Source organism: Tyto alba, unplaced genomic scaffold (genome assembly GCF_018691265.1).
Source record: "Tyto alba isolate M040663 unplaced genomic scaffold, T.alba_DEE_v4.0 Super-Scaffold_20000042, whole genome shotgun sequence".
NCBI lineage: Eukaryota > Metazoa > Chordata > Aves > Strigiformes > Tytonidae > Tyto > Tyto alba.
In genome coordinates this window covers 712289-773236 of record NW_024881293.1, presented here as the reverse complement: position 1 = coordinate 773236, position 60948 = coordinate 712289, and the positions used below count along the sequence as shown (strand labels likewise).

The 60948-nt window shown below is 48.0% G+C and overlaps 2 protein-coding genes across 5 annotated transcripts in view; one reads left to right on the top strand and one right to left on the bottom strand.

Annotated features, from left to right (window-relative positions):
- Nucleotides 1–222: 222 nt before the first annotated feature.
- On the top strand, nucleotides 223–28904 carry CDC42 (cell division cycle 42). 4 transcript variants are annotated; one of them, XM_032997268.2, is made up of 6 exons: nucleotides 223–324; nucleotides 13677–13818; nucleotides 18655–18727; nucleotides 20639–20748; nucleotides 20851–21048; nucleotides 26901–28904. In XM_032997268.2, the coding sequence occupies exons 2-6, from the start codon at nucleotides 13714–13716 to the stop codon at nucleotides 26988–26990; spliced, it is 576 nt and encodes a 191-aa protein (XP_032853159.1). In that variant the 5' UTR covers nucleotides 223–324; nucleotides 13677–13713; the 3' UTR covers nucleotides 26991–28904. The 4 variants fall into 4 exon arrangements, with proteins under 4 accessions (XP_032853159.1, XP_032853161.1, XP_032853160.1 ...); XM_032997270.2 differs by lacking the exon at nucleotides 26901–28904 and adding an exon at nucleotides 25392–26628; XM_032997269.2 differs by lacking the exon at nucleotides 223–324 and adding an exon at nucleotides 388–410.
- A 27086-nt stretch (nucleotides 28905–55990) lies between these two features.
- Nucleotides 55991–60948, bottom strand: part of WNT4 (Wnt family member 4) — a 16700-nt gene continuing 11742 nt past the window's right edge. The window contains 5 exon segments of the mRNA XM_032997289.2: nucleotides 55991–57518; nucleotides 57520–57870; nucleotides 58095–58237; nucleotides 58622–58753; nucleotides 60906–60948. The exon segment at nucleotides 60906–60948 is cut by the window's right edge and continues 193 nt beyond it. Coding sequence (XP_032853180.2) covers nucleotides 57402–57518; nucleotides 57520–57870; nucleotides 58095–58237; nucleotides 58622–58753; nucleotides 60906–60948 — 786 coding nt within the window. The 3' untranslated portion in view covers nucleotides 55991–57401.

The window sequence follows — 60948 nt, the reverse complement described above, 5'->3', positions numbered from 1 at the left end:
GGGGGGTCCCACGGCCTGGGGGTGCGTGCTTGGCCCGGGGGCTCCCCACGGGCTCCCGGGACGCGGGCAGCCCCGCAGCCCCCATCCCCGCTTCCCTCCGCACCGTGCTCGCCCCCGCGGGCGGGGCGCGCGCTCCCTCGGGAGGGCGGGGCGTGCCGGCCGAGCAGCGCCCCCTGCTGGCCGCGCCCCGCCCCGCCCCGCCCCTCCCCTCCCTCGCTCCCGCCCCGTCCGGCGGCCGCTGCGTGGTGACGTCAGAGCAGCGTGCCCCTGTGCCTCAGCCGAGGAGACCCCGCAGCGAGCTGCCAACGCCCGGCGGAGACTGAGGTGAGCGGCCGCGCCGGGGCGGGCACGGCAGCACCGGGACCCCGCCGCCGCCTCCCGGCCCCTCTGACCTACCCGGCGCCTCCGCGGTGCGGGAGCCGCCCTCCCGGGCCCGCGGCGTGTGTGTGTGTGTGTGTGTGTGTGCGCGGGGCCTCCCCGGGCGGCCGCCAGTGAGGGGAGGTGGGGGGGGGGGGGATGGGCGGGGGAGCGCGGGCGCTTGCGGAGCACTCCCGGTGCCGGTTTTGGGGGTTCGGCCTTTGTGGGGTCGGGGCTGCGCGGGGGGCGGCGGTGGCGGGACTCCTGCTCTTCCCCTCCCCCGCTTCCTGGCGCGGCGGGCGGGGGCCGGACCCTCGGCGCTGGGGAGCGGCGGCAGGAAGCGCTCCCGCTCCTTCGCTCGGTGCATCGGCCGCGGCGGAGGCCCGGGCTGCCCTGCCCTGCCCGCCGCGACAGCTTGCCGCTCCTCCCTGCGGCTTGGCTGCCTTTGGGGGCTGTGGGGAAAACCCCCCGGGGTCAGCTCGCGGGGATGCGGGCTGGGCTTTTTGGCCTCTTTCAGGGGAGTAACCCCAGGCCCCACAGTAGCTCTGAGCCTCAGCGGGGGTGCAGGCGCTGTGAAAGGCTTAGCTGAAGCTGTATGCAGTGCAAAAAGTCAGTTCCTACACGAAAACGAGTTAGGAGGTGCTTCCTGGCTTTTGCTTCCCTAGATGCGAGGTCACTGGCTTACTTGAAGACTGTCCCATAGCTGTCACTATACAGCACCAGTGATGTTGGTTTTGACTAGGGTAGGAGCCAGTGCTACTTTGAGGGTTGGTGTTGACATACGTGTCTCTTTTTCCTTTGAAATTTCATCAAGACATATGTACTATAGCAGCATGTCACCTTGCTGTGTTTTAAAGGTTTGTTGTGGTGATCTGGACTTCAGCAGTGTTTTTTCCTGTAAGGGGGTAGAACTTGCTGCTGGTGGCAACAGCGGGAGACACTCATATAGCCAGGTATCTGTGAACATAACAACCGGTGTTGTGAAACCTGTGCTTAATGAAGAATTGCAAAATCGACAGAATTCCTGTTGCCTTGTCTGTGTGGGTACTGCAACTTGACCCGGAGTGGCTTTGCTACCCTCTTTTAGCAAAAGCATGGGGAAGACAAAGTCTTAAGAAGGAGGCCATGTTAGATGACAACTGAGTAGTCAGAAGTAGTTGGTCTGGCCATCTGTGATTGCCTTTGTCTTGTGTTCATCTGTGTTTCTCCCCTCCTAGGAAAGGAGGAGCTAGCTGTCTTTGGGGCACTGCAATTTAACACCTTGAGTAAACATTTTTTTTTTTTTTTTTAAGTGTATCTAAAGCCTGGATCAAGCCCCTTGTACTGCTGATTGGAATAACTCAGTAAAGCACTTAATGCTTCTCTCAGTTAGCAAAAGAGTCTTATGCAAAACCAACTTTAGATAGAAAGCCTTTGTATTCAGATAGCTATACGTGGAAAATCTGTTGTTCTGCTTGGTAAACTGTTCATTGTTAGTGTAGGATTATGGGGAAGGTATAGGCAGATGTATATTTGAAACAGGTTGTATGGATGCACATATGACTTGAATCAGTGTATTGCTAACTGTAGAAATGATTCTGTGTTTAAACTGTTCACTTGTATGCTTCAGTAACAATGAGAAAAAGGATTTTTAAGTCTTGGCAAGGAATAAAAACTACTGTGATGCAAGATAAAACATGTTTGCAGTTTGGTAATGTGTTCTAGGCAGAAATTTTAATCATTAGATTTGCATACTTTGAACTTGGTTATTCATGACCTGCAACTGATGCTCTTAATTCATTATATGCCCTGCTTCACGGTTGTTTGTTTGCCTGAAACTGATGGCCAATTTTGGAAAGTTGATGATGTTTTCACTGTTTAATGGAAATGTTCTGGAAGTCCTGGTGTGTCTGGAGTATATAAAATGGAAACTGTAGATCTTCTACTAAAAGAACAATCATAAACAGAAATGGAGTCCATCTGAACCTCCTAGGGATTTCCCTGATGAGTGTGCGACTGTGCTTTTCTTGTAAAGTGTGTGAAGATCTGATGTGAAGTGCAGCATGAAGTTGACAGCTAATCCTCATGTAAAAGTTCCTTCTGGTTAAAAAGCAGCTGTAGTACTAAAATAAATTTTCAAGTCTTATGAGTATAGACAGCTGGACATCTTCATTGAAATCTTTTCAACAGCTATCTGTTACCCTACAAGTTTCAGAGTTGATACAGCATATTGGTGTAGCTGGATTCTAGCCCTACTTCTGGCTCCTTGTACAATAAATGAATATGCATCACTGCACTTGAGGTGTGTATAATCTGTTTTATGCTAATGTGAGCGCTCACAGCTTTTAACAATCATATATGGGCTTGTGTATTTTAGCCCTCTCTTTCCCCTGCTTGCCTCTTGTGGTCAGCCACACTTTCATGCTGTCATTAGGCTTGATGATATGAATTTCAATGATCCTAGCTTCTAGAGAGTAGCCTGTAAGGAGGCTGTAGTTATCCTCATTCTTAAGGCTCCATTCCCAAGGAAACAACATCACCTTTTCTTGTAGAAGATGAAGGTGCTGTCAAATTAAATGGGAGTGAAAATGGTTCCTAGTCCTCCAGGTAGCAAGAAGCTCTCTTTAACCACTTAATGCATTGTAGACTTCTGCTTTGGCTCATCTCACTCCATTACGCTAAATGCAGGTGAAAACACCTCTATTTTTAGTATTTAATATATGACAAATAAAACAACTTATTGACTAGATAAGGTTTTATGCTCTGATTTTAAAGAAATTTAAAGTATCTTTACAGTTCTGAAGCCTGTTGTCAGTTAATTAGGTGTCTTCCTTCAAGCCTTGTTTAAAATAGTTTACACAGTACTAGTTAAGGGTGTTCATTAGAAAGGAATACCCCTAGAAAGGGCAGGTAAAACCCTTTCACTAGAGTATCTCCCAGGCCTAAAGCCTGGCACAGTTTCCCCTCCCTGTATATGTCTGCCTACCCCTGTGCAGCCGTCAGCTGCCTCTTGCAGCCCCTGCTGTATCTTTATGGTGGTGTGCATTTAAATGCCTGAGGTGACAGAAATGACATTAAGATAAGGTATTCCCAGCTTCTGGTGGTGGATCCTTTAGACTGTTCTAGGAAGAAACTGTTCTTGGTTTGTTTACCCAGCCCTGGGTGTGCAGTAAACTTAAAATAGAGTACAAGAAGCAGAGTTTCAATGTTGCTGTCTTGTAACTAATCTTTGTAATTTTCCCTTTGAGTTTCAGAGGGTGACTTCAGTTTTAAAGAGTTTTAAGACTCCAAAATATTTTGTCCTGTTTTCAGTAAAGCAGCTGTTTTTTCTTGAGGTGTATTGACTTCTAAACAAATGACATTTTATAAAGAGCGCTTAATTTTGTGAAAGATTTAAAAAAACATTGTTCTATTTTAAGCTCTTGAGCTGCTAATTCACCCTGCTGCTTTTGAATGGTACGATGTAATTCCTAGTAGGAGAGCTGGTCTATGCACTGTTCTCTTGTCTCGTGAAAAATCAGAATAAAACCTTTATAAAAAAAAAAGAAATGCCTTTCTGCTTGGGGGTGGTGTGCAGATACCAGCTCATCTGTACTAAGACTTCTCTGCCTGTGGTCAGATTGCATGATATCAGTGCATGTTTTCTATGTGTAGACCAAACTATGGCAGGGTGAAGGTTTTTACCAAGCTAATACAGTGTTTAGAGCAAACCTTGAACAGTGGAGTGAAGTGAGAGTAGTCTAGGCCCAGAGGCAGACTGTACAACGGGAGAGGATTGCTGTCACTTGTGCCAGACTCACAGCAATAGCTAAGGCTGCCAGAATTGTCTTGGTTTGTAACAAGCTGTTTTGAATTGCTCAGCCTTTCTCAACTTGAAAGATGCTGTGCTGTGTTTTTGGCCAATGGTGAGTCTTCTGTTTAGGGGAAAAAATGACAAAAATGCTCCTGCAGCTTTGGATGTAAGGAAAGAAGGCATCTGCCACTTCATAAAGTGGTGTAGCTGTTTGCGTTGGGCCAGCTGTGGTTGGTAAACAGCTGAATGCAAAAGGGCTTGTTGTGGGAGGGCTTGGATTTGACAGCAGGCATGCTCTAGCTGTGGTTCACCTTGGTGTGTTAGGAGCCATTAGATCAGATTTAGTGAATTTCCTTTTTTAATTTTTTTTTTTTTTTTTTTAGTGCTTGTGAAGTGTTGCTGAGCTAAAGGCTTAGTTTCTTGCAGAAGGATCCTCTTCTCACATATCCTGGAGTGGGGGATGTTCATTTCTCCTTGAGTGTCTTCTGCATTTACCTACTGCTGAGAAGCTGCCAGTTGCCCAGCAGGCTCTCGGCCCTGCTGCCTCGGCTGGGATGGTGGTGCTGCAGGAGGCTTGCCTTCTGCTGGGCAAGGGAGGGTGCTTCCAGCTGCTCTGGTTCCTTCCTCTGGTTAGGTGAGTGTAGGGCAACCTCTCCCACTTCAGTCCTGGTGTTAGCGAGCTTTCCAGCTGCTTTGTTAGTTTTGATAGAAACACCAAGATAGCTTTGTGTCTGGGAAAAGTTGCTTTTGCAATGTTTTCTTAACACTTTATCTCTTCAGTGCTCAGACAGTATGTTGCTACTTGGCCTGAGCTATTCCCTCCCCCACCCCTCCCCACATCCTCAAGGCACCCTTCAGGCTGTGTGCATGGAGCACCTGCAACTGTTCCATTCCCTGAGCATAACAGGAATGAGGGGTGAACTGTTGCAACTGATGTGCATGCAGGGTACTTCCCATTATGCAAAAACGTGCCTCAAAATAGAGGAACTTCTGCCAGCGTCTGTTTTACTACTGTTAAATGTAGTTGGCCATGGGTATAGGGAGATAGCAACATCGAGGCTAGTGTGCACCGTGATTTGGTAGTATGTGTGAATAGGAGTATAGGTACAGCTTGTTTTTTAAAAAATTAATAGTATGAAACTAAGATAATAAAGGTAGGGTTTTCTTTTTTTTTTTTTATGTGGTATTAAAATACTGAACAGGATTTTGTTACATCGTAGAGTAAAACCAGCTTCCTGTAGAGTATGAAAGTGAAGAGTAATAATGTAAGATTAAAATGCCTTTGACAGAAAAGGATTTAATGTAAGCCCACATATTTCCCAGTGTTTAATCTGGGGCAGGTTTTCCCAGTGCTGATGGCTGGTTTTGACAGTGTAACCTTAACCAGAGCAATAACAGAAGTTGACACTTTTGCTTTTTTCTGGTGGGTTTGTGATAGCTAAGGTAGTTGTTCTGAGCTGTGAAGTGGGATAGATGGGCAATTCCAGTGCTGAAGCAGGTGAGCAGGGGTAGGCACGGCTGCACCACAGTGTTATGTGGTATGGCAGCAAAGAGCCCACTGAGTTATACTGTCTACTTGACCAGGCTGCATGGGCAGCTTTCTTGTTTTGAATCTAGGAGTAAAATGGGATGATATGGCTTTCCCCTTCTTTTTTGAAGTTACAAAACTTTAAACATGTTGGTGCTGCTGGTAGTTTAGGCTCAGGCTTTTAAAATTCCCCCACCCAGCTGTCTTTACTTCCCATCTTGTGTATGTCTGTGCTTTACCAGTTTGTTGTGAGGAGCATTTACGAAGATGTGCAAGGTAACTGCTAATTTTTACATGATTAGAAAAGGAAAGTTGCATTAAATGTAGAAAATAACAGTTGATCTCAGTTGCAGTTAGAGAAGAGATCTCTTATTCTTTGGTAATTTGTAGTAACTTGTCCAGAAGTGGGAGCTTCAAAACCACAGAGGTGTTGGGATACACAAACTGTCAAGTGGCAGACTTCAGGATGCTCCAAGATCCCAGACACATACTTTACCTCGAACAAGGATTCCCACAATGATAGCAAATTTTGTGGGTTTCAAGAAAAACAGCCTGAAAGCTAAGTTAGGTCTGTCATGGTGACGGTGAGCCCATGTCTCTTCATACAGATCACTTTTGTGTTTCCCATTCTTGCATTCAACACCAGGTTGAGACTGTGGATGTGGGCAGGCATGTGAGACAGAGCCCACTGGTGTGATCTGCTGCTATGAGTTTCTTCAAGTTCAGATTGAGACCCGCTGGCTGCAGAGCTGGATCTTTACACAAATTCTTGTGTTTGTGTTGACATGAACTTGTAGTGCAACTGAGCTTTTTTGGCCATATGTCTCATAATTAGACACCTTCCATCTAAACCAAATAGCAACACTGTTTTTTGGAGATAGTTCTCCCTGTGTATTGCAAATTCTGAGATAGGATTTAAAGGACTTGTGGCACTTAACAAAAAAAATCTCAAAACAACAACAACAGCAAAAAAAAACCCAAACAAAAAACCAACAAAATCCAAAACCCCAAAAACCAAACCAACCCACAAACCCAACCAACCAGTGCTTAAAAAGAAGGATATCTTTTTTGAGATCCCGAACTGATGTGGCACAAGATTGTTTCTTGAGTCTGTACCTTCTGCTTTTAGCAGGTTTTGCCTTGGACTTCCCAGTTTGTCTTGTTCTAAGGGACTGCAGCTCCTGCACTGGTTTGTAGTTTGACAGCCTTTTTAAGCTCTGTTTAAGAAACTAAATATCCAGGCCTTAAGCTCAATTTAGAACCTTTGAGAGCAAACACATTGGTGTATAGAGCTTGTGTGCCTGCAGTAGTCTGAGCTATGGGAAAGATGGGCAGGTGATCTTAGGTGCCATGTGGTTGTTGTGGTTTGAGCGCCCGAACCAGGACAGTGGTTTAGAGCATAATATATTATTCTAAATTTCATTTACCACATTGCTAGCATAGAAATGGCAGATGTGTTTAGTTCTGGGGTGAGATATCCATGAAGAAGATGATTCCGATCAGGCTGAGAGGTGGCCTTTGGGCTGGAAGATTGAGGTAATGTCTGTAAATGACTGTTCTACACGTGCAGAGGAGGGTATTGGCTCATGGTAATACTGCTCCTCAAACCAGTTTTGCCTTCAGTGCCTGCTAGACTTCCTGGAGTTCAGCTCCTAATCAGAGTGCGGCTTCTTTCAGTGTTCTGCGTCATAAGTTTGTGACAATATCAGTGTATGAAGAGGTCCAGGATCCTTTAACTCTATGGTTGACAGCTGAACTCTTGCAGTTTTTTCATTAGCAGTTTGTGATCTTTGCAGAGAACTGGTGCATTGTATGCAGTGGTCTTTGTGGTGAAGTGTTTGCTGCACCAGGTTTGTAATAGAGGCATGTAATTAGTACTTTCTCCATATAATGCTGGTAGGTATCTCTGGTGGAGAAAACCTGATCATAGTAGCTGGTTATATCTAGTGCCCCTGACTTGGGAGACTTGTTATTTTGAAAAGCAAAAGTCTTAGTTTGTAGTAGGGATAGAGGAGGCTGCAGAGGGCAAGGACCTTGAAATGATAGGGCAAGGGTGCTTTGAAATGACTGTGATAATTGGTTCCTAGATTAATCAAATACAACAAGTACTTTTTTTTTAGAAATGTAGTTTAGATATGAAATTAGCATGGAAGGGTAAAAGTGGTTAACAGAGATCAACATGTGTAAAATCCTGTGAATATTGTTCCTTTCATTGTGGATACAGAGTGCTTGGAGCCCACAGGAGTTAGATGAATAACCTGTTTAATGTATAATTACATTGTTGGAGTGTGTGGGGGAAGGTCTTACTCTTAGTTTTCAAAAATGGCTGTTTTCTTAAATGTGGAACATCCTTTCAAACAGTGAAGTCAGTTAATGGTGTATACTAAAGAGCATCATGAAATGGTTCTTGGTCATTAGCTGGCAGTTGATTGCAGCAAGCTGAGTTTAGCTGGTACCTGTGATGAAATGGCAGCAGTTTCAGTCCTGCCTGAAAGAGGAAGTCATGGTGCTGCTGAGGCTCGACAGGAAACTAGTGCAGGATGTGTAGACAGATTTGACAGCTCTGTTTCCTTTGGCTAGGAGAATGTACACATTTTAACCTGAAAACAGACTTCAGTATCTTAAAAATAAAAGGAATCTTATCAAGCTTGAAGGCTTGTGGTTTCTACTTCAGATTGCATATACAGTAAGAGTGAAGGCAGATTCAGAAATAATGCAGATTCTTACCTCTTGGTGTAGTAGGGAAGACTGATTACAAAGATGCACAGATTTTGACTTAATTCTTCACAGTCAGTAGTTCATACAGCTACTAGAATATATTGCAGCTACTCTGAATTACAGACAGTTTTTAAAACTAAGCAGTTCCCATAGTCGCACCACATTTCATGTGCATGCCATTAAAATGGGAAAATTAGGCTTGCACAAGAGGGACTGTGGCCCTCAGTGTCAGGGTGCATTTGGGACAGCATTTCTTACAACTTGTGCTTGGTAAGTGGGAACTTGCCATGGGTGCCATGGATTTCTTCAGTCTTTTGTGGTCTGTCAGTGTCCCGGTATGTGCACAGGCGTGTGTGAAGAGTGCATAATTCCAAATTTATCTTTGCATTAGGAAGGATTACCTATGTACACAACATCCTGCTGGAGACTTCAGGTTAACTGTTCATTGCAACACACAGATCTCTGTTGCCATGTTTTGGGATTAATCCTAAATGCAAATCAGCTGTTTTATGAAAGTGTAGCTGATCTTTAAACCCAAATTCTGTAAAATGGGCCTGTTCAGTCTCACATAGGGCCATCTGATGAACTCAACAAAGTTTGCAAGGTTTTGTAATCCAGTTTCCAGGATGCAGATCCTAGTTTTCCAAGATACTGTTGAGTTCTGTGAAATCTCACTGCTGTGATATGTGCTGAACAGGTTAAAATCCCCAAATATTTGAAGTAGGACCAGTTAACATGTACTTTACTGAAACACTGGAGGTTTTAGTTACAACACATAGAGGTTTGAGATATTAAGTCAATTCAATGTTGTGGTGTGTTTTTTTTTTTTTTAAGTAGTCTTTAGATCTTGTTGAACAGAACTAAGTCATACTGATTTGCATTACATTCCCAGTCTTTATCAGCTCTCCTCTCTGGGCTTGGCCAGATGGCTGGTGATTACCTGGCTCAAAATCTACTTGCTGCACTCAAACTGGGATGACTTCAGTGCTTTCCAGTCTGTTTCAATCCCCTCGTATTTTAAACTACTTGGAGTGTTTTCTAGTCCTGCTGGGTGTTGTATTTAGGATACTTTGGAGGGGAAACAAACCCAAACTTCTTTGTGTCTCGCTCCCTTGATGTTTCACTCTGGGGATGAGTTATTCTCTAATTGTATCTCATATTTGACTAAATTATACTTAAACCACAAGTCAATGATGTGTTTTTAAAGCATTTCCTATGGAAGAGTAGGTCCCAAGATGGTGGATCTAAGCTCCCTGAAAATGAACTTGTTTTCAGCTGTGTTCTGTGGACCTCTTAGAAGTAGAAAACATGAAGTAGATCATCCAGCTAATCTAGAAAGCCTACTAATCCAAGTAAAATAATTTACTCAACTCTACTTTCCCACTGGGTAAGATTTTGGAGGCCTATGCTTAAGACTCTAAATCTGTTTAAAACTTAGGCAACTTATTTCAGTGTTAAAAGATGAAGTTATATATCTATTAAAAAAAAAAAAGGGTGAGGGGATCCATTTACTTAAAAATGTGCTCAAGTGTATTTTGGTCCTTTAAAGGTGTAATCCTGAAGTGCCTAATGGGGAGGGGAGAAGTGCAATTAAACAGCTGTGGGAGAGAAGTGGTAGTTGGTTGGTACATAGAGAACTTCTAGTGGACCAGTTCATTTTGTGTCATGGTGAATTTTAACTACTTCCTTTAGAAAGTTAAAAAAAAAAAAAAACAAAAAAAAAAAACAAAAAAACCCCCAAAACAAACCAAAAAACCCCTCAGGCTTTTCCAGGTCCCCTGTTGTGCAGTTCAGGTTCTGCTTTATGCTCCAGAGTGATGCCTCGGGTTATCTGCCCTATGTTTTGTTCCCACTGTCAGAAAGCTTAAAAGCATGGGATCAGCTGGTAGGGAAAGGTGGTGGTGCGTGGTTTGAGTTCAGGGCCTTTGCCTCACGCCAACACTCCAGTGTGGGGTGGTATGCATTTGAACTGGTGAGATGAACTGTGCTGACAGAGTGAATTTGAGGTGCAGGGTGAGAGTAAGCAGTGCTTTTATAGGAAATACTCTTAATTTGAACTCCTGGTGTTCTCTACCATATGAGTAAATATGTAGATGAAGTTGATTGTTCCCTGCAAGAATCAGAATTGACTGCAGGAATAATGCAGTCTGCGTGCAAGGCATGTGTGTACAGCTTGTGCTTTGTCATAGCTGGAGTCTTTGACCTGAGCTCTTCCCAGAATACAGCAGCTTTTCTCCCAGAGCCAGTGTGGGGACTTGGCGGTGTCTAAGGACAGGAAAAACGTGGAAGTTTGCAGCACAGTCATGTGATCTGATGTGCTTTCTGATACTGTGGTTTCATTTTGTTGCCTGCTTGATGCTCTCAGGAGCAATGAGTTTTAAAGAGAAACATTAAACACATCCTTTTTTAATTTTTTTTTTTTTTTTTTTTACAAAGGCATATGTGAGCTTTTCTAGTATGAGTGTACATACAGCATTTTAAGATTTATAGTTAATCACGGACTGGTATGCTGCAGTGAGCATAGGAAGTGCTTCAGAGCCTGGATTTTTTTTCTCTACTGTGCCTTCTGGGTTCTGGAAAGACTGTCTTGAAGCAGATATGTAATCTGCAAATTATGGTTACACAAGGAAATACAAATGATTGGAGCAACAAGGTAGAAGAGGAGGTTGGTCAGGAAGGGAGGGGAGAAATACAGAATGGAGGAGGAGGTAGGGTGGATAGCAAGATTGGGTTTCTCTGAAGGGGTGGTCAGATGGTGCTATTAAGCTGGAGGTGGATGTGCTTGTCCCCATGTGATAGCATTTGGGTTGTGCAAGAAGAGCTGGAGCAGGGATTTCCTGAGTTGGGGTGGACAATGTAATGAATTCCAGTTGAAAATGAAAGAAGCATACAGGAAGTGGCTGGGACCTGGGTGGAGGGTTGTTTTGTACTTCATTTATTAACTCTGAAAGGAATTCACAAAGGCAGCTACCTGTGCTGTGCAGTGACACAGCTGTGCTTGAGCAAATCCCAAAACAAAAGTCAGATGATGGTGCCTTATTGCATGGATAAGGCTGGCAAGCTAGTGAGCCATGCTGGTAATTTGGACTGGTTTTAGTTGGAGTGTGTTAGGATTGGCTAGCTAGGCCTGATACCTCTTTTGATGTGTTTTCCTTTTAAAATCTAAGTGACTCATCCCTTTCCACCTTTGTTTTGAGCATGAAGCCTTTCTTAATATGGGACCGAGCTGCTCTGTTCCATTGTCTGTCTTCTTTCTGGTGACTTCTTTTATTCTAAAATGTGATTAGTGCCACCAGCATGGCAAGGCAGAACTATGTGAGCGCCTTTGCAGTTGAGGCAATATTGTCTAATATTACTTAAACAGTTGAGCTGGCCTGAACACGAAAGATGTCTTATGAAACGGAAATGGTTGCTTTGGCCTTCTGAGTAATTGTGTTTGCTTCAGGGCCAAATTTCAGAGCTTTTTGTAGTATTAATGAAGGGCCTGTCGATATGGCTTCGTTGTGCTTGCTGCTGGGTGTCCTGTGTGAAACAGATCTGGTGCATAAATCAATAGATTCTATTTTGATATTGAAATACAGCACCAAGTAGAGGGCTGGTGATCACGCTTGATGCCTATGCAAATCTGTTGTTTTTGTATATGTTGAAAGAAGTTGTGTAGATAGAAGTGTTGTGAGTGTGTGATGTAGCAGATACTGTCTGATGTCCTGCTCTGAGACTCTTTGCTGCCATTTTCTAAAATTGCCTACCTGTAGATCTCTTTGTGGCTTATAGGAATGGTGGTGATTAGTATTTCCCTACAAGTACTGTTTTTAGGAACTTTTGAGGATCTTTATTATCCAGGTAACTGACTCTGCCTGAACCTTTGAGCATCCTTGCAGCATCTGAAGAAAAGTTGGTGGTGTAAGGTTTGTTTTGAGTCACTAGCAATTACCTTTCCTTGCACGTGTGATGTGATGTGCAGTATCAAATCACATTGGTAGCTTTGACCAGAGTGCTCAAAACCCTGGGATTGCATTGTACTTCTTCCAGATCACTGAGAAGTGAAATCTACAGGAAGTGTCCAAATGCATAGTTCGGTAAGGTTTGATTCAGTTTTTTAATGCAGCTGCCCAGATCTGAGAGCCACATCAACATCCTTGTTAGGCTAAAGCATTGCCACTATTCTGAGGGTAAATTCGCTGCAGTGGATGTCTCTTCTTGTCCTCTTCCGTCCACACCCTGGCAGGAGGTAACTCCGCAAGTCTTTGCTGCTGTAAATAAAAGTACTTCCAATAATATGGAAATGTTGAAAGTCAGTGGGAGCTTTGCCACTTAGGCTTGCTGGGGTCAGGATTTCACACCTGTATGTGAATGAATGGCCAGAGGCCCGGTTCTGTTCTAATTAAAGTAATGTATTAATGAAGGGCAGCTGTGTCTGGCACTGGAGGTACCTCGCTAATGTTTGGAGGAGGTATTGATGGCAAATACTGATTTAGTTAATGTGCTAAATTCTGTGCTGAAGTGTTGAAGTAGCTGCGTGCATTGTGATTTTTGTAATGTCTGGAGAGCAGTACAATTCCTTGGTCACCAGGTGCCCTGCTGAGCTTTTCAGTGCTGTTAGCCACTTCAAAGGCAATGTGTTAAGTAGGAACTTTAACTAAAAGATTGTAGAACTGTACTTAGGCCTTAAAGTGAGGGGAGGAGGAATGAATCATGTTTACTTCTGTCTGTACCTGCTTATTTTTATCCCATAAACTAGTTTCAAAGCTCATACTGCTGTGTTTCCTGCTGAGCTTTCTTTACTGAAGTGCTCTCCAGAGGGAAAATCTCTTGGGAGGCATGTGTGTTACTTAGCAGCCATCGAGACTTACACTTTCAGTTTCCAGTGCATCTAAGCTTGGATGCGTCCATGCTTTAAAAACAGTCTGGAAAAGCCTAAAGACCTTTTTTGCCCAGCTCTAGGTAACTAGGCAAGAGTCCCACTGTATATTAGAGTGACTGAATTTACTTAATCCTTCTTCCCAATGTAGAAAAGCGATCATGCTAAACATAGTTTTAGGTGGTGTTTGGCAATTGTATACCGTGGGAGGAGGTATTTGCATTTATGAAAATGAGTAGCTTCCTATTGTGTGTGTGGTGGAGGGAACAGATCTACCAGCTCATTTAAGAATGTCTTGGTTTTGGATCCCAAATGTGCTGCTAGTGCTTTGGGTTCCACTCAAATCTCATCAGATGACATGTGCTGCTATCTAGTGAGTATGAGAAACATCTAAATATGTCTCTTTTTTTTTTTTTTTTTTTTTTTTTTTTTCCTTCTAGGTTCCTATTGGAGTTGATATTCCAGTAGACTTCAGCTATGCAGACGATCAAGTGTGTAGTTGTGGGTGATGGTGCTGTTGGTAAAACCTGTCTCTTAATTTCTTACACAACAAATAAATTCCCATCGGAATATGTACCAACGGTAAGTATGAGAATGGCTCCAGTTGTTCTTTGGTCATGATGGGGTAGGGCAGCATGCATTTCCTTCCGAGCTAACCTTTATGGAGTGCATGCCTTAATACTTGTTCTTACAGCTTCTTCTCCTGTTGGAGACTTAACTTATAGAAAAGCAATGATCACTCTGATACACGGCTGCTAGCTATCTTTTGCATTACCCGATAGTGCTGGGATCTGGTTACCTGGTCTAGTCTTGCTGCTTGACTGTTCTGCAGAATCTGGGCTTGTGTTTGTTGATGGCCACCAGCTGGATTCTGTGAACATGATTATTTGCAGTTGTGATGACTGCTAAGTGGAGAGCAAGCAGCAGGAACACCTGCTTTCCAGCTTGTGGTCTTGGTTCTTGCTACATCTTCATTTTTAGGAAAAGTAGTAGTTTATGTTGCTAGAATAGTCAGCGACTACAGTTAATATTTTCTGAAGCTCATTTTTGCTTTGTAACTCAAAGATCCAGAGCTTGTGCAGTGAACTACAGAGTGTGGCTAGTTAACTTAAGCTAAGCATGAGAAATAAGTTTGAATTTAGACTGTGCAGTCTCCTTCATTTGTACTTCCAAACATTTGCCAACTTTGTGTGTAGTCCTTGACTATTTCTAAGTAACCTGCTTGAGTTTTACACCCTCTGAGATACTGAATCCCTGGACTTAGGTAAAGATCAAGTTGGGAGCAGTTTGCTGACTGCATGTGTGGCATGTGTATTATCTTTCCAATAGAAAAGTGCTTTTCTTCTTAATATCGCATATGCAAAATCAGCATACTGATACTGAGGTGATTCAGTTTTTTAGTGAGATTGCTGCAAGAGACTTCAACATCTGGATGTTCTTTTTACTAGTTTTGTCTGTAATGGACCTGAAAAGGCCATCTGCTAATATGCGAATTGAAGAGTTTACCTAGGTACCTTGAATTTGGATCTGGAAATGCATTGCAAAGAGGTTAAACACCTGGTGAAAAGGGTCAATAATATCTTCTGCTATTATAAATCAACTTAAAAGAACATACAGCTCCTCTGAGATGCCAGGTAGCTCTGCCTGATAGCTCTTTTGGAACAGTTACTTTATAAAAATGTCTTCTCTTTGTGGAAAATAAGTTGCAGTGAATGTCATTGCCTCTTTGAGGTATTGGCTTTGTATACTATCCAAAGATTCTTCAACTTGCCAGATTTGAAGTTTGTTAAGAATAGAACAGACTTTCACAGGATAAAAATGTTTGTGTTTGTGTTGTGGATTGAGAACTAAAGATGAAAGGACTCCCAACCCTGGGAATATTCAGGTTGGATGCAGTGGCTGCTGCTAGGAACCTGAGGGTTGTGCTGTAGGCATGGAGAATCAAGTTCAGCCTCTCTCATGGCGGCCCTGTATTATGGACTGGTAGAGAAGAAGTTGCATTTGAAACTACGTTCTGCCATTCTGAAGTTTTTGAGTGGTATCAAATATCCTGCTGTGATGCTTCTAGGAAAACCACATCCTATGCTGAAACTGTGGAAGTCTGCTTGCCTTATTTTGTCTTGACCATAAAGAATAGCTTAAATAAAAGTGGTCAGAGAGTTCAGGCAGTGAGTTTCTGTACTTATCCCTAGTGAAATGACCCTTAATTATGTCGGAAAATGTTATAAACTTAAAATGTTTATTTTGAAAGCTTGTGAGCTTGTCTGGTGTCCTGCAGATGGTAGTACTGTCTATAAATCCATTCTAACAATCAGTATGGAAAAGCTGCTCAAAGGAAGTTACTTGCCAGTAAAGTTTGTTCAAGGTGTGCTAAGGCTTATTTATAGTGTTTTTTTAAAATTGTCCCATGTTTCTGGACTAGTATCTACCTCTGAATTTAATGTCTTGAGAAATTCACTGCTCTGGGGATATCACAGGCCTATTTGTGATTATGTGTATAACCTAAAGGTGTATTTCAGACTCTGGAAGCTGGTAAGTAACCTCTGATATTCCAGCTAATGCTTTTAGTAATAAATGGGCAAAGAAATAGATAGCATTGTTCCCAAAATGAAAGCAAGCTGTCTGAGAGCTGATAAACCTTAATGTCCCCAGAATGTTTGTGGCTGAATAAGGACCCTAGAGTAAAGTGGGTAGGACTCAGACTGCTTAACAAAAATGTTTAAGCAGGAAGAGAACCTGGAGGTGAAGTTCTGATTTTGAGAATGTGGTGATTACTAGTGGTAGCTCAAGGCCAGTGTACTGACAAACACCCAGAATCCAGCTGTCGCAGCTACTGTGAAGCCTCTTGAGAGGAAGGTGGCACCCTTCTTCCTTGAGGGTGTCCCGCAGTACAGGGCACAGGGCAGTCAGTAGAAGGTAGAGATGCTTTAGCAAATAACAGTCTGGCTTCAAACTGAGGTGCTCTGTGTGTGCAGGCACCTGAGCGGCTGGTGTAAACTGCCTGTGCTGTTGCCCTGTGTAGCTCTACTTGTGCAGCGCTGTGGCCAGGACATCAGTGCAGAATGCATCAGTGGTAGACTAGTTTCTTTCACTTGGCTCTGTTTTGCATCTCGTTCTCTTTTTTGTGGATATTTTCCAATGGGAGATGGGTTTCATACTGGTACTGCACATGGTTTGTCACCTGCATGTTTGTGACGTCCCTGCTATTCTCAAAAAAAGCACCAAGGGACATATTAATGGAAGGGCCCTGGCAACATTTGGGTAGTGGCAGATCAGGTGTGAGTCCTGTAACACAAAAGCTCATGTCACCAGCTGTAATGGGCTGTCTGGCACTGGCAGGAATCGAAACTTCATGTTGGGCTGATTGTTGCCCTGTTTTTTAGCCTGTTGGCACACTTGAGGGTGAAATTATCTATGGATTATGCTGAGATTGTAGTTGCCAGGTTTGTTTGAAGGCTAGCCTTGTAACCCTGCCCTCCTTAGGGCCGAACCTTTTCAATAGTGGCTGTACCTCAAAAAAGAAAAAATTAAATTTAAAAAAAATCCCATTCTGCAGGTAGGGAGCTTAAAAAAAAAATCATGATGAGGGAGAATGCATGCTAATCCCCCTAAAGGGCAGCTTATTAGTAGTATTATTGACTTTCTATCCACTGAGTGAAAATGAGGGGGTATCTTTGGGGTGATTATGCTGCTGACCATCTTCTGACATCTGAAAGAGCAAGTGCTCTGACCTTCAGCACGGAGCATACCAGTTTCTTGTTCTGTACCTAGCAATAGATGAGTTTTTGTCCTGACCTGTCTTTTGGAGGATTGTAGTAGTATTCATGGCATACTGAATAGGCTCTGTAAAATGCCTAGTCCACCTTCCTCCAGCCTGAAGGTCTTATTTGTAGCTGGACACTTTCTGGGTTGTTCAGTAAGGCAGACTCAGTGCAACATGTAAAAGTTTGGGCTGCAGATAATGGAGATGAGTGTTGAAATCTCTTGCAGCACTTCAAAATCTTGAATGCTAATCCAAAATAGTATGAAAGGTGGACTTCTACTTCTAGTTGATATTGCTGGGGATATGGAGCATGCTGTGGCCATAGCTGCTTTCTCAGTCGCTCTGAGTTGTGAAAAGCTGAAAAAAAATTAGCGTGGTGTCAGGTACTGCTTTAAGCAGGACAGTCAGGTGGAAAGGAGACAGATCTGAACTCTTGGAAGTTCAGCTTTGAAATGCTATCTCACTGGTCTTATCTCAGTTTTTAGTGGGATTTTTTCAAGGACCTAAGCTTGTACTAAAGCCCTGTTAACAGATGTACGTGACTCCTTATTTCTTCGTGTCCCTCCCTCACTTCCATGAAAAACTTTTGAGATGTCTGCTGACCTCTTCAATGTTGCGGTTTACTTCAGCTGCGGGAGCTGCTCAGACTTCAGTTCTGTGATGAAGCAGAGCTTCCCTTTTCTTTTTCAGCGATCTCAAGTGTCTCTGAGTAACCTTGCAGCAGGGACAGGTTGTTGTTTGTTTGTTTTTGTTTGTTTTTTTTTTTTTCTAAGGTACTTTCTGAAATGAAATACTGTCTATTGCAGTTCTGCAGATAAAACTGTTATTGTAATTAAGGGTACTGACCTTGGGCAGTATACTCCTTAACGCTGAGTATATGGGTGTTGAAGGAGAAGGCTTTGGGTTGGTCCTTATCCACAGTTCTGTTGTTTACAAGTTACTGAATGAAACATTTTTGATAGTGTTAGCTTTTGATCTGTGTAGCAGGTCTGCCCTTGAGGACAGGACTGTTGTGCCAGTTGCTTCACAGAGACAATATAACTTGGTCTTCTGGAGCTGGATTCTCCATTTAGATTGAGAGTGAATTTGACACAGACTGATTTTTGACTAGCTATATCACTTCCTCCAAAAATGAAGGATAAGTTCCTGTTGAAAAGATGGACTCTCTATTGAAGTCCCTAAAAGTTCAGAAAGATGAACTTCAGAGGACTTGGGTCCTGTGAGAAGCCCCACAGCTCTGTGCCCTGAAGGGCAGGGCTGAAGTTTTTCAGTTCTGTCTTACAGGGGACTGTTTACTGTGTCGGACCAATTGTGAAGGTTGAAATTTCAGTGGCAGTGTGGGGAAACCTCTGCAATTACAGGAAAGAGCTGTTGCAGATGCTTGTTCAGTGGCTTTTACCCTTTTACAAGCAGTGGTGTACCTAGTGTGCCTTTGCTTTAGATACCTCACGGAAGCAGCTCTTGCATCCCTATTCCCCATTGAATTGTCTTGTTAACAGCCCTAATGGTAATAGCCTTGTAAGCCTGATGGCTTCTGTTATCCTGTGCAGGTGACTCTTGTACAAATTGGAGGTGGCCTGGCAAGGTGAGTAGGGTGATAGCTTGAAAGATGGCTTATTTGCATCCTTTTAAATGTGTTTCTCTTTTCTTACCAGGTTTTTGATAACTATGCTGTAACAGTGATGATTGGAGGAGAGCCTTACACCTTAGGCCTCTTTGATACTGCAGGTGAGAAAACAAGTGCTTGGCATTGTAATTGCCCAAGATTTAGTTCAGGTGATGTTGAACATGAAGGCATACAGTAGGTTCTTTATTTTTTTTGTTTTAATGAAAAATAAAAGTCTATTGATTCTTTTTTCCTGACCTTTGAGGAGTTGCTAAATTGACTTCATTTAAAGGGTAGAAACTGGTTCAACTGCTAGTTACCCAGTCCCCCACCCATAATAATACCAAAGTGGTGTGGCAGCATCTGGTATTGTAAACTCTGCATCAAGAGAGTCCTTCAGAGAGCTTAGTTCATAATCTGTTACCTAAAATTGTCTCAGAGCTTAATCTGACTGTTTCCAGTTGAATTCTTACAGATGCATCATTAGTTTTATCTGATTAATGAAATTATCTTAGGCTTCCAATTAAACACTATAACTACAGTTAGTTCTTCACATTCTCCTAAATGTGATTTATGTGTTAGTTATTGCAGACTCCCTAGTTCATGGATGAGGATTTGAGTAGAGAGGCTCCTTCCTGACACACACTGTGTAGACTGCTGTAGGGTCCAGTACTTAGATGGGTCTCAACTACAGCATTTTGGTACCTGCATGGGTAAAAGCTGTGTTTGGTCCTTCTCTGCCTGTTTTCCTGCTGAGATCCTCTGGAAACTAGTATGTGTGTGTAGATACACGTGTCCACGTGTTGTTTGTCAACATGGGTGCAGTAACCCTGAAAGTAATTCTGAAAACTAAGTGGTTTAAGTGTATGTAGATGACTTCACACGCTTGTGAATATAAAGGCTTTCCTTTCAGAGCTGGGTTTTTGTTCTTTAAAGGTCACCTGCTTTTTGCTAAATAGTAGCCAGCACAAGTTACAGAACTTAACAGTGGATAAACCCACTATTAGTGTCAAATTAAAAAAAAAAATCTTTCGTTTTGAACTTGTACTATGAAGACAAAGCTTTTTGGAGTAGTCTGTTAATTGCAACAAGATGCTTTGGTCAGTGCTTATGTCCAGCCAAGCATGGTAGCTGTAACACGCTGTCTAGACCTCCATCTTCAAACTGTAGATCTTCCTGCATTGAGATGTCCCAGGTGTTGAGTCATCTCCTTCAAGATCTCAGAGGTCTTGGTGCTGTATAATAGGCAAGAGAGCATCAGTTGAAATCTGAGGCATTTTGAACAAGGGTTTCTGATTTGGTTGCCAGCAAATACAGCAACTTCGTTAGTGCCAGGTTTGCTTTCTAAAAATAGTGCTACTGAATGAAGAGAAAGAGGTTTAAGAATGAGCTGAGGCAGAGTTGGGCTGGTGGGTCAGTGCTAGTGGTGCCCTGCGGGGACTGCCTGCTCTCCTAAGGGCCCAAAGGGAAGAGCCTGGCATCCTCTGAAGCACAGCCCATGCTGGGACTTTGGTGCATTTTTAGGGGAATGCTGCTGGGCAGCCTGAACGGAGGACACTTCGCTAAGTGTTTACAAGTGTAAGTCAGAATGTTCTAGAGAACAAAACTGCCTTTTCCCCTCCAAACTGCAGGGTTTTTTCAGGGTGATGAAATTTGATGGCATAATACTTTTAATGAATGGATTAGGTACAGAAGACTTCATCTGTAACAGGATCCATGTTTGGTAACTTTGTTACAATCAAGGGAAGTGTTTACGCAGTCTGAGGGTGTTTGATCTAAAAATGTATTAGAGCATACTGCTATTAGACTTCCAGCTCTCCTGTGACTTTAAGCAGCTCATTGTTACATAGCAACTGAACGAATTCTGGATTTGAAAACTAGGATCTTTGAATGTTTGGGTTCAGGGCATGTGCATTTGCTTAAGAGTTAGGATTAATCACAGTAATGCTGTTGTGCTGGAATATGCATTCTAACCACCTGTAAAGGGCAGTATTTAATTGTCTGGGTCTAATACTGTGTTAATTTTCTCCTAGGTCAGGAAGACTATGATAGATTACGACCCCTCAGCTATCCACAGACAGATGTATTTCTGGTCTGTTTTTCAGTGGTGTCTCCTTCTTCATTTGAAAATGTGAAAGAAAAGGTTGGTTGAACTCTGTCTAAAAAGGGAGCTGCTTCAGTGATTTTGGAAGTATGTCTTATCTTAGGTGGTTAGTAACAAATATTGTGTCTTCTCTGTCTTTAGTGGGTACCTGAAATTACTCACCACTGTCCAAAGACTCCTTTCCTGCTTGTTGGGACCCAAATTGATCTAAGAGATGATCCCTCAACAATTGAGAAACTTGCCAAGAACAAGCAGAAGCCCATAACTCCAGAGACGGCTGAAAAACTGGCCCGGGACCTGAAGGCTGTCAAATATGTGGAATGCTCTGCACTTACGCAGGTGAGGGTTGGTCTTTGACCATTGTTGCTTGTTTGTATTCCGTGCTTTTTTTTTTCAGTTATGGGGAAAACCAGCTCAATATGGATGTAAAAGGGTTTCTGTTTTTGCTGGTGACACAGTAGCTTCCTCTTTGTCCTGTTGTTCTAAGGCATAAGGAGTTGGCAGTGGTAGAAAGAAAATCATCCTGTGAAGATTAGGCATAGTGTAGAGGGGTGATGGAGGAAAATGTGCTTGCTGTGTTTGCTTTTGTGTTGGAGGAAAATAGCTTTTGAAAACTTAGGTGTGTTACAGGCAATGAATGGATAGAATGCCACTCTCTACTGAAGAGAACAAGCAAAGAAAAAACCTCAGAAAAGTCAGTTCTGGTACTTCTAAGACTAGAAGCCTTCATGCTTGTGAGAGCTGCTTTCTCTTCCCGTGCTGTGCTCCTGTGGTGAGCAATGTTTCCTGTGTCTACCTTAAGCTGGAAGTTCTGTTGAAACAGAAAATAACAATGAAATAATTCTTAAGCCACAGATGTGGTGATGTGCGAACTAACTTCTGAATGTGAATCTAAAGCCAACTAAAATAGCTAATTTGAGGCCAGGAAAGCCAATTATCCTTTCCCTTGAAGTTAGGAGTACTAGGGTGGGGTGGATGGGAGCCATCGGCTGGCTAGCTGTCATGTTGTCTTGACTTTGGATGCCCTGGGAACTTAATCTTCTGTGCCTAGTCTTGCAGAATTGACTCCAACTCTAACAATTTCCTTAATGCTACTCTGTAAAGAATTTGTCCCTACCTGATGTGCATGGAACTAGGAGTGCACAGTATCAAGTTTCTCATCCTTTTAATTTTCATTGTGCATTCATTTCTAGTGTCTTGAGCACAAAGCTTTACTGCTAAACTTCATGAAGCCTGAAGTTCTGGTTATCTTGTAACTTTTTCCTAGATTGCATGTTAGCTCTTCCATTTGGGATCCTGAGACTTTTTTTGTGACAAAGATTTGCCTGAGTGTTTGAGAAGGAGGAGGCTTTCGATGGAATGGTGCAGGACACTGGCACTGGAGGTGTTGTAGCAAGGCACACTGCAGTTGATCCTGGGAATCCCTGATCAAAAGGTGGTCTTGGCTGTACTTCCTTACTGCCCAGACACAAGCTGAGGGTTATTTGTGCCTAAGATGTAATTCTCTTGGATCTGTTTAGTCTTGAAATACCGTTTTAGTTGGTGTCCAGCACATCCTGAATGCTGATGTGAGCTAGGCTGTAGAACCTGCTAGTTGGTTAAATACATACCAGGACTTTTTGTCCTGTATCACTCAGAGACCCTTTCCTCTGTACCTTTAAACTTGCCTTGTTTAGCTGTTCAAATTGCATGGAAGCACTTAAAATTACCAGAGTAAGAGTTGATATGATTAAACATTTCAGTGTTTATCCGTTCTTTTTATTTCCAAATAGACTAAACTGTATCTGTTGCAGAGAACAGCTTTATGCACCTGGAAGCTCATCGTGAATTTCTTCCAGAGCACTAGTGCTTGTATACCCATTGATGATTTTAGGAAGCAATCAAGAATAACCTGGGAAGGAAAGTTCAGAAGCCTTCTCACCTGGAAAACTAGTCAGTTTGCATCTGCTCTGTTCTTCTTCCTTCATTATTTGTTGGCTCCCCTCACAAAACACCTTTTTCCTCAGTCTGTCAGTAATAGCCACCAGAAATGTAGATGAACTGTGAAGGGTTTCTTGAAGTTCCTGTCAGTGATCTAGCTGTCAGCTTGCTAAACACAGGAGTCGGCTGGCTTTCCTAGCCAGGAGGGTTGTTTTCCTACCTGCAAGGCAGTGTTGTAGTAGCTGATTTCAACTGAAGCTAGACTCAGCTGGGTAGTTCAATCTCTCTTTACCTTGGCTTCCATGTACACTGTTTACCTCAGCAGTCTAGGGTGGTTTTTTCCTTCCCAACTAATTTACAAATGACTTTGACACCACAACAGCAAGTAATCACATGAAACCAGAGTATGGTGGTTTTTTTTTTTTTTTTTTCCTGGGAGGAAGAATTTGCTTGGCTGTGTGGAAAAGTCAATGTTCTGAAAGTACGGGGTGAGTTGTAAGAGGCTGAGTTTTTGAATCTTCTCTGTAAAGGCAGAGGATCTTACCCCTGAGTTTGGATGACTGTACTACTGAGGAGTCAGTTCTATCCCTTCTTTCTTCAGGTTGTGGAATCCCTTTTTGTGATGAAGGCACTTTCAATGTCTGTCGTCAACCTTTCTCTACAAAATGGTACCCAACACCACTGTAAAAAGTGGATAACACTTTGGTGTTAGGAAAGGGTGACTGACAAACAGATTACCACTAAAATGACTGTTGCTTCTGCAACATGAGTTAAATGTCTGATCAGACTTTCTGAAGCTCAATGCTAGTACCTATCATAAGGGACAACTCTGAATTCGGTTCCTTTTTTCCCATGGATGCTGGGTTGGCAGTTTTGACAGTCAGATTTATAAATTGTCTTAAACTGTCCATGAATGGTGGGGTAAAGGGAGCCTGAGTTCAACCTGTTTACCAGTGCAGCGCAGGAGCCATATTACTCTAACCAGAGTATTGAGACCTACGTGCCAGTGGTATCAAACATAGTTCCCTTCATGTGGTTACTCTTGTATCATCCAGGCTTTTAACCTTTCACAACGATTGTCCCTCTCATTTTTTAGTTCCTCTTCCCTTATCCCATTTTTTTTTTTAGGTCCTTCAAAACAGATCCCAAATTCTGTTTTCTCGAACAAATTAATTTCTGTTCAATAGGGAAACAAAAGAGGAGTCGTCCCTGAGTAGGAGAATTAAGGAAGCATGTTTTCTTGACTCTTGCCCTGCCTGGGTTCTTAGTCTATGCAACAGTACATAACTGAGTTTATACTACAGTCTTATTCTCGCAGAGAAAGAAAATCTAATTAGTACTTGGACTTCACATAGGCATTATTTATCTGAAGTCTCAAGCTCTGTCAGCCCAGGTTGCAACTCATTTAAAAAAAAATGCTGGGGAGGATGTACAGAATGATTGTACATGGTAATTTTCTTCTGTTCTTTCAAGTATAATCTTGCATGTAACACGATGGATTTAAATGTTTCCAGATGGAATTACTTTAGAGATCCATGTATGTGCTTCAGTAAAACAAGATTAAAGACCTTGTAAAAGGGATATATCCAGTCTAACCTGTGAGGGAGAAACCAGTTACATTTGAATGATTTAAAAATAAAAAAATCATAATCTTAATTTTGCAAAGACTGCAATTGTTTACAGGAAGTAGTTTGAGGTTTTCTGTTTGCCTTTAGCTGGGCTAAAGCAGTTCTGAATTTATGAAGGTTGCACTCGTGACAGTAGATTTAGGCGAGTCCAGTTAGCATAAACTGAGCCAGGTTTCACTTCTTGTGAATGGTGTTATGTGTAACTGGGCAGAGTTGCGTGGGAGTGGTAACACTGCAGTGTTCCTGTTGTGCTTATAGCAAACACTACGCATGCTTCGTGCTCCGGTGTAATCCCTGTTGACTCCTTGCAGCTCTGTGACTGCTTGCCTGGTGTTGGATCTCAGTTATTCCAATCCTAACACCGTTTCTGTCTTCCTTGACTTGAGTGGTTATACTTGCTTTGGTAACTAAACTGAATAACTGAAATGCACGGTTTCCATGCTGGCTCTCGATGTCAAAATAGCAGGGCTGGTGAGGTGCTGCATTGCTTCTTAGAAGGTGGATAGCCAATGTCTGAAGGTGATGATGGCTTATCAGAGATGTACTGCTTCAATCTCTGATGATGTTTTCCCCAGCCATCTGGAGATCTTCAGTTATTCAGGGGCTGAATTCACAAAGCAGAGGAGTTGTTGGGAGCCTTTGCTCTGGACTAGATGCCGCTGGGGTAGTTAGTTGGGAGCAGTAAGTCTGTACATCTGAGGTACTTGCTTATCCACAGTGGGTGACTACAAAAGGTTTACCTGACCTTTCAGATCCCTGTGGTGGGGCAAGCTGCTCTCCACTGTGTTTATTCCCCTGTAAACTCCCTAAGTGTATACTCAGCAGTTAAGTGGAAACCACCATCACCTGTGTGGCCCTTCCCACCTCTGCATTTTTGCCAATTGCTGCTGTGTGTGCCTCTGCCCTTCTGGGTGTTCATTTTGTCTAACCTGGTCTGTCACACGTTCTGTCTCTGGCTTCTGGGTCATCTAAATGAGATTTCCTCCTGGGATCTACTTTGTTTTTTGCAAAGTAAATCTGTTTACTGCCTCTGTGAATTCAGCCTGGTCTGTCCTGAATGCTCTTTGTATCTGCTTGTTTTTCTCTAATCCTCTAACCTGGCTGCTGTTTTTTCTCCTCCCCTCTGTCTTGTAGAGAGGTCTGAAGAATGTGTTTGATGAGGCTATCCTAGCTGCCCTCGAGCCTCCGGAAACTCAGCCCAAAAGGAAGTGCTGTATATTCTAAGCTTTCTCCTTCCCCTCTTGCTGCTGCTTCCTCTGTCCCACTACTGTAGAAACCTGGTTAAAAAAATGAATAAAACCACCTTGATTGAAAGCTGTTGTGTCTGCTTACCATCTTAGAGCAACCTCTGTATTAGCTCTTGAACTGAAAACATTACTTAAGATCTTTAGTAAAACGTTGCGACTATGGAACACGAACTGGACTCGCTTAACTCTCTGCTGCTTGGGTTGCCAGATGTGGGTAGCTTTATAATTCAGGCTGTTGTGGGAAGGGATCTGGTTACATCGTTATTTAAAGAAAGATCAATAGAATAAGACATGATGTTTGATCTTTCTGCATTCAACTGGAAGAAACGATGTGTGTTTTTTCAATTTCTTGTGACTTGTTAACTGTATTTGCATGACAAAAGTACATGAAACAGTGATCTGCAAGTTAAGCTGTAATGTGAAGGGTTTTCTGGTTCTCCTTTGTGCAGTGAGATGTTTTTCTGTTGCTATTGCTTTGGCTGTCTGTGCTGTAGTGGAGTATTTGTCAGTCCTTGGGGGGAAGGAAGTATCAATGTACTTGCTACTGCTTTATGAACTGTTAAAATTCTTGCTTTCACTAACATGGTAGACCTCTTCATTTCAATAATAGATCCTTAAAGCCTGTTACTGTAAGATGTAAAGCTGCTTCTTACTATCATGCTTCTGATTTTTATTGTTTCAAGGAGAAAACATAAATTGTAGCTTGTCTTTAAATTTTGAAATTAAAAATTGCAGTTGTTTGTATAAATGACTGATGAAGCTTTATTCCCATTTGCACTCCTGGATTCAGTTTAACACTTAACGCAATGTACCGTACCCGCTTTGTACTCTTTCCATCCTGACTTCTCTGCCATGCACAGCTTCTGGGCTCTGCCTGGCTGCTTCTAACTGTCAGGACTTTGGGGCCAGAAACCTGACCAGAGTGTGTACTGGACCGATTTAATTGTTGCATGCTTGCCTTGTCTCTTCTCTCCCCTGACACACGGGTGTCTGCACTGCTGTACCTGGCGTGCCCCAGATGGAGCTCTTCCACCCGAATGCAGCACTTTCTGCTTTGTCATTAGCATGTGAAACATGTTAGTAGCCAACTAATCATAAAAATTGCCTTAAGGAAATTACTCTGATATGTGTGTGTTTGCTTCTTGTAAAGTATACTGGTCTGGTCTCAAAGAATTCGCGTTCCTGTTCGGAAAATCAGATGCTGTGCTAAGGAACTGTTAACTGCAGCAACGCAGCCTGGACAGAGCCTAGCAGAACAGAGGAGATTCTGGGAGTTGTAAATGGCAAACCTTAATTCATCATTAGAGGGGTTTGTCTGCCATTCGGCTTTCTTTGGTTTTGTTTGTGTGAAAACTCAAAAATGAGACTGCCCCTTTCTCTCTTTGCCCCTTTTCAGAAAGGCCTAAAGAATGTATTTGACGAAGCGATATTGGCTGCCCTGGAGCCTCCGGAGCCGAAGAAGACTCGCAGGTGTGTGCTGCTATGAACATCCCTCCACAGCCCCTTCTGCAAAGCTGGTGTTTGATGTCATACTAAAAGCAATGTTTAAATCAAACTAAAGATACAAATTTTAAAATTTGTTTTCGCAATAATGACAAATGCCCTGCACTCCCATCTCCCCCACACGATCCCTGTGTGAGATGAGAATGTTAGTGTTTATTCCCCAGTGCTCCCTCAATTCAGTTAAACTAGTTAATTTTGAGTAATTATGTATTATCAGAAAACACTGATCAGTACTAGTTTTTTATTTTGTTTACTGTTTCTAATTTTTTTTTGTTTAAAATCCAGGCATGCTTGTGATGACTTTTTCTGTAACAGACTAATTCTAGGCTGTTTACTGAAGCCTTGTCCCTTATGCCAGTCTGCCAAGACTTGGTTGTGGTTTCAAGAACTTCTAGGGCTGTTCTGGAGCCAGCCAGCAGCCTGGGTGTGAGCAGACTTTAGTACTAAAGACAAATACAGGAAAGTAAAATGTCCCAAGCTGGTGCTCCTCTAAGGAGGAGTGTAGAAAATGTATCTGCATCTCCTCTGAAGTTGCCTTGTATCTCTTCCCCTGGCTCTCCACTGTGCAGGTCATAAATTTCTGCCCCATCCTCTAAGTTATGAAGCCTTAGGAATAGGAGAATCCTTTTTCTCTGGATGCACCATCAGACTTGAAACTAGCTTGCCAGTCTCTTCCTTATTCTTTGACATCATAAGCTTTTGTCACGTGATGAAGAAATAACTGCACCTGTTTAAGCATGCCCAACTGAGTCAGTTGGCTTTTAACAGATCAATCTTCTGCCAGTCCTTAATTATTGGAGAAATGCTTACAGTGACCAGCATATACACTGCTGTTTGGACACTCTGAAAGGACCTGGTGTATGTTAAGATGAGTTTTGGAGCTGGCTCTGGTGGTGCATCTCTTACTGGATGGCTTGGCATCCTTCAGGGAGTGGTGGAAAGATAGACCTGTGTCAGTAGGAGGGAACTGCAGGGAGGGGTTTCTAGTGTTTAGTGTGGCACCATATAGGGACCAGTTAAGGGAATCCTCTTTTTCTGTGTTTTGCTCGTAAGTAACCTTGAACCTGTAAGATGGGCTCCAGCCTGCTGAGGATTGTGTGCAGGGTCTTTATGTAGACTGACTGCAGTGTTGTAGGGATTTTACCAAAAAAATATTTTGGCTTGCAAATTCAAAGTTTTTTAAGACTTAGGGAATCTTCTCCATCTTCCAAAATTCTCATTTCTTGTAGACTCGTTAGTGTTGAACCAATGCTTTTTCATGTCTAAGTTCTTTGTATATGCATTCTTTTCAGATGTATTAAACATAAAGTATCTTCACAAGCCTGCCTGAGGGTAGTTATTTCCCTTGCCTTTCTCTTGAGTGTGAAGGACTTGTAAATACGGCTTTTATCCCTTGCGAGCCCTCCTCTCCTCCTTGCAAGTTAGTTTGGGTCTTTCCTTAATGCTTAATTATGTCAGTTCACGTCTTCCCTCATCTCTGCTGCTGGCCTCAATTCTGTCAAGATTGCTCTAGTCTTCGATGCAGTGTCTTTGCTGTTCTACCCAACTCTGAAGAGAGGGCATGGTGGTTCTTAACAAAAGGAATACTCATTGTTGTGCATGTTCCCAAATATTAAAAGTTGGCTTTTGGGGGTTATTGGGCTCTTGCACCTTTTCTGTCAAGAAGCTAGTCTTTGTGGAAGTTTCCTGTTGTTCCCTGTTCACTTGCAGATAACAAAAATCCTACAGGGATAAATGGCATCATACCTATCTCCCTCCCAAAAATGCACAGAATTTGTTACACCTTTTTTGTTAATTGTCCAAAGAAGCGGTGCGGTCTTACACTGTTGATGCATAACTTGTATTAATTATTAAAACACATTCCAAAGAGCCTCATTAAAGGTCATTTTTACTTTAAGAAGCTGACTTGTGAGTGCTGTAATCCAAAAGCTCAGCGTAAAATGTGTGCGTTCCACTTTTAGCAACTTTGCAGCATGGTTTTTAATTGCTGTCTTCTGTGGGGAGGCTTGGCTGTAGGTCTGTGACTTGCAGTTGAAAGTACTGCTGGTACTAATTTCTGGTGACAGTTGAGTGTTGGTGGCTGCTCTGTGAGCTTGCAGCAGACTGAAATGGACCTCTGCACCTTCTGACAGCTAAACCCAATTCATGTACCTAAAGCCAGCAGCAAGATTGGTGACCAAGGGATTGTCTGCATGAAATCAAGTAGGAAACTGCCTCTGAAGTGGAGGGAGAACCCTTTAGGACTTGTGCTTTAAGTAGCAGGGTTACCCTGTCAAGCCTTTTCTGTCTTGGATGAGTCTTTTATGTGGAGGTTGCCTATAGCTATCTGGTCCCTCTGCATATGCTTTTATGGCAGTGATCTGTGACAGTCTTTTCATGCAGGTCCATCTGGCTAAGTGATAAGGTCTGTGCTGTTATATCGGTGCCACAAGGTTAAACTTGGCTCCGGAAGGAATCCTGGAGGTGTTGGATGATGGAAAAACACCCTTTTCAAAGATCAGTGCTTCTTCCTTCCGCTCTGTGTTGCATTAGCTTTGTAAAAGTCTTACAGCTCCATGACTCTGCTAGTACATAGCTGCCCCGGTCCAGAGAGAGGACGAGATGCTGGAATTGGTTAAACAAGCTCAAACAGCTTAGCTCATGGGCTTTTTCACACTATGCCTTTTTTTCTCTGGAGCTCAGTAGTGAGGTCTTTCTCAAGCTGGGTGTGTGAGATGTGCTCTGTGTTGCCAGTGTGTAGGAGCTCCTTGGTGACCATCTCCTTCCTGTGTGAAGGCATGCAAAACAGAAAAAACCACTGAGAAACACCACTTTCTTCCTCTTCTGGGACTCCTATTTTCAGCTAGCAGATTTGAAAGCAAAGGACTTGGAGGCAGGTGGGAATACTTGGCTCTTCCCTTGATACTAGCCTGGCAGGTATGTGGTATGAGCTGCAATTGCTTCATGTTACTGCTTTTGCAATAGAGGACTTGCCTATTCAAAGATGCACCCACAGCTCCGTGCTGTCTTCTTTCTCACTGGTGAGGATTCTTGAGGTATCCATAGTAGCTTACTAGCACAGATAGTACAGGGGGTTTGGGCTGGCTGCTTAACCAACTCCTACATGTGTATTAATGACATCTCTTGTAAAGGGCCAAAAATCTCTGATGGTAAGACATCTGAGAATCATATTAAAATTGTTCCAAAGACTGAAGGCTGCATGGATGCTGAAAGCAGCTTCTTGTTTTAATAGCTGGGATGCACAGTTATTTCTTAATGAAATCTTTTGGTTATTCATATAACTCTTACTAAACAACCACTTCTTCCTGCACAAGGAATAGGCTAGTGATTTCTAGATTTTGGTTGGCTCTCATGTGAACCTCCAATTCTTAATACTAAATCAGTTTTGCGTAAAAGCAGGCAGTGAGCGGAGTTCTTGCTTCTGTTGGCCACTCCAGAGCTGCTTGTCTCCTGAATCAATGGTCATCCCCTTTCCCTGCCTTGGCTGTGTGTTCTCACACTGTCCTTCACACTAGCTCCATTCAGCTGTACAGGGAGACAATTACATTCACCAATTGCACGTAAATGTAACATCTTGCAGGATACTTTCCTGCCGAACTAATGGACTCTGCCTGTTTTTTTGTGGTCAAGCTGATGCCACAATGACTGCAGGGGTGGAGGCAGGAGAGCAGATCTGGTATAGAGGCTTAGGGAGGAGGTGGAAGGGCGCACATTCTGACCAGTTCAGCTGTATCAGGTAAACACATGTATGCCGTGGTGCCAAATGGCATGAATCAGTTTGTTTTTCCACTGTGCTGTTGTCAGCAGAGTTGAAATGTGGAAACTGAGGACTATTGGCTAAATAGGCAAATACTTAATGTGAAGGAAAGTCCTGCCTCTGTTGTGAGGGACATACTTGCATCAGAAATCCAAAACAAGAGGTTGGACTCCAGGGTTGATTACTGGTGGGAAGAATGCTCCAGGGCAGCAGTTGCTTTCCTGAGCAGGAGGTAACTTTAAGCACACCCTTATATTCAGTCCCTCCCTTGCTGATTTAGTTAATGTGTGGAAATTTCCCACTGTGTACAAGCTGATCTAACCAACCTGACTGTTTCTGTAGCTCCTGGTGTGGGCATGGTCTCTGCATGGCTGCTGTAACTCAGGCTGGTGCTAAGATTGTGTTAAACTGGTGTCTGTTTTTACTCTCCAAGCTTTCCTGTGCTGTGCCATCAGGAACGTGTTAGAGATGTGAACTTCCTCTTGGTCTCCCTTGCTGTTTCCCTGTGGGGCGATGGGAAACTACATTATGCCTTGGAAGATATGGTGCTGCTGAACAACAGATGCAGCTAGGGTCTTCTTTTCTTAAGTGTTTGGGAGATCAGTGAGACCAGCTGAACTCTGCAGCTTTTCCAGGAGGGAGTTTGTCTCTCCAGTAATGTTCTTTAGTCCTCTCCTTCCCAGTAATGTGGTAGTTCTTGCCATCAGTGCTGTGCATTATGCTTACTAAGGGGTGGCCTTTATTAAAACATGGGTAGGGTATCATGTAACGAAAGATGGGCACATTTGATAAGACCTCTGACACAAGAGCTTTTGGGAGCAACTGCATCTTTACCAGCAGTACTGGGTCACCCAGGCTCCTTATCAGTTTGTTTCATGGCATTGCCCAAACTGGCACAGCACTGGGCGAGCTGCCTGTTGCCTGAAAGGCTTTTCAAGCAGTGTGCTATCTCATCTGACCTGGGGATGGTCCTCTTCATTGTTCACTGTCTCTGCTTGGGTTATGTCTGTCTGCTCTTCCTTTCTTAAGGGGCTCCCAGAAGGGAGATTTGACAAGGTGCAGCTACTTCATTGTTAGGTCAGATTGATGTGCATATCTCCAAGTTGTCTGTACTTGATGTGCCCTATTTTGCATCCCACAGTGGTTTTGGAGTGTGTTAGTTGGATTTGTACTAGCTAAAATTTAAATGGATGTTGTCCTTCAGCAGCGAATGGAGTGTGAGTCTTTGGGCCCTTGCTGGAGTTAGTTTGAAGGGCCCCCTGAAAAACTCAGTGTTGCTGTTGGGTATGGTTTCACTTGGCAGGTCTGCTCATACTGTCTCTGCTGTTTGCTGCTGTAGACACAGCTAAAAACAGACTGATGATTTTGGCCCATTCCCAGGAGGCAGCAGTGTCCTCTGTTACTTGGCCACCATCTAGGTCTCATTTTGCAGCTGGTAGCAGCTGCCTCCTTTTAAAAACAGACTTTGAGTGGGATTTGCAAGAGCTGTTGTCAGCACTGCCCCTGACCCAGCCTTCCTGTTGTCTTAACTACATGCACCAGCCTATCTTTCACTGTTGCAGCTATTTTATGTGGGGTGCTTCTGGGGTCCTGTGCTGGGGAGGTGCATTACTTTGCTTTCCCTGGCTGCTCATACTCTGCTTCCTTTGACAAACATTCCTCACTGTTCATCTTCAACCCCTGCTCTCCTGTCTGAGGACTGCAAGTCACCATTTGGGTGCCTGGAGACCTTCCTGATAGTGAGTAGTAAAATAGAGAAAATCAAGCATGAAAGAGGAAAGTACTGCTTCAAAAACTGTAAAGAGTAATCCAAAAGTGATTAAATTAAGAATAAATTAGTTCTAGCTGGTGAAAGCTGCAGGCCCCTGCTCTTGTCAGTGCATTCCTTTGTGAGCTGAATCAGTTCCTGAAACCGAGCCTGGGAAAAAAGAAACCATGAGCAGGGACTCATTGGCTGGCTGGAGCTCTCCTGTGAACTCCTGCCCTAAATGACTTGTCAGGGATTGCACAAGAAACTGGTAGCAGGGCACAGGCTTGAGCTCAGCTGTGAGGTTATCTTGTCTAGAGATCCTGCTGCCCCGTCACAAACACACTGGCAGGTCCAGAACCTCCTCCCTCTTCTTCCCTTGTAAGCTGGTGCCAACCAACCAACTCTTAACTATAGTGAGGTGAGATAAAAATATAGTTTATCATGGGCTTAGACCAGGATAAAAAGCCAGGATAAAAATGGAATTGGCTTTAGCTCAGACAGAGGAGCCTGGATGAGAGTCAGGGGAGTGAAACTCCCGATGCTGCAGCAGGGTTCCTGTCTGATTTTGAGGACTCTTGGCAATGGATTCTGCACTTTTTCACACCTAGCCTGATGCTGCTGCCCTCTGCCTCCTCTCAGGTTTGTTGGAGGTTGAGAGTAACAGCAGCAGTGTATTTGTTTGATCACCCCTACTGTAGTGGCCTCTGAAAATTAGGAAAGTCTTTCTCCTCACTCCAAGGAGGTTTTGTGCCTGAATTGTCAGGGTAAGCCTTGGGAGTGTGCTGCTAAGGACCAAATCAACACAGACCCTCTGCAATGTGTGCTGACAGGCCAGTGGGTCTGCTTTGCAGCAGGGAAGAGGGCTTCCCTGAGACCGTAACAGTCGCCTCATCACACCCGAAGCCCATGTAAAAGGCAGAGAGAGCGTAGTGGGGTGTATCTAAGTTACTGTGGAGCAGGAGCTACACAAGGAGGGTTCAGTGCTCAGAAATGGAATATTTAATGTGGCCAAGCCTGTAAATGGTTATGTTTCAAGCTGCCCTCTGGTGGTTTTGGACAGAAGGACTGAGATGAAAACAGCCTGCATTATTGACGTCAGCTGCTCTCGTAAGAGCCTCTGCAGCAAATGGAACTGAGTGCTCCCCGCACCACACCCAGGGACCTTCCGGAGCTGAGCAACACTGGGGGCAGAAGCTGCAGGGTGGGATGTGGTGGGCTGGGCTCCAGCAGCCCTCTGGGTGTCCTGCAGGGTCTGCGGCCGTGCCTGGGTCCTGTGTGCTGCTAATAAAGCCTGGCGAGGAGGGACTGAACAAATCTGCTGTAAAAGGTCACACAGCTTGGTATCTGCGTGGGAGGTGACTGGATGTTTCAGGGTCAGGTGGTGGAGTACTGGAGCAGGAAAACGCAAGCTAAAGGCGCTCTGATAAGGGATGGGCTTGGGCTCTGAAACACAGGCTTACAATCACCTTTAATCCCTTGCCATCAGTATTTGTGCTGGGATAAACTGTATGAACAGTAAATGTCTAGTTCAGTTTTACATCTCACTTTCCTGACTTTTAGGCTTTTTGCATGTGTGAAAATGCTTCCTTCTGATCGCTTTGCATTTCCAGCTTTCCTTTGGTTTTGAAGGAATCGGGACTCTGAGGGTTGGGTAGCATGTATGGGATATGTGTGTGCATCTGCTCGCTCCTTCCATGCCTTTACTTGCTGCCCATCTCAGCCTGGAGAAGTGCCCGTGTGAAAGATGCAGTTGTGTGTGAGCAAAAATCCTGAACCCCACAGGACAATGTGTGGACTGGTCCCATCTGTGCACTCATTTGGAGATGCTGGTCGGAGCTGGACAAACACTGTGCAGGTCTGTGTGGTGTGTCTGCCTGTTGTCTGAGGGGCTGATATTTCCCTGGTAGCAGCTACAGTGGATGAGCTGTATAAAAACATTACGACATCTTCAGGTACTGTACTGACGTTCCTGCAGTAGAGGAATTGCAAACGGTTGCTGCTGAAAAGCCTGGCTCTTCTTTTTCCCGAGTAAAAGCAGCTTCTGTACAAGTCTGGGATACTGAAAACCTGCCAATGTTAAGCATGTGGGAAGACATCAACAGCTCTTATTTTGGGGTGCTAGTGCTCACCAAAGCATACCTGTGATTGCATGGGGAGGGGATTTCTCTCACATGCAGAGCGGGATGACTCCTTTATCTGCCATACTGCCCTGGAAAGACGGATGGGTAGTAAGTAGTGCTGCATACATATTACTTGAATTTAGCATGGGATCTAGAGTCTAGGGTGCTATTTCTCACATAGATGTGACCTCCCTGTGTGACTGATGACATGGTTACAGCTAGAGGGAGCTTACCCAGGGGAAACTCACAGCTCTTGACCCTTCCTCTATGTTTTGGGAGCATCGGATAGGTGGGGAGGTTCCCTTGCCAAGAGCTGCAGCAGCAGCGAAGCAGGTAGGTATCTTGCCCTCTCCTTCATGATTCTCTGCTGATTTGAAGGTGTTTCTCTTCCCATTCCCATCAGGTGGGAGCTTTGAAAACAGTCCTGCACTCCTGCTCAGTGGCTAGTCCTGGTTTGGGTCATTTGTTTCTGAAATCTCCTCGCTCCCACCTCTCACAATTTGGTACCTAAGGGGAACTTGAGATGCCAGCACAGTGCAACATGCTTCCCAGAGCTCTCAGGAGGGTGGTCTACTATTTCTTGATGGTTTCAGAGTCGTTTACTGTCTTTCACCTGCCTGTCCCAATTCTGGGCTGTATACCCTCCTTACATCCAAAGTTCACTGTAGGGTGAGGAGCAATTCCTTTTACATGCAACTGTGGGCATAGAGTGGAGCTAACGTGGGCAAACCCAGAAACACCAAGTGCCGGTTGGAAGCCTCAATGAACACCTTCATGCATGAGTTGAGAACTGATGTCTTCCAAGCGAGGTAAGTGACTACTTTGGCCCTCAAGGAGTATTTCAGCTTTCTTATCCGTGTCCTGCCAGCGCAGTCAGCTCCTTCCTTCATGCCCTGTGTGGGCTGTCTGTGTGCAGTGGGGGTGCAGGGCTGTGCTGGTGTAGAGGGGATGCTTGAATTATATGTAGGAGCTAACAGCATGTGAAAGGTTTGCCCTGCAAACATGCTCTGGCTTCTTCCCTACTCCTGGGGAGTGTCTGACTTGGGCAGCACTTTTAGAAACTGCTGAGGCATCATGCTGGCAACCAAGAAACTGTTGCTCGTTTCCTGCAAGGAGGTGTGAGGGCTGGGTCTCCGGTGCACTCCTGCGCTGGTGGGGAGCTCTGGCTGTGTCTGAGCAATGTGGCTGTGCAGGAAGAGTCATTCTGCCTTCTGAAAAGCAGAAGCAGGAGGCAGAAGGGCTGGCGGACGGGAGCGGGGATTGTGGTATGGTGGTGTGGTTGCTGTTCTCTGTTTTTATCCAGTTTGTTTTTAAGAGACATTGGCTGGCCCACCCTGGAGTGCAACATCTCTGGCTTCATCCCAAGTGGTGGTAATGTTGGAATGCACAGGTGGCTGATGAGGTTGTCACCAACAGCAGGGGATACTTGGCAACCCAGGAGGTGGTTATGGCATATCCCTGGAGGTGTTCAGCCCTGCTTAGGTGGCCTCCTGTGCCAGCAAAGGGTGAGCTGAGTATTGAGTCAACTGTGAATTTGTCCTGGCCCTGGGTCAGGTCCAGGCAGAGGATGGGATCTGCTCAGCTCTCCAGGTGCAGTGCATCATTGTGCAGCAGGAACTGGACACTCAGTGGCTCCTGTAGAGTAAATCAGAGATATCATGTGTGTAACAGATGGGGCATTGCACCTTTTGCTCACTGTCAGGATTTTCCTGTGGATATCTCTGAAGCTTGTTCTGTATTGCATTGCCTGCATTCAGTCTAACTCACCAGAGCATGTAGCAGCAATCTCAGCTTCAGAGCACCCAAAGATCTGGCTCTGAAGCACAAGAAAAAGCCTCTTCCCTGGTGCTGCATTTCTCCACTCACATTCTGCACCAGGAGTGGTGCTCTGGGGGTAAACCAGGCAGGTACTGCTTGCTGTAGGCATGATTTTTACAGGACTGGGGAGCACTTACGGTGATTTTTGGATCTGGGGGCAAAGAAATGAACCCACCAACCTCTTCTGAGGATGGCCAGCTGTGTGTTTATCTCAGGCTGCTGCGCTGGATCTGCTGTCAGTACCAAAGATCCATGAATGCTGTGAGTATGCCTGACACCGGTGGGAGACTGGCAGCTGTGAAGGCTGGTGCCAGTCTCTGCTCTGCCTGGTGTGGAGAGCATCTGTGGTGTAAACTGGCATCTCCTAGGAGCTCTGCACACTGGTGAAGGGTGAAGCAAGGCCAGCCCTGTTTTCGCCTGGGGATTGAGAAGCGTTGCCTTCTGTGTACAGGCAGGGATTTGGGCTTTGCTGCCTGTACTGGGCTCACATGGAGGTAAGGGCAAGCACAAGCTGTCCGTGTGTCATTGCTATACAGCAGAGCTGGCACTGCTCAGCATTTGTCCTCTGATGGGATAGACATCTTTATTGTGGCTCTCAGAGGCAGGATGCTTTTTTTTTTTTTATTTCCTTTGAATTAATGAAAAGAAAAAAAAAAACAAAAAACAGTAAGTCTCTTGCAGCAAACCAGGGCTAACTGTCCCAAGAGGTGCTTGTGAACCTGGGACTGACTGATATGTAAAGCCCTGTTAAAATAAACCTTGAGATGTTTTATGTAATGTATTTTTCTTCCCTTATTTGACAAATACTGATCACTCTGATTTGGTATGTGCTTAAATAACAAAGATGGTAATTTGTCACCTATGTGCAGTGGGGGAATGTGCGGGGACAGAGTTGGCTGCAAGAAATAATCTGGAATTTCTCACAGCTGCTCAGCACATGGGTTGTTACGGCCTGTGCAGCTAACCTCACAGCGGTGTCCTGTCAGCCACGGTGCTGTCCCAGTCCTTTCACAGTGGCTTTCCCTGGGCACTGAGCATCTGGGATGGAGGCTTTTGGTTTTCCTGCTTGCTTATGCTCCTGTCTCCTGTGGGGTGCTTGGGGCGCCTTTGCCAGAGCTGTGGATGAAGCTGGAGGAGACTCGAGGCACCGGGGTCTGAGGGAGGTGATGCCAGCCGGGCCTCTGGTGCGAGTGGATCCTGTGGGGATGAACCACAGGGGTGTTAGATCTGTGTTAGTTACGGGGTTGCAGGGGTGGGTGAGGTCCCCCCTTCTCTGTGGATGATTATCGATTGCTCCTTATGGGCTCGTTGGCAAACCTCTGGTGACCTGAAAGGAGCAGTTTAGGACCAGCCTGGTGTTTCCAAAGGGAGCGTCTCTGCTCCAGTTAATAATCCAAGTGAGCTCTGAGCTGCAATGAACTGTCCCTGGGAGTCTGGAGGAGAGGAGGGGAAAGCTCCTGCTGATTTCCCACTGGCAGGCTTCTCCCATGTCTTGGCTCCCCATGTGTCTTCCCAGTATCCTCTGTCCCTGTTCCTCTTCTCTCTTGTACCTCTAACCCCTTCCACCTGTCTCATACCCTTGGCAATTTCTCCCTTTCCATCTGTCCCTCCTCTGCAGCTTCCTTTTCCCTCCTTCCCCTCACCCCCATTTTGCCTTCTGTCATTTTGAGCTGCCCTTCCCCAGAGGGGGGACCTGTTTGTGGAGCAGCAAGGAGAGATGCTGGCAAGTAACGTCGGGAGACGGGGCCAGGCAGCAGATCCCGTGTGCCTTCTTGCAGACGTCTCGGCGTGCCATAGGATCTGCCAACAGTTGTGCACCTGATTCCCGTGGGGTCACATATCATTGAAGCCTTTTGGAGGGTGAAAATGTGTTGCTGAAGCTGGGCTGGCCCTGCTGCAGCCTCCTGAGCAGGTGTGGGGAGAGCTGGCTGTTTGCTGCAGGTTACAACAAGACTTTAAAACCCCTTTATCAGTGGAGGTGAAGAAGCACGAGCCAGAGCTTTCCCAGAGGCTGAGTTGGTACTGTTGTGTTTGTTGTTTTTCTTTTTTTTTTTTTTTTCCTTTTTTTTTTCCAAATGTGACACTCTTGCTTTGCCTCTTGGAAAAGACTCTACAAAAGTGATTAGTATTATGTTTACTCAACCTTAACTACAGCTGAACAAACTTTGTTTTTCCTCCTTTGGAATTATTATTCGGGTGAAAATTAAAACAGTTTACTTGTTAGTGCCATTACATAGTATCATGTGTTTTTCTTTTCATGTCCCCTTTTCTTTACGATCCTAAAGACGTTCCAGAGGGCTATGGGGCAGCAGGCCTATGTGAGTCCAAGCAGCCCAAATGATTTTTAATTGAGCTGGCAGCCAAGTTGGCTGGAAGCACAGTGGAAATGTTAAGCCCTTTTTCCTTGAAACCACTGATTTTACAAATGAAAATACTATTCCTAAAAATAGTATTTAGCCTCTTCTGTGAACAGGTGAAGCAGATGTAGTTCAGGCAACATCCTTGCTTTTGTGACATGTGGTCACCTTACCTGTCCTGGGGTGGATTTTCAGGCTCCTACTACACAGGTGCAGACCCTTTGATGTCTTGTCCCAAGACCTGCTACCTCCAGAGCTGGGGTCTCATCAGCAGGATGCTTTGCAAGGTCCTGGTCCACCCCCTGCCTTGACACCCTTGCAAAGCATCAGTGGGTCTGAATGACGACCAGACAGACCCGTCTCGGCCAGATTGCAGAGATTTTGTTCCAGTCCTGCAACCTGGTGAGGCTTTCTGCTGCAGGGCAGCACCTCGGTGCAGGCTTTCCCAAGCCCACTAGATGGCGAACACGTAAAAGTTTTGCTCCTCTGCTCCTGGCCAGAGCCAAGCCCTGTTTCCAGTGCCAAAGAGTGGGCTGGAGATACTTTTTTTTTTTTTTTTTTTTTTTTTTGTCGGGGGCCGTCTGCACCAGCAGCCACCGGCTGTAGGTCTAGTGCAATCATTTACATTTCCAGCTCCTTCGTATAACATCAATACTGGAGAGTGTACAAACTGCTGAGCTGTTTACAACTGTGCCGGGGCTCTGCCATCACCAGAGCGTGGCTGAATTAGCAGCGTCCAGCTGGGTTCTGACTGCTGCTGGACTGCAGAGAGCAGCCTAGGCTCTGTTGTTTTTGGCTTCCTCCGGATGAACCCGGCCCTGGTTTAGAGAGGATCAGGAGGAAGAGGAGAGGCACGAGGGAGTTTGGTGGGGGAGTTTATTTCCACTGATGGGCTGTGTTGAGCAGCCTGGGTTTCCCTACATCTCCCTGGCTGCAGAGCAAGCTCATCCTAAGCGCCTGTTTGCTTTGAAGTTGTGTCTGCATGGGGACAGGGGAACAGGCAGAAAGTGCTGAGCCCCTCTCAAGTGCCCTGATCCAGGGTTTGTAGAAGCTTGTATCAGGTGCAATGCTGCCTACCTGCCCCATCCCTCTTCGTAGATGCCCCTTAAGTGCTGCTCTCTGTCCCCTAGGCTCTTAGCCCTGGTGAATCTGGTATGGCTTGGCCTCTTTGGTGAATGAAATTGCCAAGGTGGATGGGGCAAGCCTGTCCTGGGGACACTGCCACCAGGCTGATGCTTCTCCCCAGCTTTGGCTTCTGGACCTTTTCACTTTCGTGTGTGAAAGGAAGATGCTGCTTAAGTTTGCGGGCTGGGACTTTTATTTTGAGAGTTCAGTGAGACAGTGAGAGCATCTTTTACCTCCTGAGAGCAAAGCAGCTTGAATCTGCTGGGCTGGCGTGTCTTGTGGTGTGAAAGAGCTGCTACCAGCAGCCCAGAGAACCTGGGGACGTGGCTGCCAAAGGAGACTTCTTCAAGATGCCTGGGTAATTCAGGAGCTTGATGGATGCAGGTCCTGAGTTGCCCAGAGAGCTGCCTCTGAAAACCCCTCCAAGACTTTAATCTGTATCTTGGGAGACTGAAATATCTCTGAAAATCTGGCCGTGGTGTCTGGCCAGAGCTCAGCCACCATGCCTAGAAAGCAGTATCGCTTTTGAAGCTGGGATTGTGTTGCTTGAGGGGGCTTCTGGCAATGTGAGCTTTGACCCCAGGCCCTAGTCAAGTCTGTCCTGCTCCCTAGCCCTGTCTGGAGACAGGGTGGGTGATGCTTCACCCTGGGGCTGTGTGCTGCAACTGGGGTGGGTGTTCAGATACACTCCTAACCCTGGGAGGAATGTGGAGGGTCTAGACTGTGTGGTGGTGTCCACAGTGCTAGTGGGGGATGCGTGGAGTGCGTGCAGTGCTTGCGTTGCCTTTCAATGATGAACTTGGCTGTGAATGCAGGAAAGCCTCAGCCTGGTGCTGTGGCATCTACTTTTTGCCCGAGTCCTTCCTCAGACCTCTGTGGTGGTGTCCCTGCCCTGCTGCATGGTGCAGGATTTGCAGGGGGGAGCATGTGGAGTTGGATTCCTGCCCCAGCCTCGCTCATTTTAAGTGTCTGCTCCCTTCTAGTTCCATTCTCTTTTGGCTCTAGCCTGGCTCCAGCATGGGTTAATCTGTCAAACTGTTTTTAACAAACCCACGCAGAGAATGAACTATCTCGGATCTCTGCCCCCTCTCCCCTCCTGTGACCGACAGCAATTTGGGTTTGAAAACAATAGTCCTGGTCTAACAGACCTGATTTCATTCTCTGGAGAGATTGCAGGTTTGGTTGCTAAAGATAACTGAGTTTACGTGGTAGGCTCCAGCTCTGCAAAAGGTTCCATTTATCTTGTATTGTTTAATAATTAGCACAGCACACTGCAAAATGAGTGTGTTGCTCACTCAACCTGCTGCTCATGTCCTGTGCGGCAGTCAGCCTGCAAAAGGGAGCAGGGGATCTGATCATGGACGTCCCTGCCATGTCGGGCAGGGTGCTGGGGGGGTTAGGTCAGGTTTTGGCCACTCTTCCTAAAGTGCAGAGCGCCAGGGCACTGCTGAGTGGTGGGATTGGAAGGGGGGGTGGAGCACTGTTCATCTCTGCCCTGGGGAGCTCCGAGGTGACTGCAGTCTCTGCAATCACTTTGGGTCACCCGGTGGTGCCATGGCTGTGGCTGGAGGTGACGTTCAGCACCTTTCCCAGTTCTCCGTGTGCTTGTAGAGGTGCGTTGCCAATGCGGCGGTGCTCAGGGCAGCTATTGCTTGTTGGAGGTGCAGATGATCCCGGCTCCTGCCTTGCCTTGCCTGGCAGGAATCGCAGCCCAACCCCAGAGCCTGGGACTTTCTCCAGGCTTGCTCTGCCCAGGAGTTGTGAGCAAAGCCAGGTTTCCAATCCCTTCCTTGCCTGCCCCTTGCCTTCAAGGGGGAGATCTAATTGCATGCAGATAACGAAGCCCAAGAGCTACAGCAGTATTATTCCCCATTTGTGTCAGATGCGTTTTATTACTCTCTTGGGTGGAGTTAGCAGATGTCAGACTGGAGGGAGCACGGTGCACCCTGTGGGTCCTGCCACGGCTGGAGTTGTAGGGGAGGCTCCATGTGCTGTGTGTTCATCACCAGACCCCCTTCTCTCTTAGTGACTCATCCCCAAGGCACCCCAAGAAAGCAGAGGCAATCAGCACTTCTTCCCGGGTACCAAGCAGTCCTGCAGCTTCCCATGGGTGATGTCTGTACCCAGAGACCAACACTGGGACCTGGAGTCTTGGGGAATGAGGACAGTAAGGGGGGAACGTGAAAACAAACCACACTGGAGGAACTTCTGCTGGCTCTGATGACCCATTGGAATGTCTCGGGACTGAGGTGCTGGTTTAGGAAGGCCTGTGTCACTCTGTTTTCATTTCTGGGAGCAGCTCAGAGAACCAGGGCTCTGGTACGCAGCTGGGTCTGTCAGTCTTTTGACACACCATCCTGTCCAAAAAGCCCCTGAACCTGCTCGCTTAGCTTGCTAACTTTGGATCCTTGGCTGGTTGGAAGGCACACACACACGGGCAGAACGAGCGCTTACATCTGTCACGATGTTGCTGCAGCAACAAAAAGGATCATTTTGGTCACTTTGGGTGCTGTCAGAGCTTGAAGTACCGGAGACCCACACCACAGCCAACACCAGAGACTGAGACCTGGCTGTGTGTCGACTGGATGGCTGTTTATTGGCATCTCAGAAGGGTTTGCTGGGAAGGTCTCCTCTGTTTTGGGGTGGTGCTGGCAGCTGGGGAGCCAAGACAAAATGGAATCATTGGTTTATCCTAGCTTTCCCGAGCCTGGGCAGTGTTTACCTGGTTTCAAGGGACATCAGTGGGTGGCAATACGCTTTGTGTGTCCTATCTGCTGGCTTGGCCATGCTGGGGTGGAATTCTGCTCGGTGGCACTGCCAGTGGCAGAGCCTGCTGGGTCAGACCCAGCTGGGCTGGAGATTTCAGGGAAGGTTCTCTTCATTCCTGGCTTTTGGAGGTTTGTGTCTTCGTGGCCCTGGCTCCTTAATTGTCCCTGAAGACCTCACGGGGGTAGATTGGACATCTGGTGGGTAAATGTCCTAGGAATTTTCCTGCCTCCACGACATTCCCGAAATGAGCTGGCACTGGCGTGGTGTCCATATGGCCTGTCTCAGGGCGTGCTTCGCATTTTGTGGCTTCTTTCTTCCTCCTGCCCACCCTGCTGAGGATGAGACCCCGGGGACGTGGCAGCATCTGAATCCCAGCCGCTGGGTACAGCAAAATGCACAGAGGAGACACTGAGCAGTGGGCCAAGCCCTGCTGCCTGGGGTAAGTGCCCAAGAACAGCCTGGTCCTGCCAGGGATGGCTGGCTGGCTCTCCCACTGAGGCCAAAATGTGCATCCATCCATCCGCCAGCCTCAGCCCTGGCCCCCTCACATTTTCATCTCCTATGGCTTTGTGGATGCATTCAGGGGCTGGAAGCTGCTGGGCGCACACAGGCATGGTGGAAAGGAGCCCAAGGGCTGGGCAGAGGTGGAAAAGGGGCTGCTTTGTGCTGCGGGGCCTTCCCAGCCGGCTGGCAGCCCCCCAAGCCCTCTGCCTCCTGCCACTCCCCCCTAGTCCTGGCAGCCCCCAATCCTTGGCTCCTTGGGGCTCTTGCATGAGACATCGTTTGCTGAACCCCCCCCCCCCTCCCCACCACGGGCTCCGGCACGGGGATGCCTGGCCAAGATCACAGGACAGCTTAAGGGCTTAAACAGATAGGAGGCTTAATAGCTTGACCCTGGGACCTCTCCATCGCCTGCTTGGGGCAGCGGCTGTGATTTTGCAGCATGTGTGGGAACGTGTCCAGAGCCAGGCATCGCTCTGCTGGGGTGGATCTCTAGCCGTGCGTTGCAGCAGGGGTTGGACAGACCTCTGCTTGCAGCAGAGAACCAAGCACCTGTGGTTTGTGCATGCACTGTGACTCCTGGAGATGTCAGTCTCCCTGTGTAGATGGGCTGTGTGAACCTGACTTCCGCAGGGGGATGTGGTTACCCATCCTTCTGCTGGTTCATGGGGCTGGTTGGGGGAGCACGGGCAGGATGGGCAACCAAGCCCCTGCCTGTCTGAGTGTACCTGAGGGGACCCCGAGGAGGCTGGGGTTTGCCTGGGGCCGTGCGTGGGAGATGTGGCTCTGTGGCTGCTGCTTGGTGACGTAGCTGTCACCTCCAGTGAGTGCCCCCAGCACGGTCTCAGCCATGTCCTGGCGTGGATGATGGGTGGGAGAAATTTGGCCCCGACTACAGGAGCCGTGAAAAGTGAGATGGAGCTGGCACAGTGGGGTCACAGCCTCTCTGATGCCACCTGGGATCCCAGTACATGCTGACCTCAGGCAGGACACGGTGCTCAGTGCTTCCAGAACCCTGCAGGCTGCTCTTCTGCACAACTCCCAACATGTCTTCTTGTGTGCTGGCTCCCGTGGGTGCTCGGCTGCAGCCCTGGGGCTGTCTCGGCATGCCTGCACAAGGAGGGCAGCCCTGACCTGCTTGGGGCTGCGTGGGTGGCATCCTGGCCTGGCAGCAGCGGTGTGGTGCCCTGTGCCAAAGGGCTGCAAGCAGAGCTGGCCCGAGGCGGGCTGGCATGCCAAGGGGGAGGATTTGCTGCCGTCTCCCCTCCTCTCTTCAGCCATCAGTGCATTTGTCTGCTAGAGAGCAGCCTGGGTCCCTCTGTTGTCACAAGACGTGTCCTGCATTCTCTTTTTGGAGAGATGGGGACCGATATTTAACTCTGAAAACCTGTTGCACCCAAAATCACTACATGCTTCAGAAAAGCCTGGCAACTTTGCTTGGTGACGCACTGCAGCATTGTGAGGTTCAAACAGGAGCAGAAGCTCTTGGGTGAGTCCCAAAACCCTGCCAGGGGCTGTCACCAAGCCCAGGAACATCCCTGGCTCCAGAGAGGATCGGGTGGTCCCCATGGTGACCCACCAGCCTGCATCCCAGCGTTGCCCGAGCTGAGCAGCAGGGACCAGTGCTGGGGTGAGGGGGCCCAGCAGCATTTTCCCCCCCGCTGCCTTCCCCAAGTTGTTATTTCAGCTGTTGGAGCCTCTGAGGGGCTGACAAACAGCCCGCAGGTGCTGTTTGCAAGTACCTTCTCCCCTCTGCCCCGAACCCCCCCCTGCTCCCCGCTTCAGGACTCCCTTGTTGCCCGCCCCCAGACCTCACGCCTCTCCCCTCAGTGGCCCCCCGGGACAAGGACCGCATACACGAATCCTTGTTGCTTGCCTCCGTCCTGACCCGAGCTGTTAACAGAGGCTGCTTTTCTGCCAGTTTAGGAGCCGGCAGCGGCGTGCATGGCCCCGGCCACCAAGCTCCAGCCCTCCAGGGCTGCCTCTTAACCTGGAGAAGCAGCGGGTTATTTGTGTTGCTCTTGGCAGGGACACCCTGGCCCTCCGAAACAGAGGTGAATGTGCGCGGAGGTGTGGGGCGCGGGCCAGCGTGTGCTGTTTGTGTTGGACCCACCACGCAGGGAATTAGTTCAACTCGGCTGCTAATTGCTTCTGAAGTGCGGGGCTCTGTCAAACGGACGTGGACGCGTGACGGGGACAGCGAGCGCAGCCGGGGAGGAAAGCCGGCCCCATGCTACTCTGCTTGGGGCTCTTGTGACCTTGATACCTCCCCTTTCCTGGTTCTATCAGCCCCACTTAACCCGCGGGAAGTGGAATTTTTTCATCTGGGACTCAGTTGCTTGGGAGTCCTGGGACTGAGATGCAATGCTCTGCTTTCGGTGGAGAAAGAGCAACACCCCTTCCCTGCCCCCCATCATCTCTCCTGGGCTGGGGAGGGGGAATTGGCAGGGCAGAGGCTTTCCCTGCCCCGAATCCCTGTGCCGAGTCCTGCTGGCTGTCTCTGCCCTGTCTCTGCCCAGCTTTGCTCTCATGCTTGTTTGGAAATCCCCCAGTGCTCTGACTGGTGGGACCAGTGCCTGGAAGGGATGAGTGGTGGGAAAGGAGGATTTTGCCCTGCAGAAGGTCCTCTTGCTTGCTCAAGGGCTGACCCCTTCCATCCCTAAACCTTCACTGTACCTGGTCCTGCCATACCTTTGGGGCTGGGGTGGTGGTGCAAAGGGGTCTGGTTCCCCCACCTTGATGTGAGTCCAGCAGGGGAGGAGAGACCTTGAAAGCACCACCCTACCTGTTTTGCAGAGTGTTTCTGGGACCTCCAGCCATGCCAGCACCAAAGCCCTGGGTGCATGTTGTAGGGTGCTGAGCATTTCCTTTTGCAAGCTGGACACAGCGTCATTCAGCATCACTCCCCTTTGAGGAGGCTAACTTCACCACAGCATCAGCTGTCCTGCCATGGTGGGGAGAGTGCCCTTTCCCAGAGCTGGGTGAGATCTAGGGCAGGAGGAGGTGCTGCCAGATGCTCTCCTAATCTTGGGGAGGAGCCACCAACCCTGCCACCATCTTTCATGACCTTGCTGTTGATCCGTGGCACCCCCAGGGTGATGTGCAGGGAGAGGGCTCTAGGCCAGGTCAAGGACAGAAAGCCACAGGCAGGCGAAGGTCCCTGGGATGGACATGGTTCCCTGGTCCTCACCCCTCTGAGATTTAGCATTGACTTGTTTTGAGCCTTTGTGGCTAAACCAGGCTGCCTGTCCCAGCTCCTGCATCCCTGCTGGATGCCAAGCACTGCCTCCATCCTGCAGTCCTGCCTGTGCCCTCTCCCACCCCTCGCCGCCTCTCCACCCTCCCCTGCTCTCATTTAGTAATTGTCGTCTAAAAACCCAAACGCCCATTGTCCAAACTGGGATTAAGCACCATCTGTGCAAACTTTGAGGCCATTTTCGGTGACTGGGAGGAAACGGATGACTCAGAGACATTGCGACACAGATAGGCTGTGACCCCGAGCTGAGCGGGTGGGTCTCCGTGGAGCAGCCCTGTTAACCCAGTTGCCTCCCGGCAGCCTTTTGAGGCTGGTGGCAAGGGAGCCAGCAGCAGTTTTTGGAGGGCTGTGGGGTCCCCCCTGAACCATGAGGTGTTTCCAACCAGCTATCCCTCATGGCAGAGTTTAAGTCCATCTGGTCCCACCGATGGCTCCTGAGTTCTGGTTTTGAGCAGTGCTGATGGGGATTGTGGGCTCTGTGGTGGAGTGCTGAGGCCAGGTCAGTCTGCAGTAATGTAGAACCCTCAAGTTGTGGCCCTTTTCCCTCAAAACGGTGTCCAATGGATGATGAAGGTGGCCCTGGATGAAGGTGATGGAAAGCACGCTATCCACTGATAAATACCAGGAGATGCCTTCTCATGGGAACAAAAAAGTTGTGTGCCAAGGAGCTTCTCTCTGTACCACCTCACCTGCCCCATGCGTGTCATGTTCCTATAGCCCATCTGGACTGGGAAGACACCCGGACTGAGGACACGGTGGTGGTGAGGCACGTGGGAGGCAGAGGACCAGGCTGCTGGCCATGGTGGCCCAGTACTGAGGAGCACTTGCCAAGGTAGGAGTTTCAACAGGAGTCAGTGTGGGCCCAGCTGTTGCAGGGTGAGGAAGAAGATGTTCCATGCTGGACTCCTTTTAGCACACCTGAACAGCTGCTGTCGACTCTGACCCATGCCCAGACTCATGCAAGGGGACTGTTTTCCCTGCAAAAGCCCTGCCTTAGCAAACTTCAACCAACAACCTCTTTGGTCCAGTGTCCTGAAAGAAGTTGTCTGGGGAAGGACAACAAAATTTAAGGCACTTAAGGTTGGGAAGACTGAGGGGATTGAATGTTTTGAAGGATGATGATTTAGCTGATCCCATGATTGCAGCAGGTGGATCGGGGTCCTGAGGAGCTGAACAGGGGTCCCTGGGTGATGGATGTGAGAATGATAGGTGCAGTGCTCCTGATTTTCGTTTGTTGGGGAAAAAAGGATTTCCAGCTTTTTCCCTTTGCCCCATGTTTTTGTTGTTCCCCGGATTCACCATGGCTTGTTTCTGGCTTGCCAGGACACTGTTCATGTGCAAGAGGTGATGTTGGAGCATTTCTGAGCTCACATCCAACAGCAAGGATGAAGCAGGGCTGGACTTTGATACAGAAGGAGCACCAGGAAAATGCTCCTCAGTTGGGAGCATTTTGGTCAGCTCCTGTTCATGGTGCTGTCCATGCCCTTTGCATCGGGGTGGGGAATAGGTGTGAGATGTGTCAGCCGCTTGCTTTGCTGGGGACATGCCTGTGTCTAAATCTGGTATCCTGTGCACAGCTCAGGGTCTTCAAATCCTGAGAAGTGCTGGTTGGGGCAGGAAATAAGTAGCCCTTAACATGGAGCTGTGATTAAGACAGCTTTACACCACAAGTCTGGCCTGGACAGATACAATAACCCTAGAAGTTGGTGAAATTATTAGGCAGAGCTTAAGCAAAATGATCTGAAGATAGTGCTAAGGCAGGTGAGATTTTGCTTGGCTTAACACACAAAACAGAGAAGAAAAGGAGAGGAAAGAATTTCCTCTGTGAAAATGTCGGCTGGTTCAATTTCTAGTGACGGTCAAAGAGTTAAAGTGATATGTTGGGAGTTATGAGTGTTTATCTAAAAGAAAAGTGGCAGGTGAAAGGGATAAAATAACACAGTTTGTAAAGCAATGCAATATGTTTGAATTATCCGAGGATCAGAGCTGGAATTTGGAAGGTAATATTGGATAGAAAGAAATGGGAGATGGAGACAGAAATAGGATGGGGGAAAAAACAGCTTGAGGTGACTTCCCCATTGGTTGCTACAAAGGAAAAAGAAGGGGTTGGCATTATTAGGACTATTGTGAATTTATTTATTAGAGGGGATTTTCATTGTACTTTCAGAATTAAGCTTAGGGCCTCTGTTATATCAGGGCACAGAACAAACGCTCCTGAACTGGGTTTGGCTGGAAAAATATGTGCAGTTGGTTACCAGGCCTGAGAAAATCCCTGGAAGTGGCCACTGTGCTCAGATGACCTGTGAAGTGACCAGTACCATCCCTGACTGAGCACTGGGATCCTTCCCTTCCTCCTCCAGTGTGCTGAGCTGTGGGTGCTCAGTCCCGTCGCAGGATTGGGTTCCCCCAAATCTCCAATGGGATGAGCACTTTCTCCAGCCGCGATGAAACAACTGCTCTCCACCTACCCAACCAAGCACGTACTTCTGCTTTTGCCTCTGTAGCATGGGGGGATCTTCTTCAGGGGGGAAGCACACGTGCAGATGGATCTCGGCACAACGGGAAGATGCAGGGGTTGCAGCTGGGAAACTGCTCAGCTAGGGGAACTTGGGCACCTCCAAAGGGCTGCTCATAAATACGCGGTGGAGCCATGCAGGAAGATTTCAGGTAGATTTGTCCCACTGCCCTCACTCTTAACTGACTTTTACAAGCTCGGCTTCCTCTGCTCTGCAGGCACCATCCTTGCTAGTCCAGAGCTCAGCTTTTCCTGGGCTGTTTGCCTGGTTCTGGGAGGTTTCCAGCTCATGCTGGCTGAGAATCTCAGAGAGGGCTTGGAGAAGTCACAGCACCTCCACCACCGCCTCTGCCCTGAGCCTTCTGCCTGGACAGGCTCCACAGCTCCAAAATCTCCTTGGGCCTCCTCAGCCACATCTTTGTCCTGACCTCTGCTCCTTTAGATGGTATGTTGTTGCCTCCAGAATCTTCACCCACTAAAGCCTTTAGGTTGGCAGCTCTCTCATGGCCATGGTATTGGAAGATCTCCTCCCATTGCATGACTGCCCCCTCTTATCAGGGCTTCTGCGCCTTTGACTTTCACCAAGGAGACCAGGATTGTGTTCAAACCTCTGTGTGCATTGCAGGTACAACAATACCAAGAGAAGGTAAAAGGAAAAAGCCCTGGAGTGAAGTGTAATTGATGCTTTGACTTCCTGAATCCGCAGGTAACCCAGAGCAAGGACTCCAAGGTGTACGTACCATCATCCTAGCGTGCTTCTTTATCAGCCTGACTTTTCCTAGCTGCAGCACGTGGAAATTTGAGATGGCAAAGTGGCTTTATTGAGAAAAAAAGACAGAAAGCACTGATTTATTTTGCATCTAATTCAGTTCTGAGGCCCTCCCAGATGTTCCAGGTTTCTTGGTGGAAATGAAACGGCTGCAGATTTTCCAGCTGGCCACAGAAAGCAAAGCACTTACACCAGGCCAAGTCCCAAATGAGCTATCTGCAGGGCTTCTATTGCTGCTGTTTCTCTTTGTCTGTTCTGACTTTCCCCATGTTCATCTCAAAGTTTGTTTTTCTTAATAGCATTCTGGGGGTCCTGTCTGTCCCACTCTCCCCCTTGAGGTCCCATTCCCCTTGAGAGTGTGCATCTTCCTGCTATGCCATGGGTTGTGTGTTTTCTTCCTTTTTTTGTCCTGTTGGTTTCTTGTTCATTCTGCTTTCTATCCTGACCTGGTGTCTTTCTTCTCTTGGCTTTGATGAAAGAGCAAATACGTGGTACCATCATACCAGCTTCCATATATGCGAGCGGCAGCCCTGGAGCTGCAAGATGTCCTCTTCCAAACTTATTCCCCACCTGTCTTTATTACTTTAGATCTAGTGTGGTCTACTGATGGACTTGGAACAAGCCTGCCTTTTGCTCCAAAACAAAGCAAACCAGGTAGAAGGAAGTGTGGCTCATTGCTAGTGAAGTAAAAGACGAAGTGCTTGAGTTCACCTGCCTCTGACTTTTCAGAGAGAAGACTGCTCTAGAATAGAAAGCTGCACCAGGAAGTCTTCTGAGATGCATTTCCTATAGTCCCTTGTGAGCCTGGAGAGTGTTGTTGCCATGCAGAATAAGTTAAATATCCTGCTGCAGGTAGAGACTCCAGAACATCTTCATGGTGTCCTTGGAAGCGGCTGCAAGCTGATGGTCATCCTGTGGTTGGCCACAGATAGTTTGTCTGTGCAAGGTCTGTTACCCCTGGTAATTTTGTGAGGCAATATGAATATTGATGTTTCTTTTTTTGCAGAATTCCAGATTTTTAAACTGTTCCAACTGAGCTGGATATAAACCACAGTGCCTTCACCCCTGGCACTGCTCTGAACATGTTCTATATTTCTGTGGTCTTCCTTGGACATCTTGTTTTATAGCCAAATTTCAAGTTTGAAGGCATCTATAATCCTGCCACATTTAATTTTCTGCACAACTTCCTTCCTGGACAGTAGCTCAGCAAGCAGCTTTTCGCAGTACAGCAGATTGTCTGAACGATCTTTTTCAGAAGCAGCCTGAAAACTCCTTTTAAAATTTCTAATTCTTGGATTCAGGATCCATTTACTGATAAACTTCCATACACCAATGTTGTCTCCTTCAGAAGAGTTGAGGTTTTGGGGCTGTAAATTGCATGCTTTGTCAGGTGCCGAGTCTTTTGAGTTTCTTTGGTGGAAACTGTAGATAAGAGGGAGAGTGTAGTAGCACTTTTGGTGTCCTACATCTTTTCCTGGTAGTTCCTTGATACGTGGTGGAAGCAGATTGTGCATCTCTTGCTTCAGAACCAGCAAAGCAGTGCTTGTGCATGCATGTGGTTGAAATCATCTTTGCAGGCCAAAGGATGGGAACTGGAGAAGCTGATGGCTTCTCGTGGTGTGGGGAAGAAGTCACAGTTTTGTTGAGCTCCTCCTTCAGGAGCAGCGGTTCTGTTTTGGCAAAGGGTGTTTGTACCTCTGTGAGACCTCCTCCTGGGGCCCTGGGGATAAGGCAGTTGGGAGAGGTGACCAGCCATCGTGGTTTTGGTTCCTGGTCACCAGTAGTCACTTGTGAAGGGAGGTTATCCAACTGGTGCTTGCCTGCTTTGCAACCCTGCTTAATGGCCTTCTTTTGGAAAGGGCTGGAGGCAGTGGTGAGACTTTCTCATGGACTGAGTTTGGCTGCCACCCAGCTCAGGGATGCTTGGACAGCTGAAGAGACAGACCACTGCATTTTCCAACCCCTTCTTATTATGCCTTCCTATAATAACTCTCACTCGTGGTGTGCACGTGGAGGAGCTCACATGGATATTTCTACGCCGTCTTGCCTCTGCTTCAAGTGGCTGCAATTACGGGAGCAAAGCTGTGCTAGTGCAACAACTGTCCTCGATCCGAGCTGGGAGGAGGGACAAGTGGGCTCAACAGCTGCGGAGGGTTTTTGGGTGGGGTTTTTTTTTTTTGCACGTCTGAGCAACTGATTCTAATTGAGGCTTGTAATTTGTGCATTCACTCACGACCGGTGGAGATCCAGAAGGAGAAGACCCCTGATGTACAATTCAGCTACTTTGGACCATGCCTCTGATGTTGAGGCAATGCTCAGGGCAGGTTGGGGATCTGCAGTGGTACGGAGACTCACCCAGCCAACATGCCTTGCTCAAGGGCTTGAGGAAATATTAATGGTCAGATTTGGGATGGGGGGAGGAACGCCTTGCCAGGGCAGGAGGGAGATCGTGGCTCCGGAGGTCCAAGCACAGGCACAAGGATGAGGCTTGTGTGTGACCACATCTCTGTGACCCCTGAGGAGGAGCTCTGTGGCTGCAGAAACCTCCCAGGTACACCTGAGAGAGACGAGGAGGGGGGCAGGCACTGCTCTAGCACCAGGTGTTGGCATGGCCTAGCCTAAATGCTGAGATGCGGGGCCTGATCCTCAGCCTGGTTCCTGCCCCTTCCTCCCCCTCTGCCTGCACTGGGTGTTACAATCCAGTCTAAAGCAGGTTGCACAATTTATTTTCCTGTACTTAAAGCAGGATTTTGGCAGTCAGGGTCGGGAGGCCTCTCTGAGGAGCGCTGGCTGGGTGCCCTCCCACTGTCACGGGATCATGCTGCTGTCAAAGGCTCTGCTCCGCCGGGCGTCCTTCCGCGTGGCCTTCTGCCGCGGCTTTGGGGCTGACGGAGGGAGCGGCCGGGCAGCCGAGACATCGCTGACATCTTCAGCAAGTGTAGGTGGGAGCACTGGTCACCCCAGTGTGGGTGCTCCTGTGCCACACTGAGGGGAGACCCATCTTTTCCAGTTCCCGTGATGTGGCAGCTATAAGGAGGACTCATCCTCTTCTGACATCTGCCCATGCAGAGAGACGCCATCCCATCCTTAAAGCATCTTTTCTCGGTGGTCCCAGGCTCTTGCTTCCCGCTGTCTCCATCATCTAGCTTCCCTACAGCCAGCTGGTAAATTCATGTGGATAAAGGGAGAGCAGGAGATACAGGAAAATAACTGTGATTGCCACTGCAGGAATATGCAAAGGGATTTGCTATTATGTTTGCTGACAGTGTAAGGGAGGGAAAGGATGTGAGCACTAATTCATGCTGCTCTGCCTGAGCCCTGTTAATATCACCCATGGTGGTTTAATTGCTTTGCGAGGAGAGTGGTGGGTGGGGCTGAGCATGCCCGGGGAGGGAGGATGAGATAGTTGGGAGTGATGAAAGTGTTCATGGCCAATAAAGGGCACGAGGGTGATGTGGCCAAAACAGCTGGAGAGAAGTGTCAGCTCTGCCCAGGCACTTGGCTGTATTGTGCTCAGGCTGGAGGGTGGAGAGTTGGCAAACGTGAAGCTCAGAGCATGGAGTAGCTGTGGTTGACACATGGGGGTGGGTTTTCCAGGAGAAAAGGTGAAGAAAAAAGGAGCAGACGATGGTGGTGAAGTTGGGAGTTTGGGAAGTGAGAAAAAACCATGGAGTTACCCATCCACTGGAGCAGGGTGGGGAGGACTTGCAAGGGATGTCCTGTTTTTGCCACGATGATCTCGAGTTGGCAGTGGGACATCCAGGAAGGTTTACGAGCGGAAGAGGCTGGGTGGAGATGTCAGCCTGCGTGTCCTCGGAGGAGAGATGAGCTCACCAGGGAGAGGGTGTCAAGGGGGCCGAGGACTGAGTGCCAAGTCTGTGGGGCTGGGACGGGGGCGAGTGTGTGGCGGGATGCAGTGGTGGGGAGAAGCTCAGCAGGATGTTCTTGGATGTATGGGGGATGTAGGGGACGTGCTGAGTGGGTGGGTGGCACTGGAGGAGGAGGCACGTGAGCGTCTTGCTCTGTCCACAGTCGCAGAGAAGCTGGCATCTCCCTGCACCTTGTTTCAGCACGAGGGTGAAGCATGTTTTGTTTCACCACTATGCTAGGAGGTGATGAGGGGTCATGGGCACAGTCCCTCACCTGGGGCTGAAGCTGGAGTGGGAAGGGGAAGGGATGGAGCTGGGAGGTTGTGAGGTGAGACCCTCCAGGGGAAGAGAGGAGCCATTTGAAGGAAGGGTTTTTTGGAGGCTCAAGGCTTACTTTCTCCCATCTTACCATCCTATTTCTGCAATAATGGTTAAACTTAAAATGATAGCCCTCAACCCCTGCCACCCATGGAGGCCAAAGTGAGAGAAGCCATTGGTTTTACCATGAACCCTGTGGAAAGGTGAGCTTGGAGAGCACAAAAATGGAGAGCTACAACGAAAGAAAGGAGACAAGGCACAGTGGTAGTGCAGCTGGACCCAGCAGCAGCCCGTGCTGAAGCAAGCAGCTCCAGACTGTAGGGAATGGTGTGAAGAGGACGCAGCTGAGTACCTCTGGCTTGTGGAAGGACAAGAGACAAGTGAAATGTGCTGGCTGGGGGCAGCTTGGAGAATGCTGGGCATCTGGGCCTGTATCCTCTCCAAATCCAGCACTCCATAGCACAGGGATGGAGGTGAGGGATGGCAGGTCCCTGACTGCATCTGTGGGCAGCTCTTGCCCGTCCCAGCCCAAATGCACCTCGAGACCACTGGCGAGATGATTCCAGCAGCACATGTAGCAGCTGTGGCCCCTTGGCTGCAGGCAGGGGAGGAGAGCACTGTTTTGAGCAGATGAAAATCATCACCTTCTCGACAGGAGGAAGTCATAGACTTACTGAAATCTAAGATGAGTGGCCTCTTAAGCCAGGGGTGTATCGGTTGGTTAAGGCAGAAGATTAGCAAGCAAGCTCTCCTTCCACTGATGGGAAAGCAGGGATGCAGCCTGTGGTCTGAACATCAGCATCGCCCAAGGAGAGACAGGAGGAGGACAAGGACAGCCTCAGCGTCCCCTTTGCGCTGTCAAGAGGCATCATGTGGGCACATCTCCTCCTAGCTGAGGACTCTCAGGAGATGACCAACAACTAGGTGCTTGCAGCATGTTCTGGTTTTACACAGCCAAGTGGAGCCTGACGGCTAGAACATGACCCCATGGCTCATTCATCGCAAACTTACTATTTAATAGACAAAGTAAATATGAAAAAAAGGTATTTCCCACCCGCTCCCAGTGCTGAAATTTACAGTTGTGAGAAGAGCCGGAGTGTTGCAGAGCCGGGGTATCTCCAGGTGACATTTACAGGGCTCAGCTTTCATCGCAGCTTGAAAAAATCCTGTGTGCAGATATTATCTCCACACTGATCTGGATTGTCTTGTTCAGCTTTGGCCCTCATCCTAGATGGACAATGAGCAGAAAACTTGGCCAGTGGCCTGAGGTCTGTAACCTCCTCTGCATGAGCTGGGAAGAGGAGGAACAGTCTCCAAGGTACTTGAGATCGTGCAGCCTTGGGGGGCTAAAGAGATGGAGCTGGTGGGGGGTGAAACTTAGATCCCCTCCCTGGGGCTTTGATGTTGCACCCTTGATCAACCGAGCCATTGAGCGAGGCAATCCCTGCTCTGGTGAGGAGATCTCTGGTTTGCATTGAAGTGGGTCACCCCATGGTGGCTCCACCTCGGGGTCTGCCCAGGGTTTCAGCCCCCTGGCACCCTTTGCGGAAGGTTCTTCAAGGCTAGGGCTGAGCAGGCAGGAGGGAGGCAGCTGGGGCATACTGGGGGGGATGCCTCGATGCAAACCTCCCTTGCCCTGTACTGCTTCAAGTCAGTTGTCAGCAGCCTTCCAGCCGGACGGTGTCTGGAGACCTTCCAGCGACCACAGACTCTCCCCCAGCCCATCACTGCCACAGCACAGACAGGATTTAACGTATGTCTGCATGTCCCCCCAACCTTTCCCCCCCTCAAGATGAAGCAAGGAAGAAAAACAAGACTGCAGGTTTGCAAGGACCCCCTCCTCCAGCCCAGAGGTTGGTGGTCACAGCTCTGGGATTTTCTGGACCATGCAGGGAGCTCCCAGCTTGCACAGGAGGGCTCAGCAATGCCACCACATGCTGAATCCTCACCGCACTGTGGGCAGATGTTCCTGTTGGCTCGAGTTGCCATTTCAAGCTTTTTCTCTGCTCCCCTTTTGCCTCTCAACTTGCAGACAAGTGTGTGAGGGAGAGAGGAACCAGTTTGCTTTCCACCTCCCCTCGCAGTGCCCCTCTGCTTATTAGTTCTCCAAATATTTCGTCCTGCAGCCCGGCAGTGAGGACTCTGCACTAACCCGATCCCAGGCAGAGAGGAAGCCGGAGCGGGCAGGACAGCGCGTTATCCTCGTGGCATCGCTCCAGGCCAGCCTGCGGGGAGCAAGACAGGGCAGCTGGGGCCCTGCTGCACTAAATCCCAGTGGTCGAGGCACACATGACAGCATCCCTCCGGCTCAGCCCTCCTCTCACGCTTCCTGAGGGCAAGACAGCAATAGTGGCAGAGCGTGAGCATTGCCTTTCCCCTCAGCAGCATCATTCCGCCACTCCCGACAATTGCTCCACTTTGTATTTTTTGCTTTTCCCAACAGCCAACAGGACAGGGAGTCCCCCTAGAGCCCTCACCAGGTGTAGAGAACAGGCATGAGGAAGAAGAAGAAGAGACCTGGTTGTGGGATGCTGTTGAGCAAGGTGGGGGCAAATATGGAGGAAAAGAAATCCCCTGGGATTTCCTCCCATCAGCTCCCAGCTCCATTAAGAGTCATCGGATTGCAGGTACCATGGCCTCTCTGGACCCTCTTCACAGTTTCCAGTTGAACAAGATGCTGGATAAACAAGGGGGGAAGGTGACTTGCACAAGGGGAAGGGGAGCACAGTGGGAACATTGTGTCCTCTGACAGCCCTGGAGCTGCTGAGGAGCTTCTGTAAATCAGAGTGGCCACTGGAGCTGCTCTGACACCCAGTGCTCAGGAGTCCATCGAGCATCCCACAACAAGGGGAGGCAGGAGGGTCCCGCCTCCCCCTCATATACTGATCACCCTGGCTGGGCTCTCCCCGTCTGGAGCTTAACTCCGGGGGACAGTGCCACCCTGTCCCCATCTGCCCATCCTCTGCAGTGCACCTGGCTGCACACGCTGGCTCCATCCCCTCCTGCAGCTCAGCCAAGGCAAGCAGCGCTCTGGGATGCTCAGCGTGTGCCTTAAATAAAAATAACCGTGATAGAAGGTACTGAGCGCCTAACGCTAGCCTCGGCTTAAACACCTCCCACTTGCAATGCTCCAGGGTCAGCAGGAGCTCATCCGATGAGACCAGGCATCACGCAGGTGCCCAGCCAGCCGCTGAGAGCAGACACATCCCTGCTGGCACAGGACACCGAGGGCCTCTGGCTTCAGCAATAAATAAAGCAAGAAAACAAAACAAGCCAACAATGATCAATTTTTTGAAACTTTAAATATTTTTTTTTCTTTAAAATCTGCTTTCCTCTGGGGCTCTGTCTCTGTAAAGAGCTGCGCTCTCCCTGCAGCATCTGGGTTACTTCCTCAGTCCTGGCCGTGGGGCAAGGGAGAAGCAGGGTCAGTTAAAGAGGGGGATGGATGGGCGCTCATCCATCATTGTGCATCACCGGCACGTATGGATTTCCACCACCCGATGGCAGGGTTTGCACTTGACGGAGCAGCACCAGTGGAATTTGCAGCTGCACCTTTCCACAACCTCCACTTCGTCCGTATGAAAGCCCCCGGCCGCAGCACATCAGCTCACAGCCATCGATAGCCTTGGAGGTCTTGTTGCACTGCCGGCCGCTGGTGCCCAGCACCCCGTTCTTGAGGTCATGGTCACAGAAGTCGGGACTGGAGTCCAGGTAGACGAGGTCCTCGTCCGTGTGCGGCTTGAACTGGGAGTTTTTGGGCACCAGCACTTTGGTGGATCCAATCTCGCTCTGCTCAACCTCTGTGGCACCGTCGAATTTCTCCTTCAGGACGTTGCCCACTTTGCGGAAGGGGGGCATGGCTTTCCAGCACGTCTTGAACTCGCAGGAGCCTGACACGCCGTGGCACTTGCACTCCACCCGCATGTTGTTCAGGATCGCCTAGAGGAACAGACAGAAGAAACAAGCAGGGATGGTGAGCTCGGGATGGACCCAGCAAGAAGGGTGCGATGTATGGGGTCTGGAAGGGTTGTGCGGAAAGCGATGCTGATGCACGTGAGCTGACGGGATTACACAAAGCCAGAGCGGCTCAAGCAATGGCTGCAGAGCCCAGCTGGGATGCTGCAGAGCCACCCCAGGTGCCCAGGTTTCCCCCTCACCGTTACCTTCCTCCCTGCCTCGTTGTTGTGGAGGTTCATTAACGCTCTGTTGGAAGAGGCCCCTTTGCTCCTCTCGCGGACGTCGACAAAGGACTGCGAGAAGGCCACGCCGTAGGCGATGTTATCGGAGCAGCCCGACCACTGGAAGCCTAAGGCAGAGAGCATGGATGAGACAGATACAGCCAGCCTGTGTTGCTCATCCTCTCTAGCCCTGCTCTTCCTAAAATACAGCTGACCCGCCCCCCTTCTGTTTTGCTACCCGCTCGCTGGGCTGCCTAGGGGATTGGGGAAGCTGGGGAGCGTGGCTCTGGGGCACGCACAGGCAGGATGCTTTCTCTGCGCCATGGTCAGTGCTCCCAGATGCCTTTTTGAGGGACACAAATGGACTAACAGGAGGTGGTGTGTTTTTTTTTAAACTTTTTCCTCCTTTCTGGTTGGCTCCAGAGAGGGAGCATTTCCATTCCGTTTCCATGCCTGGCTATGTTGCATCCCTCCCCCCCCCCCCCCCCAGCTCCCCGCTTTCGCGCGCTCACCCTGCGGGCTGCCCCCCTGCACCGTGCGGTCGCATCCACACTTGTCCAGCTCGCCGCTGCTGCAGGCTCGGGTCACGGCGAAGGCCACTCCTGCTGAAGAGATGGCATAGACGAATGCTGCCTCCCGTGTCCCTGCAACAGCACAAACGGTGGTGGGAAACGTGGCAGCCAGTCCAGTGCACACAGCAGGGCTTTCTGGAGGGCGTGAAGCCAGGTGGCCAAAGGCCCTCGGTGGGCTGTTACATGAGTCTCTGCTCCTCTTCCCTCCTGATGCTGGTGTTGCACATAAATCCCCTTGAAAAGCTGGTCTGAAAACTGGCTCTTATCAAAACATGCTATGCAGCGCTATGAAGTTGAGCCCTTTGCTCTGTGTCTTCCTCCCAAGGGAGGGTACCCCATGCAGGACACTCATCCTCCCCCCTCCCAAGGATGCTGTTTGCTTAGTGCCAAGCCTGGACCAGTCTCAGCAGGGACACCTCGGCGCTGGGAGAGCATTTGCACCAGTGCGAGCCCTGTCTCACACTAATGAAGGAGCTGGGAACTGCCCCACAAGGTTAAAAACATGAATGCAATGGGCAAATTATAACCTGGCACTGAGGGAGATGGAAAGGCTGTATTGCCAATGTGGAGAGAGCTCTCCACAGCTTCTATGGAGAGACTGTCTGGCTTGGTGCTTGCAGGGCACCTCTGCCGTGAAATCTCTCCTGTATCTGAAACAGTTGGGCTGTTTTCCACATCCAGGAACATCTGCTGCAGCTGCAGATCCTTGCCATCCTTTCACACAGGGTCCTGTAGCTCCCAGCACCTCCCAAACCACCCTGCAAAACCCCACTCTGCTCCCAAAGTCACTTGCAAAGCCATGCTGGTCTCCAGGGTGCAGCCCCTTCCCAGCTCTTGTGTCTACCTGTGTGGTGCCACAGGGTTAGGAGGAGCTTGTTTGGGAAGTCAGGGGACATTCCTGGGCATAAACACACAGGGTGGCATGGCCAGGGAGCAGCTCTTGCAACACCCAAATCCTCCGAGGCCTGTTGAGGACACGGCCCCTCCATCTCTGAGTGACGAGGGTTGGCATTTGGGGTAGTCGCGGGGATGGCTTGTGAGCAGACATCACCCTGGCTCACCGGTCGGACAGAAGACAGCTACTTTGGTGGTCGCAGCCCAGACTTTGGTGGCCCAGCTGTAATCTGGCCCAGGCAGCAGTGGCTGGGGAGGACCCAGCCAGCGCAGGGACTGAACCGCCTCCAAGTTAATCGAGGTTAATAGTAGGATCGTGTTGGTCGGTTTGTGCTGTGGCTGCCTAAAAAGAGACGACTTTTAGTTTCTGGTATTTCTGGTATTTCCAGTCCCTGAACCTTCACAAGAAGAGATCTTCACCCCTGTGTTGAGGGGAGGAAAGTCAAACAAGGAGCCGGGGCGGGGGGGAGGCTTTGGTCTATGGCTCCTGGGATGGGAAGCAAGAGCGTGCATCAGAGACGGCGCTGGCACCTGAGGGGAGGCGAGGGCCGCTTCGGTGGTCTCCAGGGGTTGCTGCGGGGCTTTCCCCTCCGCTTCCTCACCCCGATGCTCTGCGTCCTCGTTCGGCTTGCTCACGGCCCTGTGCCTCCGGGATGCCTGGGTGCAGCTGGGATCAGAGGGGCCGGGGGCTGCTCTGCCCATAAATCCCTCCGGAAGGCTGGCAGCGGGGCGGTGGTGGGCGACGATGCTGTCCTCGGAGGGTCCAGCCGCCGCGTGTTTTACTCGTGTCGGGCGGCAGAGGGCTGTCCTCCCAAGGGCTCGCCCACAGACGGCTCCGGTTGAGCGGCACGCCAGTCTGGCAGCGGTCGCCGCTTCGGCGCTGCCCGGAGAAGAGACGGAATAAATGCAGCCATGGCTTTGTGGAGCAAAGCTCCTGGGCTTGGCAGGGAAGAGATGAGGCAGCAGGGCAACTTTAGGGCCCTCACTTGAACTTGGCGGGTCCTTGTAAGGTCCGGGCTCTCTGGATGCCCTGGGCTGGTCACACACAGTGGGCACCAACTGGGTGCGAGAAAGGTTCAGGAGAGGAAGCAGCCAGCAGCTGAGAAACTGTAAGGGTCTGGATATACTGCTCCCAATACAGTCAAAAGAGCCCTGCTGAGATGCCCAGGGAAGACCGGCCAGTCCCAAGATTCACCACTGGGCCATTTCTTGCTCTCCCCAGCCACTGGCTTGGGGGCCAGCAAGCGAAACCTGCCTGCAGCCCACTGGCCTGCTGTTGTAGCCGCTCCCCCACGCAGCCTCACCCCCAGCACACATCCTCCCGGCTCACCTTGTGTTACCACCTTGCCAAAGACGGGCAGGGTGTCCAGCGT

What these genes read in the sequence shown, in the direction of transcription:
- CDC42 (XM_032997268.2), top strand. Translation starts at nt 13,714, where the DNA reads ATGCAGACGATCAAGTGTGTAGTTGTGGGTGATGGTGCTGTTGGTAAA. An exon ending in AGGCCTCTTTGATACTGCAG is followed by an intron (nt 18,728 to 20,638) that starts GTGAGAAAACAA and finishes ATTTTCTCCTAG; the next exon opens with GTCAGGAAGACTATGATAGA. An exon ending in AATGCTCTGCACTTACGCAG is followed by an intron (nt 21,049 to 26,900) that starts GTGAGGGTTGGT and finishes GCCCCTTTTCAG; the next exon opens with AAAGGCCTAAAGAATGTATT.